Raw genomic sequence first — 62725 nt, forward strand, 5'->3', positions numbered from 1 at the left:
GGTATAAATATGAGGGGCGATGTAGAATGCATGTACATTTCCGAGGGTAGATTATCTTGTTTACAGGTTTGTCTAAACCTGAAATCGTGACAGTCGTTGTGAAAAATGAAACCTTTATGTTTTCACATTCTACTGTCATTTAATCTTGTCACCTGCTTTGCCTAGCTTCCGAGTTACAACTTGTTTTCATAGACGATTCTGTCGAAACCGCAGTGGGACATTAGGAAGGGTGGATGCCTATCAGCAGCGTTCGAAATACCTGCCTGCCCGACCGCCCAGGGCGGGTTAGTTTCAAAATCTCAAATTCACCTGCCTGACGGTCAGGTTAAAATTTAGACATGTACATGTATATGGAGATCTAGTGTGGGCAGTTTTAGTCAGGGCTGGCAAAGTTTCCATCAAACCAGCCCTGTGGTCTGGCTGAATTTTTGGGGAGTTTCATACCCTGCCATCAGATACCGTTATTTGAAAATATCCCCGGTACTTCTTGTCTGATTGTAATAAAGTATCCCATCAGTGTAGGATTTTTCAGATTTTCGAATGCTTGGATGGTATAATGACTGATCCAATTTGATCCTATTTCTGTGTTTTTACCTCGATATTTAATCATGTTATGTAAAAATAAGATGTCTATTTCCTGCTATGATATTAAAAACACACATTTGATATATTTGAATCCGTAAAATAAACAACCCCACTTTGCCATTGTTAGAAAAATCTGAACATTTACTTGGGTAAAAATAGGTAATAACACTTTTTAACTAAGTATACAGCAAATGCTTATATGCATTTGTTATGCAATAAAGAAGTTCAGTTCGTATCCTCAAACCAGTGTCGGCCCATATATTGTTTTCCAGGCAATCAAACTTGCATGCAATACATCGTTTATTACTCTCTTGCTGTAACCTTTGTTTGGTGGTTAACTTACACATTATTGATCATTATTCACTTGATGGTCAGTTAATGAATTTATAATAGGTATAAATAGTGGCAACACCACTCAGATTACCCGACAAAGGTTCCCATTTGGCATTTCTCGTGTCTGGAGTAAATACTCATCATGATGAATTAAGCCTAGGTCTGATGTGGCAAGTGGATTACATCTTATGTGATATGCCCATTGAAGTGCAGCAAGAGGAATCATCAGCTGATTTACAAAACAAACATCGATCAAAGGATTAACCGATAACATGCTGGTTGATTAATTGCTTTTATCTTGCACAGCGAATTTGTTAAAAGGTAGTGTTTATGTATGTGGTTTTACTAATCTATACTGAATACACCCTGTCGTAAAGTGTCTGTGTAAAACCAACGTATTTCTTTCAAAGGATTAATCGCCAATACATTGGTTGATTGCTCATTATTGGCTAACTAAATTACTTTTTTTAAAGAATGGCGGACATCATGCAATTAGTTGCCAGGTGTGCTATCTTGGGTGACCAACGGGTGACCAATTGGACTATACACCAATGTGAAAAACCTGAAACGATAGATCACTTTTTCGTATATAAGAGTGTTAAAGACACATGGCATGAAACAGGATTATTTGTCAGCTGCAGATGAATGGCATATCGTTTCTTTATGTTGATATTGATGGACATTGTCACTTCGACCCCCACCTCGCTTCCGTGGAAGAAATCGTTATGTTACAAGTTGTGTCATGCAAAATCCTTTTGGTCATGATTAAGATACGAATAGAAAGTAGTTTTGATTTTCTAACTTGATGAAAACAAACCATAATCTCATTTATTCTCGAACAGACTTTTGCCCGTGACGTACGATTTTTAAAAATGGCGGCGTCCTGTCACGAACATCCGACAGTCTGAGAATAAATGCTATTTAGGTTTGTTTTCACCGAGTTACAAAATCAAAACTACTTTGTACTGGTTGTAAAATATGTATTTCAATGATGGCCAATAGGATTTTGCATGACATAGGTAATAGTATAACAATTTCTCTCTTGGAGTGAGTGAGTGAGTGAGTATGGTTTAACGCCGCTGTTAGCAATATTCCAGCAATATCACGGCGGGGGACACCAGTTCTCTCTTGGAAGCGAGGTGGGTGTCAATATAATACTACTTACAATATTATTGTCACTTTGACCACAACCTTGCTTCCGGGGAAGAAATCATTACATTACAAGTTGTGTCATGCAAAACCCTTTTGGTCATCAATCATAATAATATACATATTTTACTACTGTTAAGTAGTTTTTATTTTATTTTTTACTCGTTGAAAACGTCGATAAATCAGCAAAATGACGAGCTTATTACACACTTTATATACAACTGACTGAAAATCCTTCCTCACTTCCGGTTCGCTGCAGTGCTCTGGCGACAGAGTTACGTAACCTCTCTGTGGTTTCGTTGGCGGGCGAGAGTGAAGCAGACGGCTTTTTGGCACCTTTTAATCGCTCGGTATTAATTAACCACAAGTTTTTTTTCAGAATGAATTTGGTGTTCCGCTGAAGACTAACCACAAGTCTTTCATATGTAATGGTTAAAAGTTACAAAAAAAAAACAAAGTTTATTCGTTCTTTGACAGTTGTAATCATTTCATTTTTATAGAACCATTTTTTCACATTTTGCCAAACACCTGCCCCTTCTAAATACAACAATCTTAGTTTTATCTAGTTTGACGCGTAATCCCCAAGTGTCAGCAATTTTTTATAAAATATTCAGTTGTCTCTGTAATCCAGAGATAGCATCAGATACTTAAATGACATCATCAGCAAACATCAGTAATAATCTTTCAAGCATATCAGGAAAACAATTGAACACCATATTTTCCATTCAAAACAATATCATTTGGCAATTCATTGACAAAAATGGAAAAAAGGATTGGACTTTATATACAACGTTGTTTCAAACCAACAGGACAGTCGAAATAATTTGTACAACGGTTCTTGTTAAATCTTACACAAGCTTTAACTGATTTATATATTCCTCGAAAGGCTGCCAGCATTTTACCATAGAGGCCTGTATTTCTTAGACATGACCACAATTTAACACGATTAACAGAATCATATGCTTTTTTAAAATCAACGAATGCGACATATAATTTCTTTCTTTTCTTAGATAAACACTTCTGTATAATTGCATTAAATGTAAAAATATGATCGACAGTGGAATAGCCCTGTCTAAAACAAGCTTGAGTCTCAAAAGTATTATCCAAACACACAGTACAAAGAGTGCGTTATGCAACGAGCCTAAGGATTATAGTCTATAGCTTACAATATTCAGATTACACAATCATCCATAATGTTTTGCCATAATGTATGCGTAAAAGACTTTAACAAACCACACTTGCATATTATCAATTACAATAAAAACAGAATGCCGTTTTCTCCAACATGTTTCGTTCTTTACTCTTCAGGGAGATTGTAGCAGTTACAGTATGACGTCATTACATATATATTGTGACGTCACAATAGGGACAACATTCTAGAGCGACAAGGTCAAAGCTTGCAATGGTTTAATTAGGAGATAAACATCATGTGTTGGCCAATTTCCGGGTGTTATTGAGTATTTGAAGCATGGGAATTCATTTGGAACCGACGGCGTCAGCCGGAGGTTTCAAATGAAATATTCCCGTGCTTCAAATACTCAATAACACCCGGAAATTGGCCAACACATGATGTTTATCGACATTGTAAACACAAAAGTAAACCAAAAGGTCCACACACGTATTTTGTGTCTGTTCTCATTGACATCGAGTACGGGTACAGCAGTGAAATGTCATCAGCCGGCCGTTTCGGCTGTCTCTCATGGTAGCATCCGGAACTGCTCATTTGTGACGTCATTCGAACTTTACGTCACAATATAACTTTAATGACGTCATCACAGCTGACGACGTAACAATACCATGGTGTGAGCGATGTTTGTATGTTTTAATTCGCAGAGAATTTCCGGGAATCAAATACCATTTGATCACGTTTTTCAACCAATCAGATTAAAGAACACAGTGACTTTTGGTTTACAATATTGGTTTGATCTTATCTATTGAACTTTTTTTATATATATAAAAACCCGGGTAGATTTGGTCTTCAACCACCAATGTTTGTCGGAAGAGGTGACCAGGGGGTTTGGGTGGTCAAACTTGGTTGATGTTTATTAAGAACAAAATGCACTATGTGACAAAAAAAATCACTTCCAGCTAACCCAACATCATGCGCTGAAGCCAAAGAGTGCGATCCATCAAGCACTGATGGAGAATACTGGCTTCGTATACCACACTTTGGTCTGTACAGAACCCGGATCTACTGTCACAACATGAACACCAGCAACCCCGTGGAGTACATGACGCTGCCTTCGCCCAACTACGGTATTTACCCAGCGGTAGCCAACCAAAACTGCGCTGGAGAGACACCCCTTCGCTATTCTTGTGTCGGGTCAGGGGGCGAGTGGTGGTACATGAAGATAAGGATTGACATTGAGGTATTTCAGTGCATGATTATGACTTGTCGTTACACACTTAGCTTGACAGCAGTCTGTGTTGATATTCTCTGAGGAATGGACTCTACACAATATGAAGTATGTGTGAATCAAACCAGCTTCCATTTTTTGCTGGTATAAACAGGAAGCCATTCATAGGAAATACTACGGAGCCAGCAATGTTTTTATATAATCATTAATTTGATTAGTTAAAGTTATTCAAGCAACAATTTTATGCTAATTTTGATGTTTTGATAACGATCAAAAGTTAAAATAAGTTTAAATGTTTTCCAAAGCTTAAAACAGAAAGAAGCTACCTCCATTGAAGTTTTGAAATATTCCGATTTAGGGATCTCTTCTAGTGTAAAGGCTTCACTCTTTGAAACATTGCATGTTTACATGTACATGCTTTAATGGAAAGCTTATGAAAGGTTGTGTGAAATCCTTGCTGTTTTCAGGACATGGGGGGTTGTACGAACTGACAAGACTTTTGCTGTTTTTACCAACCATGAAGTATATTACGCCCAGGCTGAGGACTGCTACACCAAGCACTATGGCGTACTGAGTTCCTGTGGAACCAAGGGCGAGTTTACCGTCAATCTAACAAGTACAGGCTGGCTGGTGGATCCAGATGTGAGTATGGGTCAAATGGCTACAGTATATCATCGTGATGTTTGTGAAGCTGCACAGCAATGTATGCCAGTTTTCCAAATGCTAAAGAAAGTCAATGCCCGTTAACTAGTTTTACTGAAACTGTAACGTACGTATGTTGTTTAAGTACGCCGCGTATATAACCATGGTTAGATTGATAAATAGGATGAATTGCCTAATAATGTAATCTTTGGTTTTGGACATTACATGACGTCATATACGCATACCCACAACACGTTGAGTCGTGTTCCTGTGATATGTCAATGAAATGGTCAGAGGCCTATCACCTTTTGAAAATGGATAAACTTGAGAAATTTGCAGTGGGAACCAAACGAGCTGAAATTTTTACGAATTTCCTCAAGTGTTTAAACCTTTCCAAAAACAAATTATAACCATGAAGATCCGGGTTAGAATTGATCTTCAGTAACCAATGCTTGTCGTAAGAGGCGACTAACTGGATCGGGTGGTCAGGCTCGCTGACTTGGTTGACACATGACATCGTATCTCAGCTGCGTAGACCGATGCCTATGCTGTTGATCACTGGATAGTCTGACCATATAGCTGGAACAGTGCTGAGTGCGGCGTAAAACAACCAACCAACCAAAATATTTTAAAAGATAAGGTCATTCTTATTTAGTCCATTATACTACCACTAAGGTAAGCCCCACCGGTGGCTCCTGTTAATTAGCAAATCCATTTCTTCACGAGTGAGTGAGTCAATATTTATCGTCACCTCGGCAATATTTTAGCCATATCGTGACGAGAATAATTAATGATTATATCATATATCAATAAATTTAGAAATTAAAACCTGTGGACGAAGAACAGTAAAACTACTAGTGTATCACAGATATCCATTTAAAACTAGTAATTAAATCTAAAACATGTTAATTAGAAATGACAAGACAATGTAAAAACAGGCTATAGATTGCCAACAACTGAAGGTAGATCGCCATACTAGGGACCACGGGGACTTACAGTACATTTGCTTCCTGCATGGACCCTTGCTGAATTTACACCATCCTTTCAGCCGTTAGCAGTTCAGACACATTTAGACATACATTAAAAACACACATATTCTACGATTAAAAGGGTTGGATAGATTTAAATTGACTTTGAATGTTTTGGGACTTACGTACCCTCTCATTTCTTCATGAATTGTAAGATGTAAACACATTTCGCTGCTTAACTTCCATTTCATAAAGATAAGGAGAATATTTATCAGTGTGTGTTTTATATTAGTATAGCAGCTTGACTGGTCAACTTCATACCATTTCATTTCAGGTGGAATGGATAGCAGAGGGATGGAAAGCGATCATTGAGTCAATAATCAGAGAAGAAGGAGGGTCTGTCATTCGCCTTAAGTGCGGGGGATTCCATGGATATTGCTATCCCAAAACCAGGATGACCGTTGTGCCATCCTTTGAAGGTATAAACAACACCCTCGTCATAGCAAGCTGGTTTGTTCATTTTCATTCTAGAGCTTAGGTATTTGTCTACAAATCATACCTGATGCTTAAACATCCGACGAGACCTGCAATGGATTGTGTTAGTGTATGGGGATATTGGTCATATATTTTATGAAACATTTATATTATTTTTATTCAGTACCAAAACGTTGCAATGGAGGCATATTAATATGTTTCAGTTGTCCCCGATTCTTCAGCCACAGAGGTTAGATGCTCCGAATGATGCTGCAAAATCAACGCTTCATCGAGCGTTGCTTTGATCAAAATGTTGGTTCACACACTGAGCTAGAATGTTAACTTTGACTTGGCTTCACATTTAACCTGAGCAATTACTTCATCACGCGTTTCCCAAAGTCAATGTTATTTTATCGATTTTGTTTCGCTCAAATGACTAAAAGTCATTTCTTGGGAATTTTCGTTCACAATATAATGAAATTTGGTATATGGGTTGTTAGCAGTGGGGGCAAAAACGTGTTTATTGTGATAGGATATATTTTGGCCTTTACGTTTGCACGTTGACATGGTGCATAAATTCTGCCTGAATATAAGTAAGAGAGAAACCTACGGATAGTTTAAATAACAATGTTCATCCCAACAAATTGACTTTTAGCTGTTTCATTTTTTATTTCAAAAACTCAAAATTAAGATGTTTTATCCATAATTCGATTGTTTCAAATCAATTATTTTCTCGAAATTTCAAAACAACGAGGACAGCAGAGGCATTCCTGTCGAATTTCACCATCACATCACGGATTTTCGGGTGGAGGAAATGATCACTCTGTTCAATCCCATCACCATGAACAAACTGACAAACCAAGAAATAGCAATAAAAAATAATAAAATAAATAATCAAGGTGAACCAGCAACGCGATTAAAGTTTGCAGCTACCATCTGCTCTACTGATCGAACTGCAGAACCTCTGACAACAGGACCACCTGCGTCACACCTTATCTTCTTGGAGGAATCAGTTTGGACAGACGCCAGAATACACCCGCCAAGCCCAAGGATGCCCTATTTGTCAATACGTACGGACTTCATGTGTGAACTGATTAAATTGTGCGTTCCGATATCAAAGCTGAACATGTGGACTGTACATTGATATTTTTATGCAGTATCACAGTCAACCTATGACATGAATATTAAAATACATTTATATTGGCGAAATAAAGATACTATGTTTCATGTAAAGTGGTGAAAATGTTGTCAGTGAAGATAATGACATTGTATTTGAACAAGCATCTGAACATTCAAATGATAACAATCCCATATATCTAGTAATAGCAGGCAGAGCTGTTCACAAAAAGGGAAAGTAGAAAATGCATTAACAGTGTCAACAGCTGGTGCCATCACGATCTGATAGCTGCAACTGTGATTTGAAAACAGGCTGGCTCATGTTTATCAGAATGACAACGGAGCTGGCTTCACTTTGTGCTGTGTTACCGGTTGGTTCTGGTCCAGTCGGAGACGTCCTTAAATCCTACCCAGATATGTTCTATGGGGGGAGGTCTTGGGAAAAAGCCAGGCATCCCTATCCTTGAAACACTGGGGCGTTGATGAGAAGCAGTCAGTATATAGTTTTATCCTCAATGTTTTCTAGGACGTTTCTATATCGACGTCGCAGAATTAAAAGGTTGTATCTGCAGATCTGCAAATTTTTAAACTTCTGAGATAATCAAGAAAAACTGTTTTAAACACGTACTTCTTGAGATGATGATTTGAAGTTTTTCATATCAGCAAAGCCGTAAGGAAGGAGTATCTTAATACTATGTACCTTATTGTATGCCCTTTTTAAGATGAATTATTCACTTTTTAATGTTTAATTACTTTCTTCTCCTGACATTTGTCTTGAAGTTCGCCCAAAGAATGGTCGTAAGTGACACATGCTGCCTTTTGATACTTTGTAGAAATCTACGCTAAGGCTGTAAATGGCACTTACGTCCTTTCAGGTGACCATGATAATCTACCCTATACGCATAGATACGTCCAGATTTGCATTCCTGTTTGCACGCCATATTGGGGGATCTCTGTGCAGGACTTTTAATGAAGTAATTGCAAATATATCTCTTCTCTGGTAGGTTTTAAATATTGTAAAGCTTATTTGATGAACGGATGGCATGTTTGCTGATGTTTTGCAAACCTATGATGAAAAACAAATTCCAGGTTAGTATTTGCAGGGATCTTTACTCAACTGAGCAATATCAATCTATAACATCAGTTACTTAAAAAAAAGAGCAATCACAACTGAACATAATTGCGTGATTACGAGAAGACTTCCCAACCTCAATATCCATGAGCAAAAAAATATCCTAAATGCATTTTTCTTCTGGAATATACCTAGCCATATGCAAACTGATACTCAGTTAAGGAAACTGAATAAACTAGCCATGGACATGGTTATGGTTTCACTCACACCAATTAAATCAAGTTACACGATTTTCTGTTCAAATAACGGTAAACTCTTTCAAACATTAAACGAATGATTAAAGAACAGCACTTCAACAACATATTTCCTGAGAAACAGAACTTATTTCAACAACTTATTTCAAATATCTGAATCAGAGCTCTCTTCTTCGTCTGGCTCGGGAAGTCTGTCTTTGCTGTGGTCACCATGTGCCAGTGATGTGTAGAAATGCCTGCAATTATCTGGCATAAGGCCTTTGGAACACAAGTTTGACAAATCTCTGTACTTGGCATCGCTAATAGGTATGGCTGCAGAATACAAAGGTCTAACTTCAACACCTTTGAGGGATTTAGCACGTTGTCCAGTTGCATGTCTGATATTGGTTCTGTTGATTGAGAAAGAGCGGTATTCATCTCCAAAATCATATTTGAAGAAAACGTTCTCAGGTTCATCCTTTCTGTACTGAAATGAGTGAATCCTTGTCCACTCAACTTTGGTTCCATCAGTGGCTCTGTTTCAGTTTGTCACCAGAGTATCAACAATAGATTTGAAGTTGTAGACACTCCTGCAGTCAACCTCAATCACTTTGTAATGAGGAGGTTTTTGCTTTGCATTTCGAACAGCAGCCATCCATTCCATTGGGGTGTACAATTCTGCATATTTTGTGTACCTCTCTATTGTTGCATGTACAGAGTCCCCTTCCATTTGTGAATGTCCTCTTTCAAAGTAATTATGTGTTATCATCTTGATTGGAAGATTTGCAACTGAAAGCAAACACATTGTCGAAAACTGAATGTTTCTTTGTTGGCCAGTGCAACTGTCTGAGTAGTAGATAAGTTCGTCCACAGGTCCCAAGGTTTTGTTGTATTCAAACAGACAAGAAGCAATCTCGCAACTTCCTCTTTGGCTTTAGTTTCATCCCACATGTAGCAGTTAACATTGTGCGTCGCCATGTCATAGACAGATAAGTTATAAGTTGCAAGTTTCCTACTGTAATAAAACTCGCAAACTGTAGATTTGGGAGTGATGAGAACTTTCTGCAAATCAAAATTTACTACTTTTATTGCACTGTTGGATTTTGCCCTTGTCTTATCAGCTTCCTTTAAGGTTCGTGCTTGCATTTTACGACGTGTGTGATCCTCCATTTTGGGTTTGTTGATCAATTTGTCTTCTTGACACATGTTTTGGTATGAGAAACAAAACGAGCAATTATCCTTTTTGGGTACATGGAAACCTAGGTTGAATTCAGTTCTGAATATTGAGCTGTATATGTGCTGCTTGACGGGAAGGTGATTGTTTATTTTGCATTCTTCTCTATACAGTCTGTACATTTTTGAAATTGAGAGATCCTTTGAAAGATATTGCCTTTGCGAAGTTAGCCTGCAATAGTGAGAGTCTACTTTAGGAAAAGACATTATGTGATCCCGAACTCGACTGCGTTCTGCCTGTGGAATTTTGGTCTTCGGACTCATCTTCCATCTTTGGTCAACAGAGTGAATAGTGTTCCTTTTCATAATCGTGTTATACACGGTCTTTTCACCTATGCCTAAAGTTGATAGGAAAAATGCTTTGCACACTTGCAGCATGTTTGTGTCAGATGGGAGATGGTACTCATACGTCTGGCTACGTCTTGAAGCAGACCCTTTTTTCGTACGTCTGTTTTTCTCAGTTGCCTTTACATGACGTTTCAAAAAGTCACGTTGTCTTTCATAAGATAATTTCCAATAGGATGAGAAAACATGATGTCTGTCATCATCTTTGAATGTTCTGCAGAAATATTTGCATTTACATGGACATTGTTTGCATTCTCTCATTGGGACTCTTTTTCCTCGTGTATTTGTGTACTCCTCTCCATTGTTTCTTTTTCTTTTCCGTTCATTTGATTTCCATTTTTCAGGGTTGCGAGTACGACTTCTTGACATCCGTGGCTGCTGCTTATCACTATCTTCATCGCCTATTTGTGGTCCCCCGTCATCTCCATCATTTGTATCAAAGTTTTTTTCTGTGTTTTCGGAAGTGACTGGTGACAAAACTTGATTTGTATTGGTTTTGGATGTCTTTTGGCGTTTACGCTTCAGTAATTCTTTCATATTTGTGTCACTGTCATCCGTAGAATCAGATAAAGAATCTGGTAGTCTGTACTCATCACCAGATGATTCATACTCGTCCTGTGAACATGAGTCACTGATATCCTGGGGTGATTTCATTTTACAAATGCCGGTTGTGTCCCCTTCTGTTGTGTTATCAAACGATGATAGCAAAGTGGGTTTGCTGGAAAGAGTTGCTTGATCACAAGTACTAGATTCAAGAAGATCGGAATTGAAACTTGTGTCTTCAGGTGTTGATGTACCGCTGCATAACTCCATGGAAGTTACAGGATACCCATCATTGTTGGATGTAAATAGAGCATTGGACAACAGATGACTCAGGGGTATGTCATCATCTGAGTCAAACTGGATGTCAGCATTATTTGAGGTTACCTTCATCAGTGTACAATGACTGATAGAAGCGTTATCTCCATCATCAGATGACCGAAGATTGACATCATTTGAGGAAACTTCTATGACATGTGAAACTGGGATCTGGTTGATGTCAACTGTACACGGATTGGTTTTCATCAAGTCACTCTTTGATGTAGATGTCTGACTATGGCTTGAGAGACTGGAGTAATTGTGAATTTGCAGATTGTCCAATGGTAGAGAATGCTGATCCACTTCTCTACTCTGCTCAGTAAAGCTTGGTATGTTATCAGCCTTGGAATGAAGCACTGGAAACTGACTCAGATCAGGACGCTCTGCATGCTCATGTGTACTAGCTTGGATACAATATTCACTGAATGTCGTATCCTTAGAGGTAAGAATCTCCTCAGCTCTACAGGCATCCATCTGCTGCTCATCACAGGTAAGAATCATCTCAGCTCTACAGTCATCCACGTGCTGCTCCTCACAGGTTAGAATCTTCTCTGCTTTACAGGCATCCACCTGCTGCTCATCACAGGTTAGAATCTTCTCTGCTTTACAGGCATCCACCTGCTGCTCCTCACAGGTAAGAATCTTCTCTGTTCTACTGTCATCCATCTGCTGCTCCTCACAGGTTAGAATCTTCTCTGCTCTACTGTCATCCACCTGATGCTCCCCACAGGTTAGAATCTTCTCTGTTCTACAGTCATCCACCTGCTGCTCCTCACAGGTAAGAATCTTCTCTGTTCTACAGTCATCCACCTGCTGCTCCTCACAGGTTAGAGTCTTCTCTGTTCTACAGTCATCCACCTGCTGCTCCTCACAGGTAAGAATCTTCCCTGTTCTACAGTCATCCACCTGCTGCTCCTCACAGGTTAGAATCTTCTCTGCTCTACTGTCATCCATCTGCTGCTCATCACAGGTAAGAATCTTCTCTGTTCTACTGCCATCCATCTGCTGCTCCTCACAGGTAAGAATCTTCTCTGCTCCGCTCTCATCCATCTGATGGTCCTTACTGGTAAGAATCGTCTGTGTTCCACTGTCTTCCACCTGCTGCTCATCACAGGCAAGAAACTTCTCTGCTCCATTGTGTTCCTGTACTCTACGGGCAAGAGCCTGAGAAATACTGTTTTCAATTTCCTCAAAACTTGACACAAGCGCTTCAATAAAACTATCATCTGACAACTCATCTTCATTAATATGACTCGCGGCAACAGTGTCATTCAGTAGTGGGAGATTGGCTGGTGGAGATTCACTAATGTTGACGTCAACTTTTTCATTCATGCAGATACTAGCTTCGTCACAAGTGCCATCTGACATTTCAGTATCACCGTTATTGGTATCAGTAATATTCAATGAAATATCATCTTCACCCATGACACTAGTTTCAACCTTCTCACGTGACTGTTTTCCCTTTCGTCGCCGACCCATTGTTTTGATCTGTTAACTAGCACCTATTCTGGATAAGCACTCAATACGTCCAAAACGATAAGGATGACGAACGTACAACCTTTTGACTGCACAAACGTAACTGTAATTACATTAAACAGCTTGTGTGCCTACTTTAAATCTTTCAGATCTGTTGAATACAAAAAGCAAGAGTCACTTGTTATCCATGTGTTTCCAAAGTTATCACACAGTTCCTACAACGTCCGTTTGGGAAAATATATAAATTCGTCCCAAAGACCAGTGTCCTAGAATATCGTACTCTTCATTTGCATTGTCCTGCAACAAAGAAGATGAAATTATTAGTGTAAATGTATTGATGAAATGACTGTTATATGACTACCAAATCAGGTGACAAAGTGTCGCAAGTGTCAGCTACGACCCTGATATGATATATGAGAATCAGCATAGGGCTTACACTTACGACCTTATTATTTATCACAACTTTCCTCACAAAATGTACAATAATATCAAAATATATTCCACATGTTTGTGTAAATGTGCAATAGCAACCATACACACAGCATTATATTTCAGTTATTTAAGTCCCTGCATTGCATGTAAACTGTATACATACCTAATTTCTGTCACAGTTCACACATTGCGTGTTTCCTGGGCTCGATGGTCACGTGATGATGTAGTTTCGGCGGTATGATATTGCAAATGCATCAAAAACAAAACATGGATACTTTGGTCAATGAAATGTAATATTAGATCCATCCTGTTCATACTGTAATTTCATAGAACTTCAAATTTGACATAATTTCACCATGTACAATTACAATATATCTACTTTGTCGGATGTACCACTTACGACTCCTCGTTTTTCCGCTAGATCATAAACCTAACAGCAGAAGGTCGTAACTGAGTTCTGGGTGTCACTTACGCCTTTTTAATACTCCGTTCAACAGTGCATGATTACATACGACCTTTGTTAAATTCAATATATTTTAAAAATGACTTGAGATAAATGCACAATTTTTTTTGAGAATATGCACAACTCCAATACAAATAGAAAGAGAACAAAAAAGGTTTTTGGCTGTAAGTGTCAGATACGACTATTTAATTCTGCGACGTCGAATTTCTCATGTACTACAGAATGGCAGTAATACACATATATAAACAAACATACTGGACTGGGAGTTATCAAGCCCTTTAAATTAGGATGTTTGTATCACTTTTTCTGAAAACACTTGCTGTGTTTATATATTTTCTATCATTATCATACACACATACCCTCAAATAGCGATCTCCTGTGGTGCTTTTACCATGCCTAGACTTACTATTATACACTATCTGGACTTATTCTCATACAATAACACAACTTCCACATAGATAATACTTATTGATGATCCAAAAACTGCAATGTCCCTGGTCAATTTACAATGGATAATAGCGAGTTTTCACAAGGAAACGCTGCTTTGAACAGTATTTACTGTTAACTCACGGTCTGTAAGTCAAGAGCTTAATGTGACAAAACGCAGCAGGTGTCAGTTATAATGTGAACAATTGACATTTTCACAGTGTAAAATGAGAAATATGGAAGGATGTCACGAACCATGCCGCGGCAAGAATTCAACGTTTTGTGCGCAGACACAACGACCTCAATGTTTGCAAATGTTTTCAAAGATAATACGTTATAAGATTGTTGCCTCAGTGAACACTCAATAAGCAGTGATCCGCTATGAAGACGTGTCAAGTTTTTCACTTCTCCGCAAATTCCTGAAATGGCTTTAGAAATTGCGAAACGGATTGAGCTCAAGTGGATGTTTATCTGCTGTTTCAAAGACAATACATCGAGGCCATGAATGAAGTACAGGAGATACTTGTACATTTTGACCAGTTTCATCTGAATCAACATGTCTATGTTTAGACCTGTTTCAACCAGGGTTTTGTTGAGACATTGTGGAAATTATGTGATTCAGCATCCCTGCTCCCCCACACACACACACACACACCAACAACACACCAACCAACACACCAACCCACACACCCACAACCGAAAAGAGCGGCGTTTAATTGCATGGGATATCCAACACCCAAACACCAGGGATACTGGGATGGTTTACTTCGGCAAATATGACGCAAAAAGCTGCATTAGTTTACCAAATTAAATGAGTGGTTGGTCCGCTCATAACAAGAAATTGGAAACATACAGATTTCGGAGGTCACCATCACCGAATTTGCCCATGAGCCACCGCTTTCTGGCAGATTTGATTTTCATAACGTAACTACGCTGGCCAAGACCAATCAAAACATATTATATATTCAAATAATGTATATGCATATAATTCATGCTCAGGACCGGCATGACCAGGCGATTGATACAACAGGGCCCATTCTACCACCCGTCCAGGTGAAGAAGTTAAGGTCGAAGTGGTGTGTTGGGCAAAAGGAGCGTGGTTCCAGGCCCCTTTGACCTCAACCACCAGAATCAGTTCCTCCACCGACACAGGGGCGCAACCCACGGCTAACAGGTTTTCATTTATGACCAGCAATCGGGTGCTGTGGACACATTGTACCCCGGGTCCACACGGGGAAGAGCTATTTAGAGTTACCCAGCACTCGCTACGAGGAGGTTGCTCTTCACGGAAGTAGCGCCTCGCGAGACTTACAGGCCCTATTGATAAGACCTAGATTAGAATGAACACCACTTCCCCAGCAGAGCATGGTAGTTCAGTGTGCCAGGTTCAAGCTTCAAAAAGTTGAGTGAGTGAGTTAATATTTATCGTCACATCGGCAATATTTCAGCCATATCGTGACGGAAGCAATTTATTATTATATTATAGATCAATACAATTAGAAATTAAGTCTGTTGTCGAAGAACAGTAAAACTACTAGTAAATCACAGATATTAAAGTAAAGCTATAGCATCCTATCGATATTATTAAGTATAACAATACAATATAGAAATGGGCTATATGTTGCCAACAACTAAAGGCAGATCACCATGCTGGAGACTCAAAAAGTTGAAATTAACCATCTCCTCTCATAGGAATAAACATGACACGGGATAATTATTTCAGAGCTTCATCCATGAAGGATCTTTTAAATAATTGTAGCTTTCATTTAATTATTGATTTTTTAAAGGAAGTAGAATAGACAGAAAACAATTGAATAATATGTTTTGTACATAGATATCTGATATTTTATATGATATTTCATAATCGGTAGAAATCAATTAGCAAATTGATTGTTAATGGCTGTATCCTTGAAAGGGTTAAAGTATTGTAAAATTATTATCCTCCTGAGAGGGTACTTAAGTCGCAAAACTCTCAAGGTCAATTCGATCTGCCATACTTTAAGCGAAGAATATTTGTTGTTTTAAATAATAGCTAAATATCTGTTCAATCGCCAGTGACTGAAGGGATGGTGTAAATCCAACTAGGGTCCATGCAGGTAGCTAAAGTACTTTAAGTCTTCATGGTCCAAAGTATGGTGATCAACCTTCAGTTGCTGGTGATCTCCAGCCTGATTTTTATGTTGTATTGTCCATAATATTGTTTAAATTTCACATGCTAGTTTTAATTCTCTATCTGTGATAATATAGTTACTTCACTGTCCTTCTGTCCAGGTTTTTATGATTTAATTGTGTTTATTATGAATTCATACATTTTAAAAGTCACGATGTGGCGTAAGTCCCAACACATTCAAAGTCAATTTAATCTATCCACTCTTTTTAATCGCAGAATATGTGCTTTTAAGATATGGCTAGATTTGTATAATTTGTTAACGGCTGAAGGGATGGTGTAAATCCAGCTAGGTCCATGCAGGAAGCAAATATACTGTAAATCTCTAACTGTTATATACTAGTTGTTTTACTGTCCTTTGGCGACACACTTTATAATGTAACATTATTACATTATTTAAGTATGACCTGTATGACCACGATATTGAAATTCTTGGTAATTTCCATGTTTGGTTTTAAAAAGAAAACACCTTGCCTTTGTACAATAATAAATCAGATATTACTAAACAAAAAATAGCATATCCCATATTGTAATCAGTCAATGTCAAACACATTAGATTTAGAAAAGGCCTGGAACTAGAAGCATGATATCAATATATTGCGTTACAATTTAAAATGAGCAATGATTTGTTATTGATGAACGAACATTAAATTTGTGAAATTCATGCTTGTAAATATATCTTGTCAAGACAGATCTGTTCATGGGGAATGTTCCTGATGTCAAAAAGGACAAGATTTTATAAGCCCCGACAATTTTAGGATGGTTATTATTGTCCCCCGCCGCAATGTGGAACGGGGGACTATGTATTGAGCAGCGTCCGTACTTACATCCCGATTCTTGTTAAAACGATATCTCATGAACAGTTGTACCCAATGTCTTCAAATTTGGTGACAGCCTACATTGGGGAATTACGCAGACACCAGTCGATAGTGGTGCCCGTGACCTTATTTTCAAGGTCACCACGACACTTTGGTGACAGATTACGTTAGCAAAATACGCAGACACCAGTTGACTTGGGTGACTTTGACCTTATCTTCAAGGTCACCACGATAGTTTGACCACTTTTCAAACTTATGTAAACGCGATATCTCATAAAACATTGCACCCAATGTCTTCAATTATGTCGACAGCCTACATTGGGTGATTATGCAGACACCAGTCATTTCAGGCATCTTGTATGTGACCAAAATATATAAAGTAGTAAATATGTTATAAATATTTAATTCTTCTTAAGCGGCGGGGGATATTGCCATATCAGTGGCAAGCACTTGTATGTGGTTGTTTTGTTGATAGGCCTACTGCTGATTCCTCAAGGTATTCCGCTTTGTCACAATCCTTTGAATGTATCGATTACAGTGAGCAACACGACGTTTTGTTCTGGGCATTTAACAGCAGAGAGCACAATCGGTATTGGCATTTTTTTGTTCTCTACCTTCGGCTCTTTGTAAATGGTTCTTCCAGAATCAATATTGACACAAACGATACGTCCTGTTGCAGACATAGTCGAGTTGAATATGTACTTTCTTGGGAAAAAAATGTTATACCGGGAGTATGTGAGATGGTAAGAAGTTATTGATGCAAAACAGTGTTTGTGCATATAGCCGATGTCATAACCAGTTCATTTCTCACAAACCCATATCTTTAACGAATTGTGTCTGTAAAACCATGGAACGAATGGTACATAATAAATTAATATGGGATCTGGAAACCCGTAACTTAATTTCTAATATACAATGTGGTTTCTGGAAAAATCGTAGTACTAATGGTCATTTAGTACGATTGGAATCCTTTGTATAAAATGCCATAGTATCTAAACAGCATGGCGTCTCAATTTTCTTTCATGTTGAGGAAGTATAAGATACTACTTGGAAGCACGACATTTTAAAGGATTTACATGAATTTGGTTTGATACGTCGTTAACCCCATTTTATATCACAGTTCTTTATAAACAGGCAATTTCGGGTCCGAGTGGGTTCTTCCCTGTCATATATGGTTGGGCCTACAAAAACAACTTAAGACTATTGGATTCTGTCCACAACCAAGGTCTAAGACTTTGTCTTGGATCTTTCAGAACTTCTCCTGTTGATAGTCTCTACGTCTATCTCTTAAACAACTCTTTATAACATATAACGTATAACATTATCTTTACAGTATGTAAGTCCGTCGATGACTGATTATTTAACTACTTGTATTTATTGTGTATGTAGAACCTTTCTCGTCACTATATGGCTGGGATATTGCCGAGGTAACGTTAAGTTTTCACTCACTCACTCACTCACTCACTCACTCACTCTACTGTATATCACTAAACTACGTATATTCTAATGAGTCCACGTCTGCACATAACTGTCTATAATTCCCTCTATGAGGATCTGTACAACAAGAAGTCTTCTCTTCTTCTGCCTCGAGGAATAAGAGTTAAACGTTTCCTTTATGTTGCTGACATTAAGCTCGATAGTATACCTCCTTCCCGCCTGCTTTCTTCTCCTCCCTGGCAATTAGTGTGGCCACAAGTAGACCTAACACTGACAAGTTTCAAGAAATGTGAAACTAAAGAATTACTGTACAGACAAGAATTTAATCAATTAAAAAGTACATATAATACATGCCAAGCCTTATTTACAGATGGATCCAAAGATGATAGCGACGTAGCTTGTGTCACTGTCATTGGGTCGAGAACAATATCTTCTCGATTACCACAAAACAGCTCTATTTTCACAGCAGAAGCAACCGCTATACTAACAGCACTTAAATGCATCAATACACACCGCAAATATACACAGTATATAATATTTACAGACACTCTTTCGTGCCTTCAGACTATTAAAAATATAGCTTGTAAACAGGTAATTTTAATTGAAATTATTGAATTATATAATGACCTTGCAACTGGCTAATACCACATCGGCGTTTGTTGGTCACAAGGAATACGTATTTTAATGTCAAAACATTGAAGGATCTTTTGAATGTCAACTCAGATTAAATCATTTCATTTTTAAAAGAAATATAACTGTTCTAAAGTATTGTAAAATTATTGTCCTCCTGAGAGGGTGCGTAAGTCCAAAAACATTTAAAGTAAGTTTGAACTTACTACTATCTTTAACCGTAGTATATATGTTTTTAAATCTATGGCCAGATTGTCTAAAATTGCTAATAGCTGAAGGGATGGTGTAACTCCAGCTAAGGCCTATGCAGAAAACACATGAACTATGAATCCCCATGATCCCTAGTATAGTGATCTGGCTTCAGTGATTTTTATATTGTATTTTCTTCTGTAGTTACTAGTTTAATGTTCATATCTGTGATATTCTATTTGTTTTACTGCCCTTTGTTGGCAGTGTTTTCTTTACAAAATAATTTTACTGCATATAGTATGAATATATAACTTGTTTAAGCTCTCTTTAGCTCATGACAAATACCTGAAATTGTATTTGCGACCAAAAATCACATGCAACCAAAAATCAAACATAATTAAAACACAATTATCACTTGTTCATGACATATAATATACATTGCTGATTATGAAAAAACATATAAACAAAATTATAAGCGTACAATCGCAAATCAAAAGTGCAATATTTTGTACTTGGGTTTACTTCCCAAGAAACGAAGCCACACCAAAGCCTTCACCGAGTATTCACCGGACAACCCGCTTCCACACTGCGCGAACCTATTTCACTGCGCATGTGCTATGAGCGCAGCCCAGCTGTTGAAACCACTTTTCCCCCAAGCACTGGGGGAAAATTAGTAAATCGTTTGATCTCCGATTTCGCGCGGTTTTTTTCATCGCGTTATTTTTCAACTTTATAAGTTGAATTTGCTAGTAAGTCCATACCGAAAGGTATCAGAATCTGCAAAGTTGTGTTTTACGTTGCATGTGACCTTTAATAACCACTTTGTAATTACTGTACTTTGTGAAATTATTTAAATGGTGACAACAACCTTAGATGCGGGCTCCTGTGCGACTTGTAATTTCATAATAAATCGAAAGTTTGTTTATGATAGTAGAAGAAAAAACTGCCATCATTTGTACATTTCCATATCCTTGGTCCATGTTTGTGGATCACAAAAAACAAGTCACTTCTTTTGCTGACGATTCAGTAACATCTGAAAGCAAGGCAGTATCTTCAATCAGACGTTTAATATATTGAATAAAACATCAAAAGAGGGTAAAGCCCCGTCCTCACAAATATATATTGAATGTTTGTACATGTCAACAGGGTGATCGTTTTCTTTCTTACATTCTGAACATGATTGTTTAAACTGACTGGAGTAAATTGTGCATTGCATTGGCTTTCCAAGGAACAGTACATACACTAGATTGTTCAGAAACTTTCAGAACCCAGATATATTGCAACAATGTATTCTTTGTGGTACTTTTGTATCGACATTTCTGCCAAACAATCTTATGTATCTTATAATGCATCTAACGATCTTTAAAATAATATCAGTTGTTGTAAAGACATGCGAAATTAATGAGTGAGGGTAAAAACAACACACATGATGTCAGTTCCAGGTGTACGTTATTGACTTTGAAAGGGACATATATATGTTAAACTAAGAGACTGTGTGGAACAGGAAGCTCTTTTGTAGTAATCTATTTGTATCGTAGCACGATAATAGTGAGTGAGTGAGTTTAGGTTTACGCCGCACTCAGCAATATTCCAGCTATATGGCGGCGGTCTGTTAATAATCGAGTCTGGACCAGACAACCCAGTGATCAACAGCATGAGCATCGATCTTCGCAATTGGGAACCGATGACATGTGTCAACCAAGCCAGCGAGCCTAACCACCCGATCCCGTTAGACGCCTCTTACGACAAGCATGGGTTACTGAAGGTACATTCTAACCCGGACCTTCACGGGTCAACACGATAATAGTGACCAGCATATACTATGAACAAATACCAGATTTGTTTTGCTTCTACAGCAAGAAAGCATTCATATTACATGTCGCAGTTGTAGGATCGTTGAACAATGATGGACGTAGCAAGTAATAAGTTAAGTGCTAGTTATATCCAATTAATCAAGTCACATAAGTACCTCCTTCTGGGTATGGCTTCAAAAGCATGGGTCCATCTGGTTCACATCTTCCCACAAATCCACCGCATTTAATGTGAACAACAGATCCAAAGTCATCGAACGTTACTGATTCGACAATAGCCATCCACCCTGTTGTAATTTGCCACCTTTGCTGAAAATAGGGATTTCCCAGTATCGATCAATCTTCACCTCAACCGTCTCACTACGAAAGCTATAAATTCATAACAGTTGTAAGCAAGTGAAAACCTTAACCTTGTAAGGATGGTTACTTGAAACGGGTGTCCGATGAGTATATGGTATGGCAATTAAGATAAGATACATACTTTCTGTAACGGTGATTACATGATTAACAATAATGCGTCATTTCTAATCAGCAAACTAACACCAAACATTTCGCTTCCCATGAAGGTGGTATGGGGACGTAGACAATGTGTGTAGAACTCTGTCACCGGTAGATTTAAGTGGAATGTACCCCAGATAAGATATGTACATATGAACTTTTTAATTGTATTCATGAACTAATGCTCTTCGTCTTAGAGAAAACATAGTTACATTTGATGGGACCACCCAGCCCGTGTCCGTCAGATTTACGGTAAACGTCCCTCTGGTTCCACAGGAACTGATGACGCCATTGTAGTGGATCGAGTAACAGTCAGTAACAGTGGCATAATCAGCTTCTCGGTTGGTGAAAAAAGCGTAGGTGCTGTCATTCCGTAAAATCTCCATGGTCTGTAAACATAAGTTATGTTTCAAGTAATCCATGAATCAGAAAACCAAGAAGCATAACTGTTCCAGCAAGATTTCTAGATATGTTTACTTGAAAAGACTAGAGAACCAGATGCTTATCCTTTCCACCCATTACAATGCATTAATCAGAAAAAACCACACTTCTGTTCCTCGTTATGGTTCAAGTTCGACATACAATCAAAAATGAGAGACGGAGAGCTATGGGTTGCTCCATAGAAACACAATTTGGCACTTATAGCAAGGTTTTCAGCAAAATAACCAAGTTATAGCCCACAGTGGCCGCCTACCAGTGACGACCCTACGTCAAGACCGACGGATTCGCATATAGCTTCCAGCCAGCAACGCTTTCAGTCCGTACTAATCTCGGCAAAAGGGGCGTCGACAACATTCTTGTAAGACATATCCAACTTAGATTATACGGTGTTCTATATCGTCTTTTTTATAACTGATAAACTGAAGTGCGGAAGCACCGTTGGGTCGTTGCAAGTCTGACGTGTTTAGGTTTTCTCTAAAAGCATGAACGCTGCGTGTTCCTTCTTTTGGTATCATTTTGGGTTCTATAGAACCTCAGATGACTCGAGGTAACTTTGAAGGTCCATTCAGCTTCGACACAACGGCGTTTGTACTTGAAAAATCCTTTACCTCATTTATGCTTGAGCTCAAAATTCCACAAATTGTTTTACGTGTGATGTCAGTCATATGTTCCTCTATTTGTTGTTTTAGTGGTCAAATATGCTGTACCTGTGTTTCCCTTCCTTACGGTATGCATAAGCCAGATAGGATCAGATAAAGAATTTTTTTAAACTAAAGAATGCACACAAACCTGGATTACGACTCTGATTTTGCTGTAAAATGTTTCTCCTGAGTTGCCAACACAGGTTCCTTCCAGAGGAGTTTCCCCTTGACAGTTCTTATTAGAGGCATTTGGAAACACTCCATGGTTGGGAGTGGGCAGAGTCAGGTACTCTAAAGGATTGTCTGTGGTCATGTTGTGACAGTAGATCCGGGTTTTGTACAGGTCAAAGTTCGGGAGGCGAATCCAGTATTCTCCATCTGTACTTGAGGGGTCACATTCCTTAATTTCGGCACAGGATGTCGGTACAACTGTTGAATACATACATATTATATTTTATTCATTATAATTTGTTATAACGGCTGGTATAAATAAACACCAGAACATCAGCTATAAGTATTAGAAGAGAAAACATATTTGAAGATATGTTCACAAATGACATCCTGAGTTAGTAATTATTGGGTGATTTGTTAAATACTGAATAAAAGTAACAAATACAGGTGAAGTAAAGCCCTTTCAGACTGGTTAATTCAAATGTGTCCTCTTTGAAGGCCAAATCAACAATATGTTCTTCAAGGATATGTAGCTTCTTTACGTATATGTAATTGGCTTTTTTGGCGTTATTTTTTTTAATTTCTTAGTCATTGATATGTCTGAAGGCTAACTTACCATACTGACTGCAAACGTATTCATTGGCATCACGTGGTTTACAGTAGGTATTGAATGCACATTGATGATTTGCACATACGCTCCCAATTTTCTGCAAAGTAAATACTTTTAAGTGACACACAATTAAGTGACACATGTAGCAGTATTTTATCTTAATGTGTCCCACGTACATTTTGATCATTTCAAGTCATGTACAACATAAATCTACAGCCAATGACTTCTTTTATCGCTCAACGTTTTGTTCGAGTACATTTTTATGATGATTTTAATTGAACATATTCACAACTTAAACCGTGTGTTTAAAAGCATTACCTGCGGCCAGTGTGTGATTTCCGAGAAGACAAAATCAGCAGCAGCTATTAGATGAGTGACATTCAGTCCCCCAGGTGTGAGCGTGGCATAGTTCAGCTCACACTGACCGGTGTTGGTGTTAAAGTTGAAAGACTTGCACATATCAGTAGTCAAACATGTACGCGCACACGTAACCAAGCCCTCCGCCGTAACATTGACGATGTCCTTCCCAGGGAGTTTCACACCATGATGAAGGAAGGGAAAGTTACTGTCTTTCGTACACATGTTTGTTGAAGAGTTTAATCCGAATAAGAGAAAAAATACCACAAATGCAAGGCAAAACATGACCATTGCAGGGTACAAAGTAACACACTGACGATGCTTTGATGAAGGTAATGCTTATTATACTGATGTATTACCAGCACACATGCTGAACCCTACTCTTTTGTACCTTCTCCCAATGGCCTTGTCTGTTGCCATGCACTGCCTGCTTATATTGATTGCATTGTGTTTACTTCTTTCATCAATCCATACACAAGGAATGCCTTTTTACGTCGTTATGTTTACACATAACAATGAGGAATATGATAAGCAGAACATGTGATGTTCACTTTTCATCCAATGTACTGTGAAGACTTTGTGCATGTAAAAGGGACGTTCAGTACTTTATATTATTCATTAATGTTTGGGTTTTTTAGCCAACCAACCGTACACTCCCAGGGGACTACTTCATACATTGATGTCTTTGGTCAACTATTTAAAAATTCAAGGGACAAGTTTCTTGGATCCATGCTTTGTTGCACGTTCGGAGTTACTCTCTCATTATATGGAAAATATCATTGTCTGAACCATACACAATTTGTGCTGCAGTAATACCTGAAAGGTAACTGCTATACCTTTCATTAAAAATTGTCAAGACGCACTTGAGCATTCATGAGTGTTTGATATATATAGTGAAAGCCAAACTGAATGAGCATCAAAGCTCAACTCTCGGCGGATTTCAACACATTGTGTGTGACTGTATGTGTTCCATGTACCATGGACGAACACATTTCATCAAAACAAGCGTAGGTATATGAGCGTACGTATCCTAATAAATGCCAACACAAACCTACTTTTGTAGGTTGGTAGCAAGTGTAGACCAATAGATGATCGATGTAAGTTACTTACAACCGAAGTAAGTCATGAGTCATCAGTGTTCAACATCGTCATAATGTTGACAATCGCGATGGGTGATACTTGCAAAGGACTGTCACAGAACGTGTAGTGATTATCTGTCCATTACCATCAGTAAATAGACCAATGATTTAACACAATTTTAAAGCTTTTGTGTCCAATCGGTGCTTAAGTAAATTAATTGATCATCGCAGATTTCCGATGGCTGCCATTGTCGGTAATTCACGTGTTGTTTCTATTTTCGCCAGGATGGCTTTTAGGAAGATATGTTATCATTGTGTGGCAGTCGAAAACACTGGCATGATATAATGTAGCCCAAGATTCATGTTTTGAGAAATACCGATTGAGAATTCTAAATATTTTTATGATGTGCAAGGAGTCAGAGAGTGTTCTCGTCATCTGGTACACCGCCCACCCAAAAGCACTTTTCCATTTCATTTCATTTTTCGTTTCATAGAGTTTTACTTTTGACTGAGCTTATCATTTGACATGGTATGTAATGGAGTGCACGAGGACCATCGTAAAATTAACTCTGTTTAAATATCATGGTAAAAGGGTTGCTAAACAGTTCAGGGGCTAAGTGTAATGAACACATTTCTGCCGACACTGCTAGACTGCCCGGATCCCACCGGTGTAGAAAGCATTCTCTTGGTTATATAAACAATCCACTCTAGCGTAAGTGATTATCGATTGCATTGTTTAAAAAGGCGGTTCCTTCTTGATGTGTCGAAAGAGACGGAATTCTGATTGTACCCGAGCTAGGTAATAGGGAGGACGTTCAATGCGGTCAAAGCCATGGCGACAACAGAACTGTGTACAATAGAATGTTCCTTGTACAAAGCAGAACAAAACAGTTATATTCTCGTAAATCACGAACAGTGATATGGAGCATACATATATACATTTGCTAAAATTTACATTGAATCGTAATGAGTTAATTGAAACATTTGTTAGTAGGTAAGCTTTTATATATCTGTCAATTCTGGTCAGGAAGGGCACATAGGAACAATTCATTAGAGAATTGATTTGTTTCTATTGACGAGTATCTACTGTAATAGTTGGAAAGGTATTTCTGTCTTGGATTTTGAAAAGATGGACAGTGATGTAGAAAGTGACTTTCATCTCCAATACAAGTATTGCATAAAGTACAATTTATTCATGATTTTACAATATTCTGCCATCTACCTTCCACCACTTCACTCTATGTTTGACGAAATATGTCTGACAAAATTAATTTAACATTAGATTTTAACCAAAATATGCTTTGGTACCAATGGAAATTAACAAAAAAACATACAATATTGTATTGAAGGAGATTAATAATACAGGAAATTGGGTTTAACATCAGATAAGGCAGTTTAACAGACAGCTGTTCGGGAGGAATTTCAAGTCGGTACCGCCCACGTTCCCCACACACCATATAATCAGGGTTTGATTGCTTTAAAAGATCATATTTACAAAATTTTAATGCAGGCGTTCCATTATCTTTAAGTTTTCAATTCCCCAAACTTCAGATGCGTTTAACGATGAAGGTTGAACGAGTTGATCAAACAATTTCAGGGGGAAGAGCCAGACCTATAGCTATTTACATTAACGAATATACATCATTATATTTATTGGTACATATTATAGATAACATTAAAACACTTACCAGAAAGTTTGACTTTATTATTTTCAACTACTTCTGTCAACAATATCAAAGGTTCCTTGTTGCACAACACGCCCTTAGTAAGTTTTAGCTTTGATATGCTCACCTGGTTTAGCAGATTAGCGTACATTTAGCCATCACTGGTCACCCCCAGGTCAGCTGGTGTAACTGACTTTGAATTCTTCAAAGGAGGAGACGTCCGATGTTTCCACTGCTGTGGATATTTAATTGGTTTAAGCTACATTTAAGCTTTCATATCGATCAACTACGTTGCTCTAAAAGGAAGAAAACCCTTACGAATAATGATAAGCGTGTTCCTGTGCGACTTAACTACATAATGAACCTAAAGTCTGTTTATGATAGTAGAAGAAATAACAGCCATCATCTGTACATTTCCATATCCTTGGTTCATGTTTGTGGATCACAGGAAACAAGTCACTTCTTTTGCTGACGATTCGGCGACATCTGAAAACAAGACAATATCTTCAATCAGTGAGTGAGTGAGTGAGTTATTATTTAACGTCACATCGGCAATATTGCAGCCATATCGTGACGAGAACATATTTTACATTTAAATGGAATATATGTATATTATAAAAACCTGTCGACGAAGGACAGTAAAACAACTAGAATATCACAATTAAAATTAAAACTAGAGTGGAGAGTTAAAACTAATAGCACTATTTGGACAAGACAATATAAAAACAGGCTATAGATCACCAACAACAGAAGGTAGATCACCATACTAGGGACCATGGGGACTTACAGTACTTTTGCTACCTGCATGGATCCTAGTTGGATTTACACCATCCTTTCAGCTGCTGGCGATAGTAAGAAATGTTAGCCAAAATTCAGATAACAAGAATACTACGTTTAAAAATCCTGGTAAGTTTAAATTGACTTGGAAAATTTCGGGACTTACGTACCCTCTCAGGAGGACACTAATTTTACAATACTTCAACCCCCCTTGAGGGTACAGCCACTAACAATCTGAGTTATTAATTTAAACTTCAAATCATAAAATATTTATCTATTTACAAATCTAATTCTTTTAAAATGCAATAATTAAATGAGAACTTATATTATTAAAAAGATCCTTCATAGTTCGTGATTTGAAATAGATATCCCTTGTGATGGAATATTCAACACAGTCAAGCAAGACATGCTTGACCGTGATTCTTTCATCACAAGGGATGCAAAACGGAGGATCCTCACCTTTCAATGGGTACTCATGAGTATATCTTGTGCGGCCAATACGACATCGTCGTATGATGACCTCTTCGAATCTGGACTGACAACCCAAGTAGGTGTAACCAATATAGGGTTATATTTCATGTAATTTATTGATACCTACCTGGGTGTCCCACTTCTTTTGCATCAAATCACGGATATAGGATCTAATAGCAGCTTTGCAATCAGAGTACGGAATAAAATGTGGTGTCACAGATTTGTTGAGTGCCGCCTTGGCAGCAAGATCGGCCATTCGATATGGCTGCAATATTGCCGATGTGACGTTAAATAATAACTCACTTACTCACTCAAGATCGGCCATTGTGTTCCCAGAAATGCCAACATGGCTGGGTTACTAACAAACGACGATGTCGCATTGGCCAGTAGCAAGCTCATTATACAATTCAATAATTTCGATTAAAAGTGGATGTTTACAAGAAAGATTTTTAATAGCCTGAAGGCACGAAAGAGAATCGGAAAAGATTATGTATTGTTTATGTTTAGTGTGTCTTTGAATATATTTAAGAGTCGGTAAGATGGCGTTTGCTTCTGCTGTAAAAATAGTGCTGTTATCCGGTATTCTAGAAGATATTGTTCTGGATCCTATGACAGTGGCACATGCCACCGCGCCACCATCCTTGGACACATCTGTAAATAAGGATCTGTGTGTATCGTATTTATATAATTATTATTTAGTTGGTTATATTCTTGGTTAAATTGTAATTCATTAGTTTCTGAATTTTTAAAAGTTGTGAGTGTTAAGTCAACTTGTGGCCTTTTTTGTTTGGGTTTCGGTATGCCATGGTTGTTTGTATTTTGGCTCGTCATCCAAGCTCCCCACCCACCACGGAGTATCATATAGACAATGCTAAGAACAAGTGGATTCCGACTTGCAGCACCAAGGATACCTGGATGATATACTCCAGCAGAAGAATTAAAAATAACTAATCCACCAGATTGGCCCATGAGCCAAGACATTTTATAGTAACATTTAATAATATAATATATTTGTGCAGCACAATATACATGCACAGGGCTTGGCATGACCAGCCGACCGATTGAATCTGGCCCATTCAACCACCCGTCTAGGTGAAGTAAGGGCCGAAGTGTTGTGTTGGGCAAAGGAACACTGTTCCTGGAACCAGTGCCCTCAACCACCAGGATCCCTTCCTCCACCGACACAAGGGCGCAACCCACGGCAAACAGGTTGCCCAATTCGCCCTAAGGCCAGCAATGGGGTGCTGTGGACCAAATATACCCCCGGGTCCATACGGGGGGGTTGAAGAGCGCTTAGCGTTACCCAGCACCCACCATGAGGAGGTGGCTCTTCACGGGTGCCATCTTCAATCAGACGTTTTATATATTGAATAAAGTGTCAACATTGAATACACAGGATAAGGGCCTCATCAATACATTTTTTTCTTGTTTGTATGATCACCGGCAGCACCAGGCCGTTAAACAAGGTTGGATACAAGTGAACATAGCAAATATAAGTCAAGTCCTAGTTATAATCCAACCAATCAAGTCACATAAGTACCTCCTTCTGGGTATGGCTTCAAAAGCATGGGTCCAACAGGTTCACAACTTCCCCCAAATCCACCGCATTTAATGTGAACAACAGATCCAGAGTCATCGAACGTTACTGATTCGACAATAGCCATCCACCCTGTTGTAGCCTGCCACCTTTGCTGAAAATATGGACATCTCAGTATCGATCAATCTTCACCTCCACCGTCTCTTTTTATGACTCACTACGAAATCAATTCATAGCAGTTGTAAGCAAGTGAAAAGCTGAACCTTGTAAGGACGGATTAGTTACTTGAAATGGGTATCCGATGAGTGTATGGTATAGTATTTAAGTAAAGACACATACTGTGTGTAACGGTGATTATAAATAATACGTCAATTTCATTTGGTAACCCGTCACATATAAACGCTGCTAACGCCAAACATTTCACGTTTGATTAATTTGTTATGAAAACATACGCTATGTGTTTAGAACTGTTATGTGTCAACGATAGATTTCACGGCGCTGAATTAAATTTAGAACCGGACACAAGTTTTAAGTGGAAAGTACCTCTGGAAGGATATGTGTATATGAACTTTTTAATTGTATCCATGAACTAAGGCTCTTTGTCTTAGAGAAAACATAGTTACATTTGATGAGACCACCCAGCCCGTGTCCGTCAGATTGATGGTAAACGTCCCTCTGGTTCCACAGGAACTGATGACGCCATTGTAGTGGATCGAGTAACAGTCAGTAACAGTGGCATAATCAGCTTTTCGGTTGGTGAAAAAAGCGTAGGTGCTGTCATTCCGTAAAATCTCCATGGTCTGTAAACATAACAATTATGGTTCAAGTAATCCATATATCAAAATGTAGATTCCTATTCACAAATATAGTTGAAGTATTGTAAAATTATTGTCCACGACGCGACCTTCTACTAGGGTTCGTTAAACTCAGTATAGCAGAGTAACGAACAATATTGAGCCTAAATTTACTTACACTGTCTCCTGTAGGTGTACGTAAGACCCAAAACATTCCAAGTAAATTTAAACATAACATTTTAATTAATGGCTAAATTGTCGCAACTTGCTGACAGCTGAAGGGATAATGTAAATCCAGCTTGGGGTCCATGCAGGAAGCAAATATACTGTAAGTCCCTATGGCCCTTAGTATGGTGATCTACCTTAAGTTGTTGGCAATGTATAGCCTGTTTTATACTGTATCGTCTTCTACAAGTAAACTGTTTTATATTTACATGGTAGTTTTATATTCATATCTGTGATATTCTCAGCTTCAAGCTCTTGTGATGTCGCAAATTTTCCATAGGCGACTGGTGATTGTTACCATACCGTTGATAATGTTTTAATCGATTCTAAATACGGTTCTGCAGCAAATACTCTGTATGTTTGTACATGTTAGAGCATAGTTTTACTTATGATAATTTGTTGATAAAGACTGACTGACTGACTGACTTTAGTTTTACGCCGCTTTTAGCAATATTCCAGCAATATCACGGCAGGGGACACCAGAAATGGGCTTAACACATTGTGCCAATGTGAGGAATCGAACCCGGGTCTTCGGCGTGACGAGCCAACGCTTTAACCACTAGGCTACCCCACCGCCCTGTTGATAAAAAAACAACAGTTGGGTGAAATTGGGTCCCACGGCATCGAGGGGCCAGTTAAGTTAACTAAACATTATTACAAATAAAACGCATTAAAAGTTGAATTATTCAAGTAACATATCACTGGTTTCCTGTTCAAAGTATACGTTATTTATTAAGTGTCTTTGGAACTGGTAAACTCAAGTGAGGAAGTTCCTTTGTGACGAAGTTTGATCTGTTGAACTTCTCTACAAGCTAAGTTACAACGTTTTCCTTCTTTTGGCATTGTTACGGTTAATAATTTGCCGTTAAAAAAGGTTTAAAAGTCCCCTTTGAACCAGCAAAATAGGACACAGACAAGTCTAAAATATTCAATAATATATTGAACAAACAATGAGCAAGCTACAATGAATGACAATACAGATTTTTAGTACACTGCAATTGAGTCAAAAATGTAAAATATTGGGTCACAAATATAAAATATTAACTCACCAATCTTGACATTTACAGTGAGAACAGATATACTAATTGAAGGTTGTTTACAATGACAGCAGTTGAATAGACAAGCACGGTCGGTCTTGAAACGTTGATCAGCTTAATGATGGTAGACAGATGTGTATAAATCCAGTCATGTGTTAATCCTTGTCGCACAACTCAACAACCAGCTTTTATATAGCTCTTACACAGTTCTCGAGCATTCTAGCAAAGCTAGGCTGCATCATTATTCTCTCAGAACGTTATGGAATCATGTGGAAAACACACGGCGTGACGAGACCCGGAAGTCAAAACAAATAAACAAGCCAACCAAAGGAGGCAACTCTGAAGTGCTAACAAAAAGGCGTGCCGCTACAAATACTATTGCCATTGAACACATATGATGCGAGATGCGAGCCAAAACCCACACTCAAAACTTTAAACATTGTGACCCATAACAACTATCACTTAATCAATGTGACATTACAAACTACAAAAAACACATTCTCATAACAGCATCAGTTTGTGGCAATGTCGATCTTCGGATAATTCGAAGAATTTGCTTAGATAATTTGCTCTTTGACACAGTGGTCTTTGTAATTGAAAAATCCATTGTCTCAATTATGCCTGAGCTTTAAACTCCATCCATCGTTATGAGGCTGATGTCGGGCAAATTTTCGCTATTTGTTTGTTTGCTGTTTTGTTGCTGAAAATGATGTACGTGGTAAGCACCTTCCCTTCGTTACGGTATGCATGGCCAGACAGGATCGGTTAAAAGAAAACAAGCAAACCGCAATTACGACTGAAATATGTTGTACCTGTGTTTCTGTTCCGTGTAGTATGTATAAGCCACACAGGATCAGAAAAAGAATAAAAAACAAACAAACAAAGAAAACACACAAACCTCGACTATCACTTCTTTCGACATCATTTTATGATTATGTTGAACCTCAGATAACTCTACATCCACGAAGCAAATGTACTGTAAGTCCCCATGGTCCCTGGCATGGTGATATACCTTCAGTTGTTGGCGATCTATAGCCCGTCTTTCATATTGTCTTCTTTAATTGGAATGTTTAGCTTTGCTTGCTAGTTTTATATTCATAGCTGTGATTCTCTAGTATTTGTACTGTCCATCGTTGACAGGATTTAATCTTCAAAGTATTTTCACTATTTATTGTGTAAATTGTTTTCGTCACGATATGGCTGAGATATTGCCCATGTGACGTTAAATATTAACTCACTCACTCAGTTGTTGGCGGTTTATAGCCTGTTTTTACATTGCCTTGTCATTTCTAGTTAACATGTTTTAGATTTCATCACTAGTTTTAAATGGATATATGTCTGACTGACTGACTGAGTTTGGTTTTACGCCCCTTTTAGCAATATTCCAGCAACATCATGGCGGGGGACACCAGAAATGGGCTTCACAAATTGTACCCATGTGGGGATTCGAACCCGGGTCTTCGGCGTGACGAGCCAACGCTTTAACCACTGGGCTACCCCACCGCCCCAAATGGATATATGTGATACACTAGTGGTTTTACTGTTCTTTGTCAACAGGTTTTAATTTCTAATTTTATTGATATATGATGTAATCATTAATTGTTCTCGTCACGGTATGGCTGAAATATTGCCGATGTGACGATCAATATTAACTCACTCACTCACTCAGACAACTCCAGATATCTGTGAAGGTACATTCAGCTTCGACGCAACGGTGTTTGTATATATCAATCCATTTATACTTGAGCTCTAAATTCCACCGATCGTTATCATTGTGATGCCAGAAATATGTTCCGCTATCAGTCTATTGTTTTGTTTCAGTGCAGAAACGTGTTTCCCTTCCTTACGGTATGCATAAGCCAGACAGGATCAGATAAAGAATTTTTTTAAACTAACGAATGCACACAAACCTGGATTACGACTCTGATTTTGCTGTAAAATGTTTCTCCTGAGTTGCCAACACAGGTTCCTTCCAGAGGAGTTTCCCTTTGACAGTGCTTATTAGAGACATTTGGAAACACTCCATGGTTGGGAGTGGGCAGAGTCAGGTACTCTAAGGGATTGTCTGTGGTCATGTTGTGACAGTAGATCCGGGTTTTGTACAGGTCAAAGTTCGGGAGGCGAATCCAGTATTCTCCATCTGTACTTGAGGGGTCACATTCCTTAATTTCGGCACAGGATGTTGGTACAACTGTTGAATACATACACATTATATTGTATTCATTATAATTTGGTATAAGGACTGGTATAAACAAACAGCAGAACATTAGCTTTAAGTATTACAAGAGAAACAAATATTTGATGATATGTTCACAAGTGTTATCCATAGTAAGTACTGGGAGATTTCTTAAATACTGCATAATTGTAACAAATAAATATGAAGTAAACCCGTTCAGACTGGTTAATTCAAATGTGCCTTTTTTGTGTTTCTTCAGTGATATGAAGCTTCCATGTAAGAGTAGTTGGCCTTTTGGACGGGTTGTTTTTTCAATTTCTTAGTCATTAATATCTTTGAGGGCTAACTTACCATACTGACTGCAAACGTACTCGTTGCCATCAAGAGGTTTACAGTAGGTATTGAATCCACACTGATGATTTGCACATGTGCCCCCAATCTTCTGCAAAGTAAATACTTTCGATCAGAATTAAGCAACACATGTGGCAGTATTTTACTTTAATGTGTCCGACGTAAATGTTTATCATCACAAGTCGTGTACAAATACATACATCTATAGTCAATGACATTTTATATCGCTCAATCCAGGGATGACTTATCTTTATTAAATGAGTTAAACTCCTTCTACTCCCGATTTTATACTTGGAATTTTTCAGATGAAAGGTATCTTGTATCGGAATCGCTTCCACCTTGTGAAATGTTAAATATATATCGACAGATGATGTGATTAATTCATTCGCTAAGATAAATCCACATAAATGTTGTGGGCCTGATAACTTGTTTGGGTATTGTTCGTAAGGAGTGCAACTGGCTGTTATTTTTCAAAAGCTACTTCAGATATCAATTAATTCTCATAATGTTCCAATTCTTTGGAAAACCTCTAAAATTATTCCATTGCCAAAAAAAAAAAAATCCCTCTGTAAATAATGACTTCAGACCAGTGGCCCTGACCTCTATTGCCATGAAATGCTTCGAACGCATTGTTATAATCTTATTGTTGAATGAAGTCAGCCATGTTCTTGACCCATTCCAATTTGCATACAGAGCAAGGCGTAGGGTAGAAAATGCAACAATCACTCTGTTAAACAATATCTATAAGCAGTTAGAAAAATATGGTACTTATGTGAGAATAATGTTTGTTGATTTTTTATCTTCCTTTAATACTATTCAACCTAATTTGTTAATCGATAAATTTTTCAAAATGAATGTTAATTCTAACATCATTAAATGGATTACTAGTAATTCATTTCTAGTTAACAGACAACAATTTGTACAGGTTAATAATGTGAAATTATCAATCGTAACACACCAACTGGCGCTCCACAAGGTTGCGTTATTTCACCGATTTTGTTTATATTGTACACCAATGACTGTGTATTCAACGCAGAAACATGTTTTACAGGTTAATTAGCTGATGCTGCTGCATTGGTAGGCCTGAACTTAAGTTACACAGCTGAAATTTAAAAAATTGTAGAATGGTGTAAATCAAAACTTTTTATTTTTGAAAGTTGAAAAAACCAAAGAAATGATAATAGATTTTAGAAAAGCTAAGTCAACAATAAATGCTGTAAGTATTGAAGATAATGAAATAGAAAGAGTAACTGAATACAAATAGATTCAAAACTCTCCTGGAACGAGTGAGTGAGTGAGTTAAGATTTAACGTCACATCGGCAATATTTCAGCCATATCGTGACGAGAACAATTAATTGGTAACTTAACAGAAAATTTTAAAAGCCTGCCTACGAAGGACAGTAAAATAACTAGAGAATAATTTAAAACTAGTAATTAAATCTAAAACAGTTTAACTATAGTTGACAATACAATATAAAACCGGGCTATAGATTGCCAACAACTGAAGGTAGATCACCATACTAGGGACCATGGGGACTTTCTCCTGGAACGAAACCACTGCGAAAACATATAGGAAAGGACAACAACGCTTGCATTTTTGTGGAAGTTGAAACATGTTAAAATCGACAGAACTATCATGATGTTATTTTACAAAACCTTTATTCAAAGTGTCATAACCTTTAATTTGTTCAGTTGGTTCGGGTACCTGCCTGTCCAGAATAAAGGCAAACTCTCAAAAATCGTAAACACTGCGTCTAAAATTATTTGGCTTCCTATCGAAAGTATCAGCAGTTGTTATGAGCAGCAAATTTCGAAAAAAGGTAAGCGAAATTTTAAGTTATCCTACTCACATACCTTTTTCAGAATATTCATCATTACTTTCTGGACGCAGGCTGAGTATGCCGAATTTTAGAACAAACAGGGTTCGCCTCTCATTTGTTCCAGCTAGTATTAGATGTATTAACAACAAATTCAATGAATAACTTGTCTTCCAGGTGTCCAAATTCTAGTCAGTATCAATGTTTGTGTACTAAATTAATGTATTTATATCCTGATTATTTTAAACAATAGTTTTATGATTATCATTTGCAATGTTATATATGAATGCTTTATGAAAGAAAAAACTGGAGAACTGCATGTGATGCAAAACAAATTTCCATTTGAGATAATAAAGAACTTATCTTATCATATCTTATCTTAAGGTTGGTTTCAAGCCCATATTTGATGATGATTTTAATTGAACATATTCACCAGTTTTACCGTGTATTTAAAAGCATTACCTGTGGCCAGTGAGTGATGCCCGAGTAGACAAAATCAGCAGCAGCTATTAGATGAGTGACATTCAGTCCCCCAGGCGTGAGCTTGGCATAGTTCAGCTCACACTGACCGGTGTTAGTGTTAAAGTTGAAAGACTTGCACATATCAGTAGTCAAACATGTACGCGCACACGTAACCAAGCCCTCCGCCGTAACATTGACGATGTCCTTCCCAGGGAGTTTCACACCATGATGAAGGAAAGGAAAGTTAATATCTTTTGTACACAGTTTTGTTGAAGAGGTTATTCCAAATATGAGAAAATTCACCACAAACGCAAGGCAACACATGACCATTGCAGGGTACAGATGCCAGATGGATATAAAGTAGCATACAAACGAAGCTCTGGTCAAGGTAATGAATATTACGTTGATGAATAACCAGACGAAGCTGTACATTCATACATTCTTTCAATAGCCTTGTATATGGCCCTATCCTGCGTTATATATCGATCAGAGTAAGAGCTTCTTATAAACGTTCTGTGAATAAAGCACTCACGATGACATAGTAAAAACTACACATACTATTGAGCCTATAGACCAAACCAATTTTCCTCCTACACATACTATAACGTCAGTTGCATGTAAACGTGAGTGAGTGAGTTCAAATGTATCGTCACATCAGCAATATTTCAGCCATATCGTGACGAGAACAAATTTGAAATTCATAAAGAATATACATGTATATTATATACACCTGTCGGCAAAGGACAATAAAACAACTAGAATACCACCGTTAGAATCAAAACTAGTATGTAATATTATAATAATAACGGTATTTGGACAATACACAATACAAACAGACATATACTGATAATATATATATATATATATTTTTGAAACGCTGTCAGCTAAGGACAGTGAAACAACTAGATTATCACAAATTGATTAAAACTAATTTGAGTTCAGTGTAAAATGCGTAATCAATTCCAAACTACGCAATATAAAATTGGGCTATATATCGCCAGCAACTGAAGGTTGATCACCATACTAGGGACCATGGGGGCTTACAGTACTTTTGCTACCTGCATGGACCCTAGCTGGATTTATATCATCCCTTCAGATGATGGTGATTGTAGTCAAATTCAGTTTAAAATGACAAAAAATCACACAAGGGATTTAAAAAATGTTCAGGTAGCTCAGTTTGATTTAAAAAGTCAATAATTAAATGAAAATTAACATTAGTAAAACACCCTTAACAGTTTTTTACATTGAAATGCTTAACCCTTGTGATGTAAAGTGCATGAAAAGCATGTTCGAATAGTTTTTACTTTTGCATTTATTAATAACGGTTGGCCTGGCTACTTATGGTGGGTGATGTTGACAGGAACACATCACGTGCACAATTCTGGAAACCGACTGTCCAAAAACTCTTTGCAGTGGTCAGTTTCTTACAAAGGATTTTACAAAATTCAACTGTGATGACATATTTTTTATATGTTTTACACAAGATGTGTGTGTCTCTTCCACTTCCCGGGTTAATTACGTAATTATGTAAGCAAGAAGGTATCACTAATTAACGTATGTTTATGCCGGTTGTATCGCATTGTCCTTTCAAGGTGAACGTGTTAATTATCCAGATGTATAACAACTTCCCTTTCGCGAAATCGATGTTCACATGCCTCATTTTCAGTTAGTTGAAACTGTTGGCCCGGAAACATCCTTGTATTAAGTGTCAATTAGTGCTTATGCTTTGAAATATATTTGCTATTTCTAAAACGGCTTTTCTTCGCAGAGACAAACCTTAAGGAGGAACACATCCGCTCGAAAGATTTTGATTGGTTTGGTAGACTGTCGGTTTTAACTGAAGTCAAGGCGATGCATACTATTGTTCCTTCCTGACCCCTCTTCCCACACGTTTAACGTTGCAGGTTTCGAAATGGTTCAGACTCGCTTACAAACTATCCGACGCCGGTAGTTAACTGTGTCCATTGCTTGTTGAGTCGAAGAATGAACAAATGTCTTTGGCTCGGTATAGTTTAGTATGAGCGACATAATCAGTGCTAAGATATCCGAAAAATATCATTTTTTGTATCAAAGTCTCGAAAAGCCCTTTCTTGAGACAACCGACATTGGCATAATCCCATTTCGAATACAATTAAGTAGCCTTTTATGTCCTCAACAAACTATTCTGATTGAAGTAAGATCAAACGCTGTTCAAAGCTTGAATTGCTTTCGTCCAAAAACGACAACTTGCTGCATAAGATTAATTGATGTCAAAATCTATAGAATAATCTATTAATATTGTAAAATTCCTCGGATCTAACTTCATTCTTCTCAGATATCACAAAACACTAAGACGTGAACGTTTATGCCGATTGTGTGTTATTCCAAAAGCTCCAGTCTTAAACCACGAAACCTGTGAAGATCCGGGTTAGAAGTGATCTTCAGTAGCCCGTGCTTGTCGTAAGAGACGACCACCGGGATAGTGTGGTCCGAGCCGCTCACTTGGTTGACACATGTAGATCGATGCGCATGCTGTTGATCGCTTGATTGTCTGGTCCAGACTCGATTATTTACCATATAGCTGGAATATTGCTCAGTGCGGCGTAAAGCTAAACTCACTCACTTATCATCATCCCATCTCTTATCAAAATGTTTTTATTATTTTCAAGTAGCAAATTAATGTCTGTAATAGGTTTTCACAATACGTATTTCTCTCTTTGAAAGAAACATAATTCCTTTTCAAAGAAACACCCGTTGTTTACCAACATCATGCATAGTTTGTATTGTCTTGCCTATACCAACTATTGTCAATGTATAATTTCGTCATGTTTGTTCTCAGTGCCCCTGGTCAACAGTAAATATCATGCTTTAGATCTGTACCTGTATAATGGGCCGGTTGCCCCTGTGCATGACTAAAACATCATAACTAAATATGGTCCGCCTCGGGCAATTAAATGAATCCACAGACGAAAGCTTTTATCTGGCAAGGGCCTTTGTTTTCAGCTTGTTAAACATAAACAACCTTTTAAGACAAAGTAAAATCGTCTCACAAAGTGCTGGACCAGTATGGATACACTAAATAGTATCTAAAACATTGATTACCAAGTGTAACACTTTACTGAGATGTAAACTGTTTTCACATTGCGTTCTATTGAGAGAAGAGTCCGTTGTCGTGACAGATTTGTTGAGTGCTGCTTTCGAAGCAGGATCTGCCTTTGTGTTACCGGTGATGCCAACATGGCTGGGTAACCAACGAAAGACAATGTGATATTGGTCAGTAACAACATGATTGTTACAATATCAGTGTATCATTCAATAATATCAATTAAAAGTATATGTTTATATGACACGTTTTTAATAGCCTGGAAGCTATTAAACTACAGACCGCCTCCGTGGTGTAGTGGTAAGAGCGGAGAGCGGAAGGTCGCGGGTTCGATCCCCGACCGCGTCATACCAAAAGACGTTAAAATATGGTACTTGTTGGTCCCTGCCTGACGCTAGGCATGGACTGGTCGGCTCGAAGTCAGTATAATGTGTCTGAGTGGGGTATTCATGCTTCACTGCGGCATGGTATCTCAGTGGGCTAGCACTATAAAACCAGTTTGAGTCTGGGCTAGTACAAGCAGCCGCACATACACATACACACGCATGCACGTCGTTATATGAGCGAAATATTCTCAAGCACGACGTTAAACCCAATTTAACCTCACCTCACCTATTAAATTACATTATTCTTGAAAATACCGTATTTCCACGTAGTGACGTATGTCTATTCCAAATCGAGAAAGATAGACAGTGTATGTTGTTTATTGATTATGGGATTTTGGAAAAAATACACTAAACGTACTAATCAATGGAACTTTTGTGTTTTACGGTTTTAGGTTTCTAAGTACCAAGCTTATCGACGATTAAGAATGCATGGTTTGGCAAACGCCACTTGTTAACGAAATTGATCGATAATTTCAAGGTGGGTATGATCACGTCCAGGAAATGGGATGAGGACAATTGTAGCATCGCGCGACGAAGAATATATATGTATATATACACTAAACGCCAAAAGAAACGTTACCCTCCTTCTTTAATGACCAAGGTACCTATCTTCAGCTGGCGTTGTGATGCGTGGACGTCCATTTCGTGGTCTGTCAACGGTGACCCCAGTCTGTCTGAAGTCCTGAATAAGTCTTTTAACCGTGATACGGTGGCATCCGTGGGCGTTTGCAACAGCATTGTATGTCGACCCCATCTGCTCCATCCAAATGGTTCTTTCTCTCTCTTCTCTCTTTCTCTCGTGGCATATTTCTTATACTTGTGTATCATATCATGCATTCTAGTTTCTCTTTATACTCTATAGAATCATTCTACATGTGAAATGGATGCAAATACTGCTTGAATATTGCTGCGTTTTGGCGATTGATATTGCTATGTGTAAACAGAAAATGGAAAAATGTTACTTTGCATGCGAAAATGTTAACAAAGATAATTTTAGATGTTCCTAAAGATCTTTTCACAATATCAAAGACACGTTTTACTTGTTGTCACTAATGCAAATTAGCAGAAAATGTTTTAAAAGATTGAAATCATAGGAGTGCATATTTTACAATATTACACACTCTACAACAGTTGTTTCTTGTTTTTATATTCTATTTCAACCTTGCCATCTAAATCCCTGTATACTGTTATTGGTTTATTTCGGCATGGACGAAAATAGGACAATTTAACTCTTCTGAGAGTGAGTTAAGACTAAACGTCACGTCGGCCATATCTCAGCCATATCGTGACGAGAACAATGTAATTCATATCAATATAAAAAAAACTACTAATTCAGAAAATACAAACCTGTCATCGAATGAAAGTAAAACTACTAGAATACCACAGCTCTTAATTTAAAACTAGTACGCTATCATAAAAATAAAATCACTATAGACAACAATACAATATAAAACCGGACTATAGATCACCAGCAACTGAAGGCTGATCACCATACTAGGGACCATGGGGACTTTAACTCTTCTGAAAAAAATGCATTTCACCTAAATATGAATGCATTTGAGAATTGTTTTTTGTGATGTGCATAAAGCTGTGTTGTTAAGCTTTCTTCCAAACTAATACCTTCTAATATATCTTTGATAGTTTTGAAGTAATTCATAAAGATAGGAGGGTAACGTTTCTTTTGGCGCTTAGTGTATGTATATATATACTGAACCACATAAGAAACGTCTCACACATAGTGAATTGAAACTGATTTATGTACAGATAGCTGTGGTAAGCATTTAAGAGTGTCAATCACGGAACTTTTTTTTTTATGATGATTAAGTGTCATTCCGAGAACAAGTTTGGTTAGTGCACGTGGTGGCGTCACGTGATGATGGTATGTCCTTGATCTAGAGAGTGGAACTCAATACCTGGTATGCCCTCCATTTGCGTTGATAACTGCCATGCATCTCCTGTACATGGACTGCAAAAAAACGGTTCATGCATGCCATGGGGATGTCATTCCACATACGGGCAAAATGTGGCACTACGTGGGGTCTCTACACTTCGTCAATGTATCGAGCAGCGTTTACTCCCTTGCCTCGACCTGGGCCAATGTTCTGAAAGACAACGGGTCCCAGTTTCCGGTTGAGTGCAATCCCACCCCATTCCATGATGCTTTGACCTCCCCATGCGTCTCTGTCCACAATGCAACCATCAGTGTAGCGTTCACCCCTCCTTCTCCAGACTCTGCCGTCTGACACAGAAAGACAATACCGACTTTCGTCCGAAAAGACTACAGTCCTCAACTGCTGATGACGCCAGTTCTGACGTTGTTGAGGCTTTGACGTCGATGTTGATCTGTGAGAATGGGGCCTGTAGCCGGACGTCGACAAGACAGGTTGAAACTTCCCAGCCGGCGGCGAACAGTCTCTGCACAAATAGGTCCGTGGTGAGTGCCAATAGTCTGCCGAGCTGATTCGGTTGCCCTGCGGAACCGGTCCTGCAAGTGTTGTCGGTGGAGGTGGCGATCTTGACGTCTACCGATTTTCATCACAATGCGTTCGCGGGCATCACCATGTTCATGGATAGTGAAAACGTTTGAACCCTTTACAGAATCCTTGTGTGATCAAAAGACTGCAATTTTGGGGGTTGATGTCATCTTCCTAATGTCAAATTACCTAGCCACGTGTACGAATACACATAATCTTAAAGGTCACTTGCAACCAAAAAATCAAACATAATTAAAACACAATTATCACTTCTTCATGACATATTATATGCATTGCTGATTATGAAAAAACAAATAAACAAAATTATAAGCGTATAATCGCAAATCAAAAGTGCAATATTTTGTACTTGGGTTTACCTCCCTCGAAACGAAGCAGCCGGGATACCGAACCCAGTCAGAGCGGGTGGGTGTGCACTCAAGTGTAACGGCTGCACATGGTTCATTTGCAGATGCTGCCCGCACGGCTCATTGTGTGTGTATATATAGAGATGTTGGGTTTTGTAAATACATGCTCATTTTTTGTGTATAACATTTTGCAATCAACAGACATCATAACATGTCATGTGTTCAAGTATCACACCTGCCTGTCTGTGTAATTACATAATGTGACAGAGACCGAACTCGGGCCATAAATCAATGCGTTTTGTTTATGGTGTATAGCCTGATTGGTGTTAAGTTCAAATTACATGTGGTCAGTGATCGCAGTTGTGTATTGAATATTGTCATTAGCAGACAGGCAGGCAGACACACAGGTGTCAATAAAACAAGACATTCAGTTTTGTCTGTGACAACGACATATCTATATCACAGTTAGAAATTCTGTCAACGCTAAATAATGACATTGCTTTAAAGTATCGAACTGAGAAAGTGACTCGGTAAGAAAAACGTGTGGTGAAATAGACAAATGAAATTATATAAACAGTTTATTTACTGTCATAACATATAAAAAGCTCGCGCCTGTGAGATATCAACAAAACATTAGGAAAATAGCTCACACCAAAGCCTTCACCGAGTATTCACCAGACAGCCCGCTTCCAAGTTGCGCGAACCTATTTCACTGCGCACATGCTATGAGCGCAGCCCAGCTGTTGAAACTAGTTTTCCCCCGAATTTTCCGGGGGAAAATTAGTGAATCGTTTGAACTCCGATTTCGCGCGGTTTTTTTCATCGCGTTCTTTTTCAACTTTATAAGTCCATACCGAAAGGTATCAGAATCTGCAAAGTTGTGTTTTACGTTGCATGTGACCTTAATGTCGTGTGTGAAATATACATTCTATTCATGTGCGACGTTTCTTTTGTATATATATATATATATATATAAACACACACACACACACACACACATATATATATATAACGAAGTGTAATATATAAAATTTATAGCTTTCTTTTACACATAATGCCTGACTTAAGATATTGAAAATCAGGCAATATGTGTAAAACACAAAATGACAATGTTTTCATTGTCTGATGGACACATCTGTTCATTTCAAAAGTTATTACTTACTGCAATTAACCACTGTTGTTTTGACAAGTGATTTGACAGTTCGACTGAATGACTTCTGTGGCATATGATTTAAAGTTTGTGATGATAGACTCGACTAAATCAATTTTCTTACGTATGATATACACTGCACAACAATGTGACTGTAGGACTTTGTGGGTGAATGAGTTGGCACAGTATACTTTAATAGTTCAATAACAATTCTACAATTCTACTCGATGTGGAACATGTTTATTATAGCGTCAATAAATGTATTACATTGAACTTTTGTGGTCTTGACAGCATTTCAGTCATTTCACGTAATGCCTGACCATGGTTTTTAGTAATTTTGTGTAATAACTGGAATTTTCAGTCATTACACGTATTGCCTAGTACTCACAGGCAATTCACGAAATGACTGATTTGTTCCACCAACCCGTTTGCCGTGGGTTGCGCCCCTGTGTCGGTGGAGGAAGGGATTATGGTGGTTGAGGGCACTGGTTCCAGGAACAGTGTTCCTTTGCCCAACACACCACTTTGGCCCTTACTTCACCTAGACGGTAGAACTGGCCCGGTTCTATCAATCGGCTGGTCACGCCAAGCCCTGTGCTACGTCTATGTACTTTTGCACCAAATTCTGAGAATTATACAATGATATGTTTAAAGTCCTGGCGATTTTTTAGAATTTCAAATACACAATTTCATGTATTTCTTTGCCTAGAGTCGTATGCCCAGAAGGCGGTGGCTCATGGGCCAATCTGGTGGAATCATTAATCTTATAATCTTCTGCTGGAGTATATCATCCGGGTATCCTTGATGCTGCAAGTCGGAGATCCGCTTATTTTTAGCATTGTCCTTGTGATACTCCGTGGGTGGGGAGCTCGGATGATAAAATCTCTACACTAAACACGGCTTATGACACCCCCACCAAAAAAGCAAAACGTCCTCTTGAAAATGATCCTGATGATTATGACCTTAGACCGTCCAAATCAACTGACTTTTGGCCACGCTTTCTGTCGACAAAACACCATTAAAGTTGAACCCTTTCGCAGTTTCAAAGGGTATTCAAGGTATCGCCGAACATTCAGGTGCGTTACTGGTCGAGTAATCAGCAATCAGCCAATCTGTTGAGCACTGAATCGTTCGTCGGCATTCCGGTCGCTGTCTCTGCTCACAAGACATTAAACACAAGCAAAGGTATCATCAGAGATCGTGATCGATTGTTTTCTGACATGTCAGAACTTGACATCGTGACTGAAATGAAAGATCAAGGTGTAATCTACGTAAAACGCTTTTCCACCGGTAAAAACAAATAAACTGTTCAGACCAATACTTATCTGTTTTCCTTTTCGTCACCAAACGCTCCCAAATCACTGAAGCCAGGTTACTGCAATATCAATGTTGACACCTACATTCTAAATCCACTCAGATGCTTTAAATGCCAGAAGTATGGCAATGGCGTTAATACTTGCACATTGTCCGTTGTGTGTTAACTGTGGTGAGACGACACACACAACTGAAGATTGTACCTTTAAAAAATGCACCAACTGTTCAGGAGAACATTCATCTTTCTCAAAAGAGTGTCCGATTTGGAAAGAACTTATGCAGATCAACAAGATCAAATTTACCCAAAACATAAGTTTTTCTGATGCCAAAAAACTTGTAAAGAGATCTAAACTTACAGAAAGTTATGCTTCAATAACCAAAACACCAACTGAATCAAGCCCTAAAGTATATACATCATCCACAAGCTGTAAAACAAACTTGACTTGAGTCAAAGGCCAATATCATCTCAAACTACGGAATTACTTCCTTGTACGTCCGAAAGGCAGTCAGAGTCATCTTCTGATCATAAGTCATCCTCTCAATCACGTTCACGGTCTCAATCGCCATCTTATACTCAGCAAATTGTTAAAAGCAAAAATAAACCGAAGAAAAACCAAAGTGGCAGAGCCCCAAAAGGGTCGGAAAATAGAATTCAGCTATACAACAAATATGAAACTCTTGAGGCCATGGACGTATGTGAAAACATCCATTCTAGGGCACATAGCTTGTCGCCCAACATAAAAGTGCGGGGTAGATCCCCAATAAATCCCCCCAAAAGATAATTTCTTCCAATAATATTGTACAGTGGACTGACTGACTGACTGAGTTTGGTTTTACGCCGCTTTTAGCAATATTCCAGCAACATCATGGCGGGGACACCAGGAATGGGCTTCACACATTGTGCCCATGTGGGGATTCGAACCCGGGTCTTCAGCGTGACGAGCCAACGCTTTAACCATTAGGCTACCCCACCGCCCCTTGTACAGTGGAACAGCAGAGGGTTAAGGAATAATTTCAATGATTTGCAGCTATTAGTCCAGGAGTTCACACCATCAGCCATCTGCCTGCAGGAGACATATTTAAAACAGACGGATACATTTGACCTACGCCATTTCAATGCATACCATTCTTTTTCACCTCCGGGTGATTGGGCCACTGGAGGATCTTCGATCATTATCAAACAGAATATTATCCATAGCCCTGTTATACTTAATACTGGTCTCCAGGCGGTTGCCGTGCGACTCACATTACATGTTGCGCTCACATTATGCTCTTTGTACATCTGATCGTCTTCAACTCTTCAGAAGACTGAACGTCAAAATCTATATGACCAACTCCCGAAACCTTGTATTATTATGGGAGATCTAAATGGCCACAACCCACTCTGAGGTGGTACTAAAGGTAGAAGAGTTCTGTTCAGATTTTGATTTATGCATATATAATGACGGTTCTAACACATATTTACATCCTGGCACAGGAACTTATTCAGCTCTTGATTTATCAATTACAAACTTACACCTATTGAATGAATTTGAATGGTCAGTCCACAATGACCTCTGTGGAAGTGACCATTTTCCAACAATATTAAAACCTGTGAACCAATCTGATATTACCCCATCCTCAAGATGGAACTTTAAAAAAGCTAACTGAAATTTATATCAAACCCTGTGTTGTAACAGACTTAAATCTGAACTTTTTATAGATGTTCCTGATGCTATAAGACGTTAAAATATGGTACTTGTTGGTCCCTGCCTGGCGCTAGGCATTAATGGGTACTACAAGTACTGGTCGGCTCGGAGTCAGTATGATGTGTCTGAGTGAGGTGTTCATGCTTCACTGCGGCATGGTATCTCAGTGAGCTAGCAGTATAAAACCAGCTTCAGTCTGGGCTAGTACAAGCAGCCGCACATACACATACACACGCATGCACGTCGTCATATTAGCGAAATATTTTCAAGCACGACGTTAAACCCAATTTCACTTTGATGGGTATGCCATTTAATGATAATTCAGGATCTTTATGGGGTTTGTATTTCCTACAAAAATGTATACAATTGGTTTTGGATTTCGAAAATTTAAACCCGTTTTCCAGACACCATCTATGGATTTTGTTGAGACAAATTTATAATTGTCTCTCAATAGTTCGCATGTTTTTACCACGACAAGAAATATTAAAATCATCCACGAAAAGGGATCCATCGATTGAATCACTTAAAACCTTTGAAAGACTATTTATTTTAATACTAAAGAGCGTGACAGACAAAATACTGCCTTGTGGGACACCCTGATCCTGATTGTAATGATCAGACAGGGTAGAACCCACGCGAACTTGAAATTGCCTGTCCGTTAAAAAGTTGGATATAAATTGAGGCAAACGGCCTCTCAATCCAAAATAATAATAATAATAATAGTGGATTTGTATCGTGTAAATCTCTTAAAATACCATGTTTCCATGTAGTGTCATATGCTTTTTCTAAATCGAAAAATATCGACACTGCATGTTGTTTTTGAATAATGGTGTTTTTACAAAGGATTCTAAACGCACTAAATGATCGATAGTACTTCTGTTTTTACGGAAACCACATTGAATGTCTGTTATAAGGTTATTAGTTTCCAAGGTTCATGGTCTTGCAAACGCAGCTAGTTAATGAGATCGGTCGATAATTCGAAGGAGCAGTGTGATCACGTCCAGGTTTAGGGATGGGTATAATAATAGCGCCATGAAGAAGGAAATTGTTCAGAAGTCCAAATATCATCAAAAATGTTTAAAAGGGTTTCTTATCATGAATCCGGTAAGCGTTTCAGGAGCTGATAATGTATGTATCAGCCCCTGTAGCCGTATCATGAGCTTGATCAAGAGCAGTATGAAGCTCATGAATAGAGAATATGTCATTATAATCTTCCCCGTTATCTGAATTGAAATTAATAGTTTTCTTTTCCTGTTGCATTTTATATTTTAGGAATTGTGGGATATAATTTGATGAGGAAGAATGTTTGGTCATTTTTTTTATCCAAGTTTATTTGCTATATGAGATGTACTAGTTAATAATTCGTCTCCGTCTTTAAGATGCTTAATGCTAGATTGAGAGTCCTTACCTTTCATTTCTGGATCATGTTCCATACCTTTGATATCGGCGTTCGTGAATTTATTTTTGACACATAATTTCGCCAGGATTGACGTTTACATACATACTGCCACTGTGACTATAAACTTTAACTCACTCACTTATATTTTATAAACAATGTCACTTTCTATTCGATTGCCTTAACACCTGCCATGAACTCCATAAATTCAACTGCCTCATGATCATATGCTTTTACCCTCCCTAGGGCTTGGAGAATAGATGCAGGTCCAGCAGCAAAAACTGAAAGATGGCCATTTAGATGGAGTTGTGTCTCCCATGATTGTAAACTGGACTTGGTAACTATTCGTGGAAACCTCAATGGAGACCACGATATCCGGGACATTCTGGATCCTGTTCTTGTGCCACATTTTGATAACCACCCATCAGCCACTCGCCCTGCATTTATGGATGACAACGCCAGACCACATAGTTCCCGACTTGTGACTGTTTTTCTCCAACAACGCTATAACCAAATTTCCTGCTATGAGCAAGGAACTGAACCCATTGGAGCCTGTCTGTATCATTCTTGGATGTCGAGTGCGAGCACTGGATCCGCCTGTACAAGATCTGGCATGTTTGGAAGCAGCTTTGCGCCGGGAGTGGTAGCAGCTGCCTCTGGAGCGAATCCGGAGACTCACGACAAGCATGAGGAGGAGGGTCAAAGCAGTCATCCGTGCACAAGTTGGATCATTCGTCACCACTCCCCTCTTTTCGTAACCGCTATTCGGCTTGTCCCGGAATAATACGAGTTGGTCACGAATAAAGGTGGATATGCACGCTATTAACATTTTTCATGTGATTTGTTGTCTGAAGATAACAGAGAACATTTTCAAACTGAGAGACACACACCTCTCCCATTTTTGAACTGTGCAGACCCATAGTTGTACAGGGATACATTTTGTTGACAAAACGTCAAGTTCCATGTTTATAGTTATATAGGTAACTTTTTAATAGGCGATTACCGTGATATTAGTGAGAGAGTGAGTTAAAATTTAAAGTCACATCGGCAGTATTTCAGCCATATCGTGATTAAGAAAGTTAAACATCAATAACAAGTAAAGGTAAATTATAAAAAGCCAGTCAGTGAAGGACAGTACAACAACTAGAATATCACAGATATAAATGTAAAACTAGTAATTAGATCTAAAACACTTTAACTATAGAGGACAACACAATATAAAAACGGGCCTTAGATCGCCAACAACTGAAGGGAGATCACCATACTAGGAACCATGGGGACTTACATTACGTTTGCTACCTGCATGGACCCGAGCTGGATTTACACCATCCCTTCAGCTGTCAGCAATTTTTTACAATCTAGCCATAACATTAAAATAACACATATACCGCAGTTAAAAATCATAGTAAGCTTAAATTTAATTGAATTGTTTGGGGACTTACGTACCCCCACAGGAGCACCCGTGATATTAATGATAGGTTCCTGAGGTCACGGAAAAACATGGAGGTACATGTAAACACTTAAAATTACACTGAAACGAATAACAAAAAAAATATTTGCAAAATATGCAGTCCCTAAAGTTGGGTTGACAGACTATATAGCTTTATATATTCAGCCCTACCCAATAAATGCTCGATGTAAAATGTACTTTAAACGTCAACATTGCAACGAAATCAACATGTCAAATGTCCGAATTGAGGAGGGACAGAGAAAAAGCTCTCAGCGTAATGAACAATGGGCACACACATGTAAATCCGTTCAAGTTCAATGACACGCCACAGAAAAAGTCGCTCATGCTGTTAATATAGCAGCAGTAAACATCTGTGAACATTAATCATAAATCGACAATTTCTGTTTACCGACTAAAGCAGGGCAGTATGAGTTACCAGCATCATTCAGTGCACGTTACCAACAACCAGACTTTGCGTTACCGACATCCTCTTGCGACTTTAAAAATGCCTATTCTTCAACACATAGACATTAACAAGCAAATTCAGTGCATTCAATGTATTCACACCATCAAAGTGTATCAGTGTGCTAAATAATGTTGCTTGTATACACGTGGAAGACTCACACCATCAAAGTTTATCAGTGTGCTAAATAATGTTGCTTGTATACACGTGGAAGACTGCTAATTCGTGGGGAATAATCGCCAAGCGATCTTACCTGCCGCCATGTTGGGATGCACGTAACGTAACGTGCGTTACCAGCAACACCTTAGGTACAGTGAATATGCCCTAGAAGTTCGAACAAAGGATGAATCCTTTGAGGTGCTCGGCATAATTGGTACATCAAGGACTGGTCGGCTCGGTCTCAGTATAATGTGTCTGAGTGGGGTATTCATGCTTAACTGCGGCATGGTATCTCACTGAGCTAGCACTATGAAACCAGCCCAAGTCTGGGCTAGTACATGCAGCCACTCATACAAATGCATGCACGTCATCACATGAGCGAACTTTTCGTAAGAACGTCGTTAAACCCCATTTCACTTCACCTCAGCCGGGAGAGTTACAAAGACATGCGTGCACATTGCAAAGCCTTTAACTGAATCCGATAAAGTTTGGAAAGATGACATTTTGAGGCAGACATAAATACCTGGCAGTCATAGTCAAGCCTTGAAGGTATTATTGTTTCATATAGACAGACAGACAGACATTTTATTCAGTAAAACAACCAAAGACCCACAATACAAATAAATTACAAAATTGAAACAAACGCACATAGAGGTGACAGGTTTATGCTTAAACAATTGCAGCTGTCGTTTTATATATACATTTGTTTAAATTACAAACATTTATGATACTATTTCTATCTTTCCTGTTAAGGATGTGTATAAAGTTTTTGTTTGCTGACAGTATTATACAAAAATGGAGTAATAAACTTATTTCTAGCCTCATTATATAACAATCAAAGAGGGCATGTATTTCCTCTTCAATACAGTTAATATTATCTAGTTTACCGTAAAACAATGTCAGCCATTGATATGTTATTATACCTTCCTACCTCTATGCCTCACCCAAAACTGCTGCATCTGAAATTTGCTAACGAATATTTAAATATATAATGATAGTTAGCCTTCTACATGCAGTAATGATTTAAAATGCTTTTAAGCAAATGAATCTGAAATGTTATGAATAGTTGCAGACCATGATTGTTTGAGACTATCAGAAAGCAGAAGTTTAAACAGCTGCATAAATACCTTGCTATCACTAACATCCTGAGAAAACCAAACAAACCCCAAACCAAAATGTAAATAACATATCTTTTATTTGTAGCCCATGTCGCCCTACCCGAATTCTACCAGATTTCAACATATTATAACTCTGAAATGGGAGTCTGTGTGATTCTAAATGAATTAACCTACACCAATATTTAACCGTTCTAGACATATAATAAAACTGTGATGGAAGCCTGCCACATTCCCCTAGAACAATACTTCTACTTACATTTCTACTAACTCTGAGGTACTGTCTACAAATCTTAATCTGAAGACCTTCAATAATTTTACAATATGATGTTGCCTAGACCTCAGATCCACAACACGGAATAGGCAGAACAGCTTGAAAAGATCCTGAGCTGACAAATTGAAACGAATACACAGACAAAAGTGTTTTATTACCTTGTGAGAGCAGACAGTATTGGGGATTTGTCCATAATAGCCTAGGAATCAAACCTATACCACGATACCTATAAAATGGCACAACCTCAATTTGTTTACCTTCGAAGGATTTAGCATTTAGCAACTTCTGCAACTGAAGTGCAGTATCTGCAACTCCTTACACATCATCAGCAAACATTGATGCGTAAAGATTATCAACATTAGCATAAATATTAACACGTTTTCCAAAACTTTCTATTTATTTACATAATACAACTAAAGACTGTTTCATGAAGGTCAACCATGTCCACCCCTCGAACCCTTTATAAACAATGAAAGGATATTGTTTTATGTTTGTAGAATATATGCCATATAGATGTATTACTTGACTTCATTAGCCCTTCATAGTAATTTTTTTGGCGGTTGATAATGGAGTCTGGGTTCAAGTCCCAGTGTCGCCCTTGATCTTCAATATCCTATGCTTGTCGTAAGAGGCGACTAACGGGATCGGGTGGTCAGGCTCGCTGACTTCGTAGATCGATGCTCATGCTGTTGATCACTGGAGTGTCTGGTCCAGACTCGATTATTTACAGACCGCCCACAATACAGCTGGAATATTCCTGAGTGCGGCGTGAAACTAAACACACTCACTCGTTACAGCAAAAGAGCATTTTTCTACCTTTTGTCATCCCGACAGTAAATTCTTCTGTGAGTGAGCCTGGTTTGATGTTTGCACTAATGTTTGCTCCACCGACAACTGGTTTTCTGAAGTAAGTGCTAATAACAAATTAAGAGCCGTTAATACACAAAATGCCTCCAATAATCACATTTATGAATAACATGGAAGGTAAAGGTCCTTTATTGGGTAACTTCGGTATTCATGAATGAGTATTGAGGAATTAAATATGATCTTTAAGGTGCAGTCTCAATCCGCATAAGGTAAACCTAATTACATACTACTTATGTCACTCACCTTGACATTAAATCCAATCTTTTAAAACCACTCATGCTTCTCCTTACCTTGATGAAGGTGAGCGAATATGTCAGATTGGGATAGGAAATTGCAGACGGGAGGCGGTTCGGGAGGAAACAAACTCAGATCATTTAGAGCATTTAAGAATCCTACTCCACAGGACACTCTGTTCAAACCCCGTTACCAAGAGCATAAAGGAGTGCTTCATGTGTGGAGTTGCTACACTTGGAATCGAAACAGGGAGACATGAGAATATTCCAGTGGGTTGTTTTGCATGGGGAAATGGTCTGACCTAGGTATTTTAACAAATGATCAATAAACTGTTGTTTTTTGCCGTGTGCTGTCAGCAAAGTCCGGGGCTTTTGTATTTCACCCGGGTGAATAAAATCATTTCCTTCATATTTATGTTTTCAGAAATTTACATTTCTGGTGTCCCCCCGCCGTGATACTGCTGGAATATTGCTAAAAGCGGCGTAAACCCCAACTCACTCACTCCAAGACACATACAGTAGGCCAGGACAAGGTAATCAATAGAAGAAAGATTCCGTCTTTGCGGAAAGACGCTTAATGTTTCGACCAAAGAGTGTCGTTAATTACCATTTAATTTATGGCGAGAGAACGTTCTTATCGAGCCCCACGTTTTACTTGATTGACATTGTCTATCGAGCATCAGCGCCCAAGGATATTCCAGTTCTCAGCTGTCACTGCTCACGTCTCCGTGTCAGATTACAGCGGAAGTGCTGGATCCGAATGTTCTGGTGGGTATCTAACTGTGATGTGCTTCTCTGACACCGCTTACATAAGTAGGTGGTTCTTTATTGTCTGATATTGCGCCTGAGTCCTGTAAACTATCAAACATAAAACCATGACCATTCTATAGTTCCCTACCAACACTGGAACACAAACTTTATGCCGTTTGTGTATGTATATTTCAAATCCACACAGAGTCCAGCTCTGTGTGTGACTTAGGGAATATATTCCAATCCAACAAAGGGAATCTATACCAAAGCTATAAATAAAATATGATGAATCCATCAAGATAACATCAATAGTAGATGTACGTGTTGTTCATGGAGACCATTTACGAACATTACACTCTGGAGTTACGCTTAGATGGGTGCTGTATTCCTGAATCTTTTAGTTCCCACAAGACGTTTTGCTTTAATTTTACTCTTTAAATCGTCATGAAGGTATGTCCATGTCGTGAATATGTTATCAAAAGAATGGAACCGATACTTGCTATTTCTCACGTCTATCAAAAACTGCATTAGATGAACAGGTATTCTAAATTCAGGCAATACAGATATTGTAAAATCAATAGCTTTTTTATCCGAAAAATGAATCCCATGTCATTAATATGTCACTAGCACCACAACTACATACAACAGTAATTGTGCCAAAGGCCTCAGGGCTAACACTACTGAATAGAAAAATATCTAACCGAAACCACGCTGTTGATAAGAATCATTCATATATAGTAGTGTACAATATCGTCCAGACGTATATTCTGTACGAGAAGTCTCTCGAGGCACTTTCAAAACACGAAACTGCGAAATTTCCTTTGACACTCATTAATAGTGAGTGAGTGAGTTAAAATTTAACGTCACCTCGGCAATATTTCTGCCATATAGTGACGAGAGTAGGTTTTGTATACACAATAAATATAAGTTGTTAAATAATCAGTCATCGAAGGACTGTAAAATAACTAGAGTATCACAGATGATGTCTAAAACTAGCATGGAAATCTAAAACTATTTTATTTACGAAGACAATACAACAAAACCAACAAGGTAGCACTCATTAATACGATGTACCTTTCTGAACACTACTTTATTTTCCATTTCATTTCATTTCGGGGTTCAAAGAGTTTTGCTTTGAGTTTATCATTTGATAATATTATGGGTTCTATAGAGTGTACCGGAACCTTCGTAGAATTAATTCTCCGGGTACAAAGGGTTCTAAACAGTTCGGGACCTAAGTGTAATGAAATGCCTTTATAGAGTTGATTTTTTTTCTATTATCAACATATTCCCATCTGACGTCTACACATTTCTGCTGACGCTGATAGAAAAAACTAGATCCCACCGGTGTAGAAAGCTTCCTCTTGGTAGTATAAATCGTCTGCAGTGAAAATGATTATCGATTGCATTAAGTTTTCCAGATAGTTATTTCTGCAATTGTCATAAGATTAATTATTGTCTGATTAATAATTAAGCTGATGAATTAGGTGGGAATGTTAAATATGTTCAAAGCCACCGACCTGGCGACAACGGAAGTGTGCACAATTGAATGCTCCTGGTACAGAACAGAAAAGAACAGAACAGTTGTTTTATTCTCGAAGATCACTTACAGTGATATGGAGCATACATATATGAATTTGCTAAAGTTAACATGGAATCGTAATGTTTCTAATGCAACATTTATTACTAGGCCAGTTTCTATACATCTGGCAATTCTAGTCAGTAAGGGCACATAAGAACAATCCATTAGGGAACAGTTAGGAAGATATATTACTCTTAGCGTTTTTAAAGATGGTCAGTGAAGTAGAAAATTACATTCATCTAAAATACAAGTATTGCATAAAGTACAATTTCTTCGTGATGTTTCAATATTTCGCCACCTACGATTTTCTGTTGGTAATCTATGTGGCTTGATATCCTTAGGTTTACAATCCATCGGTAAATTATATAGCAACTGTAACAAATATTCGTAAATACAGGGATTGTTCTTAAACATTGTATAATATTTACCTTTGTTAGTAATATGTAGCCTGTTGGGTGATTCCTTTGCCGTTTCACTCCATTTCCGAAGGTCCAACGTAAAATGCTAGGGAACAACTGTGAATCCCAAACCCAATTGACACTCATTTCATACATCATCCGTCATCAACGGAGGATAATTATACAGGACATAGGGTGACAAAATACAGTTTACCAGACAGCTTTTCATGGGACAATATGGTTTTACACAGGCATACAATCATTCTACCTTTCACTTAAGTTTCAAGTGCGTACCGCCTAAGTTACCAATACACCATATAATCAGGTGTTGATTGCTTTAAATGAAGAATATATTAAAATTCATCTTTTAAAACATTTAAACAAGTTCTATTTTTCTCCAATATGAAATCTTCAAGATCGTGTATATATTTATATATATTGATAAAGCAAATAAAAAAAGGAGATAAACTTTTACCTTGTCTAACCCCTATGTTGCCGGGTAAGACGCCAGAGATGTAAACATTTTATCTTTATTACATATTATAGATAACGTTAAAACATTTACTAGTAAGAATTGACTTTATCATTTTAAACCATGAACTGGTTCTGTCAACGGTATCAAAGGGTCTTTGTGAAACAACACACCCTTCGCTAGTTGTAGCTTGATATGCGCACCAGGGTGTCTCTGCTTTGAATGTTTCAGTCATTGGTTTAAAGTTTTTTTCAAACTTGCATATCGATCAACAAAATGGGCCTTGTTTGCTTCACGGGAAATGATGCCTTGGAATCAAGCGTGATAAAACAAGTCCATTTCTCAGAATGTACTCACCGTTCTCATCCCACCTAAGTTCCTTCCTCTGACGACCACACCTAATGTAAAATGCTTTTGTGGTGTGATTGTATGGGCGTATGAAGGATATAATTTTAGCCGTTACCTTACTTCACAGTTCACACATTGTTAATTGTGTAACCACTTTGTCTGCCAAACCAAATCACACAGACAAGTACTTGATGTACATTGTGAAATTAGTTAAATGGTGAGAACTACTGTGCGACTTGTGATCACTCAATACAAAGACCGTCTGCCATCATTAATACATTTCCATGTCACTGGTACATGTTTGTTGATCACAGGAAACACGTCCCTTCTTTTGCTGACGATTCTGTGACATCTGAAATAGCATCTCCAATAGAGTAAAAGGGCATTAAGTGAACACATGATTAAAGCATAAACATTGAGGTGGGCCTCGTCTACTCAAATATTTTGGGGGGAATTTTTGTACATGCATATAAATCTGATTTCCAGGTTCTATTTTAGAATGAAATAACTATGATATTTAAATGTTTGATATCAACCTGTATTATTCGTCAGTTCGAGATATCACTTAATGAACACCAGCTGTGTCACACATTGGGTCATAACATCACGCGTGAAGAGGACGAACTATTGTTCATAAACTGACGACCTAAATGGAGCTGTCAGTAGCACAATTGTACTGTATTCAAAGTCGCTAGCAACAGAACATCGACTTCTCTAGTGGAGCAGACAACACATGCGGAGGGGCGATATGGGTGGAGAAGAGTTTGTAACATCGACCAGTCACGTTTTTTTCCTTCTTTACCGAGCTGACGGTAGAACAGTTCCAACTGTACAACAGTATCTCAATCAGAACAATGTTAATGTGTTACCCTGGCTCGCAAGATCCCCTGATCTGTTACCCATAAACACGCTTAGGATGAAATTGGGCGATGTTTACGACGTCATCCGAATCCTCCCCCAGGGCTTCAACTGACCTTTAGTGGCCTCAATAAGACGCAGGTGCCAGGCCTGCATCAATGCACAAAGTGGACACACCTGCTACTGACCGTGTGAACTTGCTTGTGAACTCCCTCGTGTGCTGTGGCTCATTTGGAATTTGGACTAATTATTATTACCAAACCTTGAAACATTTGTCTTTCCTTGTAGTAACGACATTCGCTTGTTGGTGTCTTTGAGTATTGATATATCCGATTGCCCATTGTTGTAGAAAATCTAAGATGGTCGCCAACATGACTGAAATCCTCAACGGTATCAATTTATACTCAGAATATCACATTTGTGTGGCATATTCAGTAATGTATGCATCGTCCTCTGATGGTGAAGAGAATGGAAGAATTACAGACTTTTTCGAAATTGGTCATTTCTGTACACACAGCCGTTTCAATTCCACATTCAACATGAATACATTGCGTTGTCTTAGACTATGTTATTTGCAAAACGGTGTTTGTATTTAACTATGTGAAACTCAACCTATCGTTAAGTGTGATGTCGAGCATAGGTAACGCTATTTGGTAATTTTTTGTTTTATTACCAAAATGCGCTATACCTAAAAAACATCCTTTCCCGTCCCTTACGACATGCATAAGACATTGGCCAGACGGGATAATAAAAAGGAAAAGAAAACGAAACCAGAAAAAAACACAAACCTCGATAAGACTCTGATGTTGTAGTGCCATGCTTCTCCTGATTTGCCAACACATTTTCCTACCAGAGGGCGTTCCCCATTACAATGCTGATTAAAGACATTTGGAAACACTCCATGGCTGGGAGTGGGCAGAGTCAGGTACCCTTATGGATTGTCTGTGGTCATGTTGTGACGGTAGATCCGGGTTCTGTACAGGTCAAAGTTCGGGGCGAAGCCAGTATTCTGCATCTGTACTGGAGAGGTCACATTCCTTAATTTCTGCACAGGATGTTGGTATACCTGCTGAGGAGCAAACATGCATGATTGATCCTGGAACATCCGCACCCATCAGATCAATTTTCTACACTGCATATGAGCTGGTCTAACAGCAGATCAACCCTGTAAGTCCTTCACAGATGAGTAACAGGCATGTTCACGATCAACTAAAACTTAAAAAGGCCTACATTGCACATGCACTGATTGAAATTTAACATCACAGAAGAAAATATTTGAAGATCAATTCACCAACATTACCCCTCGTTAGCACTGGGAGATTTGTTAAATACCGCCAATTCAACAATATGTTGAACATAATATTCTCCTCAACTGATTTGTGCTCAAATCTCGTGGATGTTGCCGTTTCTTCAGGGATATGTAACTTCCTTACGTATACTTGCCCATTTGACAGTTTTAAAGTCTTATTCATTGGTATCTTTGAAGGTTAACTTACCATACTGACTGCAAACGTATTCATTGGCATCCAGAGGTTGACAGTATGCATTGAAAAATCCACATTGATGATTTGCACATGCGCCTAGTTTCTACAAAATAAATACATTCGATCAAAATTAAGTGACACATCTGGCAGTATTTTACCTTTATGTGCCCCATGTTAATTTTGATCATGTTAAGCCACGTAAAACTTGAATCTACAGTCAATAGTGTCTCTCAAGTTTTGGTTTAAGCCGATTTTAGCCGATGATGAATTTGATTGAACATATTCACCATTAACCATGTATTTAAAAGTATTACCTGTGGCCAGTGAGTGATGTCCGTGAAGACAAAATCAGCGGCAGCTATTAGATGAGTGACATTCAGTCCTTCAGGTGTGAGCGTGGCATAGTTCAGCTCACACTGCCCGATGTTGGTGTCAAAGTTGAAAGACTTGCACATATCACTAGTCAAACATGTACGCGCACACGTAACCAAGCCCTCCGCCGTAACATTGACGATGTCCTTCCCAGGGAGTTTCACACCATGATGAAGGAAAGGAAAGTTACTATCTTTCGTGCACATTTTTGTTGAAGAGTTTAATCCGAATAAGAGAAAACGTACCGCAAATGCAAGGCAACACATGGCCATTGCAGGGTACACATGTCAGAATGATATAACGTAACACACCTACGAAGCTCTGAAGTCAATGATTATTATACTGATGTATCACAAACAGACATGCTGTGCATTAATCTTTCATTCATTCGCCCTACACTACCATTTAAGATTGATCACAGTGTAAGAGATTCTTTGAATAAAGAATTCACGATGACAGAAAAAGCTACACATATCATTGAGCATATCGACCAAAGCAAAGCGATTAACAATTTTTTCTTCCTATACATATACTGTAACGTCAGTTGCATGCAAAAGCGTCTTCGAATAGTTTTTACTTTTGCATATTTATATTAATAACTGTTGGCATGGCTACATATGATGGGTGATCTTGACAGGAACACATCACAATTCACGAAACCCTTTTGTCCAAAACTCATCGCAGTGGTCATTTCTTACAAAGGATTTTACAAAATTCAACATTATTTTTATGGATACATCATGAGAATTAAAAAAATAATGCTTTTCGGAAACAAAGTGGGCAGGCCAATGTAATATATATTCCCATTTGCTTAAATCTCATGTTTTTAGTTTGCAAATAAATGAAATTATGTCAACCAGTATGAGGACCCATAATTCAACTTATTCAGCTGTTTAAAAAGATAGTTCGCCCATTGGCGAAAAGCACTTCATTTTTAGAATGATACATTTTACAACTATCTTTTCGTAAGGCAAATCGCAACCGTTATATTGATGATACAAAGGCAGCGAAGCATTCCGCAAAGAGCAGATAATTACATTTAATGTAAATATATAGTTATGAATTAATTCGTGCACGCCATGTAGGTTACTAAATAACACTGTATGGTTACATTCAAAACTATTCTGTGTTTACGCTATTTTGAAACAAGGTATTTTCGATAATTCACGCATTTATTCACTGGTAAAGTGGAAATGGGTTAAGTGTCCAATAGTTTATGTTTCTATTTCATGTTTATATATTCGGCTGCATTATATCAATGTTTAATATGTAAATAGTGTAGATGTTTCCTTATGTTACACATTTCACATTGGCACATCTCTTTCTAGTGTTCAAATACTTCTCATTGTACTATCACCAAAATATACTTGATCAAATATATTGATAATGAGGATGTACTGGCTTCAATACCCTTGAGAGTAAGTTCGGGCAAGTAGATAAATTTCTGGTTTGTGCCCCACGTTAGGCGATGCTTGCCCCAAACCTTGATGTTGATTACAGTGTGTATTTCCTGGCATTCCGTCTGTGGGGCTGCTTCAAGCCGGGTCACGTGTCACCTGAGAACATCCCACAAAGGTGACCACACAACAGTTGAAAATTTATGACTATAATGCTAGTTGACTGCAACAACGACATATGCCCAACTCACTCACTGGCTACCCCCACTGAACACGTGTTGTGTTTGTCTCTTTAATTTCCCGAGTTAATTAAGTAATCGTGTAAGCGTCAATAACGTATCACTGAATAACGTATGTTATGCTAGCTGTAGCGTATTGTCCTTTCAAGATGAACATGTTCATTATTCAGATGTATAACAACTTCCCATTAACGAAATCGATGTTCAAATGCCTCATTCTCAGTTAGTTGTCGTAAACTGTTGGCCCGGAAACATCCTCGTGTTAAGTGTCAATTAGTGCTATGCTTTGAAATACATTTGCTATTTCTAAAACGGCTTTTCTTCGCAGGGCGAACCTTTATAAGAATTTCATTCAGGAACATATCTGCTCGATGTATTATCGTTGACCCGTGATCGAAAGCATTGCAGCTCCTTGCTGGCCCCTCCTCACTCACGTTTTACGTAAGATTCATTGATAATATAATATAATATAATACGTATTTCTGTCATTGAAAAAAGTATTTTCTTTTTCAAAGAAAAACCTGCATAGATTGTTTTGCCTATACCAATAATTGTCAATGTATAATTTAGTCATGTTTGTCCTCAAAGTTCCTTTCAAACAGTCAATATCATGCTCGGTACCTGTATAATGGGCCGTTGGCCCCAGTACCTGAATAAATCATCACAATTTAGTATGGTCCACCTCGGGCAATTGATTGAATCCACACCCGAAAGCTTTTATCGCAAAAGGGTCTTTGTTTTCAGCTAGTTAAACAACCTTTAAAGACGAACCACACAAATAAAATTGCATTACAAAGTGCTGCACTAGTATGAATACACCAAATAGTATCTAAATGAGTTTCCAAGTGTAACATTGTACTGAGATGTAAGATGTTTTCACATTACAGTATACTGAGAGAAATATTGACAGTATATTGACATTCTCTGACATAAAAGAAGAATGTATATACACGTATAGATGCTATATGCCCGCTATGTTCAGTATATGCCTAAATTCAGAGAGGCAGAATGAAAGCCCACGGTGGTGTCTTATAGAGGAACTCTGACGTTTGGTGAATTGGTTATCAAAATATTTCTTTTGTTGTTGATTTACTTAATGTAGAACATTGGCAATCAACTTTTTTCTGAATAAGATTTTAATATATTAACATTCGTACATTCAGTGAAGGTTTATTATAGTTACAGATAAAGGCAGGCATGGAACTAGGCTGGAATAGTCACCCCATTCCTTATGTTTTGGGGTTTTAAAAAGATGTAATTCAAATAGCGTAATGCACTGTAATATAGATTCCCGGGTATAACCATACACATATTGTATCGAGGTGTGTCGTAATTGGCGTGATGCTAACTATAGGACGTAATCCAAGATGGTATCACTTCGTCACTCAGACAAAGATACTGTACAATAAACGTATGGCGTGGTGTCCAGTGAAACCTTTGAATGGCTTTGATGTTTGTGTACTTGGATGTCTACCAGGAAATCAAATGTAGTTCAGGTCAAGTCAGGTCAGGTCAGGTCAGGACTGAAAGGTCACGGCGAGTTCACTTGTTCCAGAGTTGGTTTTTATAAACTAGGACAGCACCAGCCTTATCCCAGCTAACAATTTCACGACTCGGCCACTCCGATGTGTAACGATATATTGTCAGTGGCATAGTTGTTGTAGTTATGTTAGATAATTTTGCAAAATATTAAGTAACTTACATAGGATAGTGTTTTCATATTTCAGGATAAGGGCGTGTGTTTACAGGTAAGTCCGGTCACATGATAAGCCTACACCCACCGTGTGGTCACTGCAGCAGAAACTCCTCTCGCAGAAGAAGTCAAGCAGAGCTGAATAAACTATCGTTTGCAAATAGTGCATCAGAACGGTGGACGCACTGGCCGGTTGCGAGCAACAGGTGCGAGATGCACTGATTCAGGGGCATGTCAGGGAGTTTTCCATAGTGGTACGTGCTGCCATACAATCTGATATATTTAGTTTAGTTTTCCATTTTCGAATCCAGAACATTGTACAAATATTTCTCAAGGTGTAATTTGGAATGGAAGTCGCAATTTTGAAACAGGCACCTTGAGCACATGAAAGAT

The 62725-nt window shown here is 38.2% G+C and overlaps 2 protein-coding genes across 4 annotated transcripts in view; one reads left to right on the forward strand and one right to left on the reverse strand.

Moving 5' to 3' along the window:
- The window catches only part of LOC124265302, a 17887-nt gene extending 10606 nt beyond the window's left edge, over positions 1-7281 (forward strand). The window contains exons 3-6 of the mRNA XM_046700094.1: positions 4156-4436; positions 4892-5066; positions 6369-6513; positions 6733-7281. Coding sequence (XP_046556050.1) covers positions 4156-4436; positions 4892-4915 — 305 coding nt within the window. The 3' untranslated portion in view covers positions 4916-5066; positions 6369-6513; positions 6733-7281. The remainder of the gene's footprint in view (positions 1-4155; positions 4437-4891; positions 5067-6368; positions 6514-6732) is intronic.
- Positions 7282-19945: 12664 nt separating this feature from the next.
- LOC124265271 (A disintegrin and metalloproteinase with thrombospondin motifs 9-like) lies at positions 19946-59987 on the reverse strand. 3 transcript variants are annotated; one of them, XM_046700058.1, is made up of 6 exons: positions 58946-59987; positions 58644-58734; positions 33427-33707; positions 30084-30260; positions 21373-21523; positions 19946-20436 (listed from the first exon to the last, which is right to left on the reverse strand). In XM_046700058.1, the coding sequence occupies exons 1-6, from the start codon at positions 59273-59275 to the stop codon at positions 20393-20395; spliced, it is 1074 nt and encodes a 357-aa protein (XP_046556014.1). In that variant the 5' UTR covers positions 59276-59987; the 3' UTR covers positions 19946-20392. The 3 variants fall into 3 exon arrangements, 2 of the variants coding, with proteins under 2 accessions (XP_046556014.1, XP_046556015.1); XM_046700059.1 differs by lacking the exon at positions 21373-21523 and adding an exon at positions 29464-29614; XR_006895401.1 differs by lacking the exons at positions 19946-20436; positions 21373-21523; positions 30084-30260; positions 33427-33707 and adding an exon at positions 54510-58216 and having other exon boundaries at positions 58644-59987.
- Positions 59988-62725: the final 2738 nt, after the last annotated feature.

Source organism: Haliotis rubra, unplaced genomic scaffold, assembly GCF_003918875.1.
Source record: "Haliotis rubra isolate DU_JTF1 unplaced genomic scaffold, ASM391887v1 Scf97, whole genome shotgun sequence".
Classification (NCBI taxonomy): domain Eukaryota; kingdom Metazoa; phylum Mollusca; class Gastropoda; order Lepetellida; family Haliotidae; genus Haliotis; species Haliotis rubra.

What these genes read in the sequence shown, in the direction of transcription:
- LOC124265271 (XM_046700058.1), bottom strand. Translation starts at nt 59,275, where the DNA reads ATGGCCATGTGTTGCCTTGCATTTGCGGTACGTTTTCTCTTATTCGGA. An exon ending in ATACGTTTGCAGTCAGTATG is followed by an intron (nt 33,708 to 58,643) that starts GTAAGTTAACCT and finishes TGTATTCAACAG; the next exon opens with TTGTACCAACATCCTGTGCC. An exon ending in GCTGGGTGGTCTCATCAAAT is followed by an intron (nt 21,524 to 30,083) that starts GTAACTATGTTT and finishes CCCTATTTTCAG; the next exon opens with CAAAGGTGGCAAATTACAAC.